The sequence below is a fragment of the Cajanus cajan genome, chromosome 10 (genome assembly GCF_000230855.2).
Source record: "Cajanus cajan strain Asha chromosome 10, NIPB_CcT2T_4, whole genome shotgun sequence".
In the NCBI taxonomy this organism is placed as follows: Eukaryota; Viridiplantae; Streptophyta; class Magnoliopsida; order Fabales; family Fabaceae; genus Cajanus; species Cajanus cajan.
Window position 1 is genome coordinate 18,295,314 of NC_138526.1, and position 70,819 is coordinate 18,366,132.

The 70,819-nt window shown below is 36.9% G+C and overlaps 2 protein-coding genes across 5 annotated transcripts; one reads left to right on the plus strand and one right to left on the minus strand.

Moving 5' to 3' along the window:
• Positions 1–4,507: 4,507 nt before the first annotated feature.
• Positions 4,508–33,620, minus strand: LOC145952263 (uncharacterized). Of its 4 annotated transcripts, none has more exons than XR_014429942.1 (3): positions 32,169–33,617; positions 30,084–30,150; positions 4,508–4,669 (listed from the first exon to the last, which is right to left on the minus strand). XR_014429942.1 is itself a non-coding variant. In XM_083064547.1 (3 exons), exon 3 carries the CDS (start codon positions 29,749–29,751, stop codon positions 28,255–28,257), a length of 1,497 nt encoding a protein of 498 aa, XP_082920673.1. In that variant the 5' UTR covers positions 29,752–29,761; positions 30,084–30,150; positions 32,169–33,620; the 3' UTR covers positions 26,569–28,254. The 4 variants fall into 4 exon arrangements, 1 of the variants encoding a protein (XP_082920673.1); XR_014429943.1 differs by lacking the exon at positions 4,508–4,669 and adding an exon at positions 20,828–21,891 and having other exon boundaries at positions 32,169–33,618; XR_014429941.1 differs by lacking the exon at positions 4,508–4,669 and adding an exon at positions 22,569–24,037 and having other exon boundaries at positions 32,169–33,612.
• Positions 33,621–36,931: 3,311 nt separating this feature from the next.
• Positions 36,932–37,801, plus strand: LOC109817804 (uncharacterized). Its single transcript, XM_083064705.1, has 3 exons — positions 36,932–37,197; positions 37,366–37,540; positions 37,625–37,801. The coding sequence occupies exons 1-3, from the start codon at positions 36,932–36,934 to the stop codon at positions 37,799–37,801; spliced, it is 618 nt and encodes a 205-aa protein (XP_082920831.1).
• The last annotated feature ends 33,018 nt before the right edge of the window (positions 37,802–70,819 follow it).

Genomic DNA, 70,819 nt, shown 5'->3' on the forward strand with positions numbered 1-70,819 from the left:
CATAAAAGAATCGTTCACGTACGCATGGAGAATTCAAAATTTTCAACCCAAACTCATCTCCCGCTTCCTTCTCAAATCGTGGCTCTTCGTTAATCTACATCTTGCTCTTTTCTTCGTTTTCTTCACTTTTCTTCACAGCAAGGTATTCATTTCCTATTTTCGTTTTCTTCACATGACACAATGTTTTCTCACTGAAAAAAATGGATTTTTTCATGTTTAAGGTTGCATTTGTCCTCGTGAGGGTCTTTAAGGTAACTCATCTTCTTCTACTTACTACTTTCTTCGTGCATTCTGAGTTTTCGAAGCTGAGTTTTTGTGCATTCTATTTTTTTCCCAGCAGAACGGGCCGTTCTGGTTGGAGAACGGCCCGTTCTCCCAGCAGAACGGGCCGTTCTCCATGAAGAACGGGACGTTCTCCGTTTAGAACGGGCCGTTCTCCATTCAGAACTGCCCGTTCTGCTTGGAGAACGGGCCGTTCTCCAACCAGAACGGCCCGTTCTGCTTGCAGTCATTTTTCTTTCTTTTTTAAATTTTTTACAACTTTTTACGTCGGACTTTGTAATGTCCGACGTAAATTTACGTCGGTTTTCGCGCCCCCGACGTAAAATTTACGTCTCCCGCTTCTACGTCGCACCGTTTTCCGACGTAAAACCCCCTAAAATGACCGACGTAAAATCTATATTCTGTACCAGTGTACTCTTGGGCCTAAGCTTCTCCAAGTCCAAAAATAACTCTAATAATCACCAAAAATAAGGTCTAGGCCACTTCTCCACTCCTATCATAATTCCCTAGCTATATAATAAAATCCTATAACCTAAGGCACCCCAAAATACAAGGATAAAATAGGAAATACAAGTAAAAATAAATCATATATCTAAGGCACCCCAAAAATACAAGGGTAAAATGAGAAATACAAGTAAAATAAATCATATGTCTAAGATACCTAAAATACAAGGGTAAAATAGGAAATTAAAGATAGGATAAAGTAGGAATAAAAATAAATCCTATACTAACAAGGCTGAGGAGAATGATCAATACTCTATAATCATGAGGAGTATGTCTTTAGGAATGTTAGCTCCCCTATCCTTTTCCACTCTCCTAGTCATGGACCACTCTCCTAGTCATGGACCTAGTGATGGGTTCCACATGTAGCTCCAAGGATGGTCCTCCATCAAGTAATTTGATTATAGCCTAAGTAAGTGTCCATGAAAATCAATAACTTGTAACTCGAAGCTCCATTTATTAAACAATCGATGTTTGGTAAAAGATACACATCATTTCGACAAGCCTTATTTAGATTAGTGAAATTTGTGCACATTAGCCACTTACCATTTCATTTCTTGATCATCACCACATTGGCAAGCCAAGATGGGTATTGTATCTCTCTAATATGTTTTACTACCACTAGCTTCTGCACTTACTCACGAATAATGTCATGCTTCTCTTCTCTAAACTTTCTACATTTCTGCACCACATGTTTTACTTTTGGGTTAACTTGTAACTGATGACAAAGGAAATTGGGATCGATTCTAGGCATATCAAAGGGATGTCGCGCAAATGCTTTGACACTCCTTTTTAACATAACAACAAGATTTGCCTCAACCGTTGGATGAATGGGTGGTACTAATTTACCATTTTCTTGATTCTAAGAGAAATATCTTTCACATCCTCCATTAGCTGAGGCCTCATATCGAGATGATGCTTTCTTGGATCGAGGTCTATGGATTATACCTGAAATGGAGACCTAACTACTTTTAGCATTCGTTTCTTTCTCATGTTGTCCTTGACACATTTCCGAAACACTTTTTCATTGATCCCCACTATACTGACACCCCCATCATCAACGAGTATTTCATCTTTAGGTGAGGTGTGGACACCATTGCTTTTAACCTATTTAAAAAAAGTTGACCAAATAATAGGTTATAAGAATAAGGTAAATTCACCATTAAGTATCTTACCATCATAGATTTTTTCAATCTCTTTACCCCAAAGGTTGTATTTAGCTTGACACAATCCTTTATTTCCACCTCTTCTCTTGTGAAGTCAACAAGTACTCCATCAAAAGGTTGGACACAAGCCATTAGGATTTCCACACCTATAAAAGTTTGCCAAAACAAAACGTCTACAGACCTCCTCTGATCCATTAGTACTTTCTTTACATTTTTGTAAATCATAGTGACATTAATAATGACCATATAGTCTTCGTGGGGAATTACTCCCTTGAAATCCACATATGAAAAGGTGATTGTTTTCATGGGTCCCCTCTCCTACACCATGTATGTTGTAAAAACTAACTTAACATACTCCTAGTAGTTGATGTTGATCCTCCCCTCACAAATCCTCCTAGGATAGTGTTAAAATCTCCTAATATTTGTTGCTCGTGCTCCTTTTCCATTCAACTATAACTCGATCCACTAGTTGAATCTCACTTTTCCTGTGGTCTTTACTTCTTTTTGTTTTGATCCTTTCTTCTCACATATCCATCCTTGACCAACCTTTCCATTTTCTTGATGAGTAAATAGCAATCCTCAGTATCTTGACCATTAATCCTATAAAATTTACACTAACTCTTTCTACTCAGTCTTAAAGATCGATTACTATAGGTAGGGAAATTCAAATGATGAGATACCTTGTCATATTTTAAAATCAGACGTCTGAAGGAATTTAACAGGGTCAGATTCCACATTTCTTCAAATTCGGTTGTATCCTCATATTAAACAGTAGCCTAGTAGTTTCCTTATCTTGGTTGTTTGGCCCTTTCTCTTTTAACCCAATCATTACATGGCTTCAAGTTTTGATTCCCTGCTGTTTGTTGAGAGCTCCCCCTTTCCCTTTTCTCGACTTCTTTCTTTTGAGCATCATTCTCTTCTACCTCAATGTGGTTAGTTTCTTGGGCTCACACCTCTACCATGCTTTCTGTGGCATCTTTGACAAGGGATTGTGAAAATTCTCTTGATCGCAAACCCTCGCTAAATGTCATGATGAACATGACACCGTTAGGCTTGACAACCTTCATTGTCATCTTATTGAAGTTGCCTAAGTACTCCTTTAAAGTTTCCTTGGGTCTCTCTCGAATATAAAAAATTCTGGCCATTGTCGAGAGCTTATCCATATTAGCTATAAATTGAGTAAGAAACAAATGTGATAAACCCTCAAAGCTAGTTAATTACCGACCTATCTATTAAATGGCTAAACCACTTTAAGGCGATTGTTGTAAGAGTTCCCACGAAGAGCTTGAAATAAGTAGCATCAAATCACCCACTGATTAATATATGAGCATGATGGGTCATCATGTATTCATTCAAATCTTAAGATCCATTGAACAATGGGATCCTTGATACCTTCAAATGTGATGGTACTTCTTCATTTTCAATTGCTTCCAAGAATGGTTGAAAGGCCCTCAGAAACTCTACTCCTCTATCCTTACTTCCTCGAAGTAAGGTCGTGACTTGCGCTCGCACACTCCCTTGGATTTCCTTTTCTTTTCTCTTGTACTCCTCATTTTTCCTTTACATTACTTCTTAATCTTTTTGGCAAACTGTTTCTGCCTCTTCTGCTCATTTTTGGGCCTCTTCATTATCCCTTTGAAAGGCCTCCATTGTAGCCCTCATCTCTTGGAGAGTGGGGTTGTTCCCTTTGGCCTTGAGATCCTCCCTCCATAATCTTCCTTCTTCCTATACTCTCCATTGTGCTTCCTTACCATCTTGTTGTAGAACCTCCATGGCTTCCATTATTTCCTACAACATAGGATAGTCGTTTGCAGTCCTTGCATCATTTACTCTATTGGTGGTAGAACCATCAAAACCATTAATGTTGGACCCAACAAGCTTAATCCTTAGTAGCCTTGTCATTGTGAACCATCACTCAACTCTGTCAACCAAGGTGTGGCCAAGGATACAACTTTACCTATGCCCACGGTGGACGCAAAATATTCTGGTAAAGGGAATGTCACCAAAGAATTCTCAGAGAGAGAAACACCAAGGAACCTAGCAATTATCTTAGCCTAAAACATTCAAGTGAGTGTAGCCTAATCTTAAACCTAAGAATGTCTTCCTATATAAGGATGGCAAATAAACTCGTACCCGTGAGTAATACTCGAACCCGTCCCGACTTTGACGGGAGATACTTGATTTGACAGGATACGGGTATGGGTACAGGTAAAACCGGATATATTAAATTTGGTACGGGTACAGGTACGGGTATGAATATATACTTACCGTCCCCGTACCCGTCCCCATCCCCGAACCTGATTTAATACCCGTCCCCGGTTTAATTATTTTAAAAAAATTTAACATTTCAAAATTAATGTTGTTAAGGCTGGCTTATGAGTTATGACTACGAGTGCCCATATACATTTGGGAGTTAGGGTTAAACTTTAAAGTTGAGAGTGAATCAGAAATCCCGCAGTCGCACCGCAATCGCACCACTCCAGCCTCCAAGGGACCGCACCAGCTAGTCGCACCGTTACGCATGTTGCTTTCTCCCTCTGAGCAGCTCCCTCACCATGGCTGGTACGTCTCTCTCTCTCAATCTCTCTAGGGTCTCCATTTTGGAAGATTCATCTTCCTTCGCGGTCGGTCGAATGGGTTTCACTTTGGCTATGTAAGAGGGAAGAGCTTGAAACACCCATTCGGGATAAAAGACTCAGTATCATTTAGAGCATCCATCCCTAAACACTTAACAGAGTCAGAATCAAATACTCAGTATCATTTGCTTTATATATATATATAAATTGTTGGGTGTTATAAGCTGTAAAGAAAAATATTGATGTTATTGATATTCATCTGTTTTACTTTATTGTTCCAAATAATCAATCTGCGACAATATTCCCATACATAAATATGAAACTCGAGGTTTGTGTATAGACATGGTAGTGTATGTGTAATTCCAATGAGGCTTTTTTATTTTATTTTTTATATAGAAAATGATTATGGTAATACACCGTTGAAATATAACTAATAGATCTTGAATTTAAAATTCTAGAAAATCTAAACTATGTTATACCTTATCTTTTTAAACATGTTGATGGCATAAAAAAATTATCTTCAGGTTAATGTGAAATTATGCGAGCTTGATATTCACGATTTAAACTTTGCTGCAAATTGTCAACTACCTTGGCCACATGATGGCAAGTTGTTTCCACATTCTGAATAAACCTTCAAGGTGGCAGAGAATGAAGGTTATGCATGAATGAGCTATTAGATGATGTATGATCATTATTCCTTAGTGCATACTTTAACATCCCGAATCTTCTACATAGTTAATTATTATTATTTTATATTTATGGAGCTTATTTCATTAAGGGGATTTTATATAACATTTTAGAGATTTTTAAAAATTTAAATATTTATAAAAAATTAATTTTTATATGAAATTTTATTTTATTTTATTTTTTAGGCCCAAAATGGGTCGTTCCAAAAAGCAGAACGGGCCGTTCCCATAAGCAGAATGGGCGTTCCAAAAAGTGGAACGGGCCGTTCCAGGCAAATAAAATGGCCTAAAATCCAAGTTAGAAATGGGTCGTTCCGGTCAATGTGTGTTAAAATGAACCCCAGAACGGGTCGTTCTGACTTTGAGAATGGACCATTCTGATTTTGAAAATGGGCCGTTTTGAATTTGAGAACGGGCTGTTCTAGTTGTAAATTTTGCATATGACGGGATGGGTCCAGAATGGACCGTTCTAGTTTGAGAACGGGTTGTTCCGGCCACCCCTGAATGCCTATAAATAGCAGGGAGGGGCTGTGAAAAATTATAACTGACTAAGGTGAAAACTTAGAGAGAGAAAGATAAAGAGAGAGAAAGAGAAAGAGAAAGAAAAAGAGAAAGAAAGAGAGAGAGAAAGAAAAAGAAAGAAAGAGGGAATCCAGAGAAGGAGGTTAGCAAGGTTCTGCTCCATTTTCAACTATTGCTTATCGAGGTAAGGGGAAGAGTGAGAAACCTCGCTCGGGGGTGTGAGAATAATTGTTGGGTAGTCGGATTGGCCCCCAATCCCTTGCCTGATGTATGTTTCTAGGAACATGAATGTGTTCTGTTTTACTTTTTGATTACTCTGTTGTGTTCCTTGTTGGAGATGATGAATGAATATGTGGTTATTTTGAATTTTAATATGAACTAAAATGCTCTGTGGATTCCTGTACGAACCCTATGAGGAATAATTATGACATGCCTATGTAAAATTTGAACAAATGACATGAGACATAAGAATGGACTATTAAGATAAGCTATGATTATGAGAATATGAAAAATGATGACATGAGGTAATAAATGAAATTCTGTAATAAGTCAAATGTTGAGTCAATAAAATAAAGAATGTATGACATGCATCATATACATATATAACTCCAGGTGTGTCGCTTATGCCGCATACCAGTGATGTACTGAGATATTTTAGGTGTACCTTAGGGTCACCAGTGATGTAACAAGCTAATAAGGTGTACCTTAGGGTCACCAGTGATGTAACAAACTATCAAGGTGTACCTTAGGATCACCAGTGATATAACAAGCTAACAAGGTGTGCCTTAGGGTCACCAGTGATGTAACAAGCTAACAAGGTATGCCTGAGGGTCACCAATGATGTATTCATGAATGAAAGTGCCTAGGTATGTTGCTGTGCAGCATTGTCGCAACCCGAAAATTTCCGATCTTGCGGCTAATGGTTTAGACATCCTTTTAAAAGTCTCATCAATTAAGGAATGCCCGGACACCAGACTTATCCTTAATTAATGGTTTTGAAAATAGGTTCATGGAGTCGCCACCAATATTTTACTCAAAACATTGGAAAAAGAAAAGGTTTTTAAAAGTCCAATAATGGCCTTGATAACCAGAATTAGGTTCGGGGATCGGTTACGTGTAGGGAAGGTATTAAGCACCCCTACAACGCCCTTAATCGGTACCCTATGACGAAGTTAACATTATAAATAATAATAATATAAATATTAAATCCCCTTTTATTGATGACTATTTACATGCTTGAAATTTAAATTAAACAATTGACTCTAAAATATCTACATGATTATTTTTATTATAACAATGTAAAATAAAAGAAGAGAAAGATAAAACAAGAGATTGATGAGTAATACCTCGTAACAAGCTTTATTGGATCTTCAACTATGGAGGTTTTAGGTGCTTTGTGGCAACCTTTCACACTACAATAAGCCTCACAAAACTCAAGAAGTACAATAGGAGAGAGAGAAAAAAGGGAGAAATTTCGAGCTCTATGGAGCTTTGGACGAAATTTTTGGAGGTCCTCAGAAATGTGGCCGAGATTCCTATTTATAGGCTTCAGACAGGGTCCAGAACGGCTCGTTCTGGATCTGGCCGTTATGTGTTAATTTAGTGTATTGGAACGGGCCGTTTTGAAATCGAAACGGCCCGTTCCGGAGGCGCGTTTAACACATAAAGGTCATTCTGGAACGGCTCGTTTCAAATGAAAAATTCAAGCCTTTTTTTGTTATTTGGAACGGCCCATTCCAATCTGGGAATGGCCCGTTCCAAACGTGTGTTTTAGCCTTCTTTAAAGAGCCTGGAACGGCCCGTTCCAAATTTGGAACGGCCGTTCCGATTTTGGAACGGCCCGTTCCAGTTTTGGAACAGCCCGTTCCAGGCTACTAAAACTAGCTTTTTTTGGGCTTTTAGCCTCCTGATGTCATGTCTTGATATTTCCATGATTGGGAGCTCCTTTCCTTGATAATAGATGTCCATTTCTTTGTTTGTATGCCCCCCGGATGAAATTGGGTGTCTACAGCTGCCCCTCTTTACTTGTCCTTTGGAATAGCTGTGTGTTGCTTTTCCAAAGGCAAGTAAAGACGTAGACATTTCGTCCGGGTCTTCTCTTTGTCTCTTTGTGTGATGCTTCTACGTTGCTTCCCTTGGATAGGTGTATTTGCTCGTATCGTCGCCCTTCAGAGCAGTTGAGTGTTGGTTGCATACTCTATTGGGTAACAAGGCTAACGAACTGTACACCTGATCTTCAGTCTTCGAGTAGATGCTCCATTGTTCTTCTTGTGATGGTGTGTCCCTTTATTTGTAGCTTGTTTAAGAGGGAGTATTTTCATAGCCTCTCCAGACCCTAGTATTTTCATAGCCTCTTCAGGCCGTAGTATTTTCGTAGCCTCTGCAGGCCGTAGTATTTTCGTAGCCTCTGCAGGCCGTAGTATTTTCGTAGCCTCTACAAGCCGTAGTATTTTTATAGCCTCTTCAGGACGTAGTATTTTCGTAGCCTCTTCAGGCCGTAGTATTTTCGAAGCCCCTTCAGGCCGTAGTATTTTTCGAAGCCTCTTCAAGCCGTAGTATTTTCGAAGCCTCTTCAGGCCGTAGTATTTTCGAAGCCTCTTCAGGCCGTAGTATTTTCAAAGCCTCTCCAGGCCGTAGTATTTTCATAGCCTCTCCAGGCCGCAGTATTTTCATAGCCTCTCCAGGCCGTAGTATTTTCATAGCCTCTCCAGGCCGTCTGCTGGTGTTGATAATGTGGTTTCCCCTTGACGAGGATTGTTGATAAGTGGTGCCCTTGTGTTGGTGGGCAAAGGAGTAGATGGTTGACAGAGATTCTAGTGTTGCCCCTGCCATGTGAGTATTGTGATGCCTCTCCAGGCGCCTTCTTGTAATAGGTTTTTTTTTCTAAATTTTGTTTTCTTAGCTTCGGCTTTTTCAAATTTGAAGCTTGCCTTTTTCTACTATTTTTATAAATGCTTCGGCTTTTTCATCATGTATGAAGCTTGCGTTTTTCTGTTTTATCTTTTGTTATCATCATTGGTGGAGGGATCCCATCCCATGATGATGTTATTTGCTTAATATTTATTGACAAGTATTATTTTGGAAGCCACTCCTGGCTTTGGTAAGGAGACCATTCCTAGTCTTGGCATTCTCTTGAATCATCCTTCTTTCAATTGAGGAGTAGGGCGTGATAGCCTCTTCATGCTTGTGGACTTGATTATTCTTCCTCGTCCGGTTCTATCCCGTCTTTCTGTTGACATGTGTTTTGTTTCTTGGTGGCTATATGAAACCACTTGTATGGAATGCCCTTGTTGGGGCTATGCTTTTTGACATGACCTTGGCTTTAAGGCATTGTCTAGTTGTTGATCTTTTTTACGAGTGCTTCGGCCTCTTGATTCCTCCGACAAGGGATGGATAACACACACAAAGAATGCAAGAATGCAAAAGAAAATGCGAAGCAGGAATGGATTGGAGATTTTTTTTTTTATAAAACTTATACCCTTTTGTGCACGCTTGTGCCATATGCATGTTATGTAATGATGCTTCTATGCTAATGCTCAAAATGCAAATTTATTTTTACTTTCAAGAAATTAATCTATGCGCATTGATCTATGACATGGATTGTTATCCTTTAGCCTTGTCGAATTCAGTGTTGCTTCTTTAACCTAAGGTTTGTGTAGTTCAGCCCTCTCGCTTGTACCGAATATGATATGTTAGCCCTTAGATTAGGTGTACCTAGACTCTGTTCTAGGACACCTCCATCTTTTCCTTGTGAGTGTTCACTGTGCATACTCCGTGTATCTCTCAAATTTATCTTAATGCCATATAGGTCAAGAGGAAAGAAAGGAAGAGGATATATATATATTTTTTGTAAAAGTTTTGGTAGAAAGGATTTTTTTCAAAAATGGTTTATAGAAGAATGGCTGGTCAAGGTAGGCTAGTGGTTTAGGGTGATGCACAAGTACATTCAAAGTGAGGAAATCATTTTCCGCGTTAGCTTATTATTTCCTTTAGAGTTAAGCCATGACTTGGGATTTCATATTGATTAAATGATCTTCTCGAGCCGCCTTTCAGTTTTCAGCTCTGGATGCTGCTTTGTCCTGACTTTTGCCTAGGTTACTTGAGATGTGTTCCCTAGCGGACATCTTCTTTTGATCCTTACTTTTGCCTAGGCTACCCTTGTTAATTGTGGGTTGCCTAGCAGATCTTGCCCTAACTTTTGCGCAGCCCCCTTAGTGGGTTTCCTGCCGGGCCGTTGTCTTTGCAGCATTTGTGATCATCTTTCATTACTCCATTAGAGGGGGATGCCCCTTGCACTGATTTCATTTGGGCTTTTATCCACAAGTCATGCCAAGTTTGATTGATCTTTATATTTTTTTTGTATAAAGCCATTGTTTCTAATGACGTCCTTATTTCAAATGTACTTGTTCATTTAGGGTTTGTTGACGAGGCTTAGAGTAGAGAAAAGGGAGAAGAGAAATGAAGTAGAAAAGTGTATGGCATTAAAATAGAATTGTCAATTTACACGTGCCCATTTAATGTAGCTTGAGGGCCCGGGCATGCCCCAAGTTCGTGATTCGTACACAAAGAAAAAGAAGAAGGTTGCCCCTTAGAGAGGCTTAGGTCATCTAACTGTAGAGCTAGTCCTCCACTTGCTTGGATGTGGCGCTTCAGAAGATTTCGTGTAGAGGGAGGGCCTTTGGCTTCTTCTTGTAGACCCCTAAAATTGTCCGGGACGGAAATAAGACTCGAAGACTCTCAAAGATCAAAGGAAAGTCAGCCAGAAGGACTCCCAGAAGACCATAGGATGACTATCTGTAGGTTTAGAGGTCTTAGAGTAGCAAAAAATAAGAAAGTGGGAGGTTTAGAGCTCAATACGGCCTCCTTGGAGTTCAGTACGGCCGTACTGCACATTTTGTACTACAATACGGCCCGTACTGAACCAATACGGCCCGTACTGAACCAATACGGCCTGTACTGCAACCAATACGGCCCGTATTGCATTCAGTACGGCCGTATTGCATGTTTTGCACTACAATACGGGCCGTATTGAATCAATACGGCCGCATTGAAGTGTCGGCAAGTGTCGGCGCCTCAATACGGCCGTACTGAATTCAATACGGGCCGTACTGAAGTGCAAAATTGCAATACGGACCGTATTGAACCCAGGGGCCGTACTGAACCCCATTCCTATATATAGGAGGCCATTTGGACGTCCTACCACACTTCTACACACGGTTTTGACTCCCTCCTTGAGTATTCTGGGGTTTTTGAGCAGTGTTCTGCCCTAGAAATCTCTCTGGGAGTCGATCCGACGAAGTTCTGGAATTCCGAGCACTTAGCTTGGAGATTCGAACCTAGTCGAAGGGAAATCCTCCGGATTTCCATAGTCAAAATTTTATAGGAGAGAGCGAGCAGGCTTGTAGAGCGAGGGAACGCCAAAAAGCTTCCCAGTTTTACTTGAATATAAAAGCACGCTTCAAAGGTTTCTTCTTAAGTCCTTCCTTTTATTGCTTTCTGTGTGTATATTTAACTGTCATCATGTAGATAGTTAAGTTATAATTGTTTAGAATAAATAGGGGTAATTTAGTAATTTCGCACTATTATTTTTTAGAAATAATCTGTCATAGGGAACCCGAAAGGGGCGCTGTGGGGTGCTAACACCTTCCCCACGCGTAACCGACTCCCTTACCCGACTCTGGTTGTCATGGCCGAAGTCGATTTTTGAATCGATTGCCTTAAACTTCTTTTTCTAATGTTTTGAGTAAAACATTGGTGGCGACTCCATGAACCCTTCTTTTTTATGAAAACCGCTAATCCATGGAGGGTCCCGCTTGGGAAAAACATGGATTGGTGAGCCTTTTAATAAAATTGCTCGTTTGACAAGGTCTCAGTTCGAGAATAAGTCATTCTAGCAATCCATATTTTTAAACAAATAAAAGAGTCCAACCATCCCTCGCGAATGCCGAAAGCCCGTTCCGGGCCGGTGGCGACAGATGGCGACTCCACTGGGGAAGCCTCGAGAGTCAGTCCCATTTAGTGACAGATTAATTGTAACAAATAATAGTTAAAATTACTTCATTACCCCTCGCTTGTATTATAATATGTTTTATTATATGGCTTTAAATAACTGTTGTATGTTTAACTTTCCGCAATTGTTTGAAATAAAAATTGCACACAAACCTTTGCACACAACAGTTCCCTCTATACCCGGGGGCATGAGTGATTAACCATAGGGAGTGGATGTTAGTACGGCCGGTTGTCGAATGGGTCTATAGGTGCCCGCAGACCGTTGTCGGAAAACATCACTCAAGGTGATAACCATGAACTTGAGTCCGACGGTGCGTTGGAACTTTCCATCGACCTACGACGAGAGGAATTGGGTCCCTATAATGGGGGCACCTTGGGGGCCTTGGACTGGTGAGAACAGTTAGAACCTACCTTGAATATGCACTTTTCTGCAGGATACCCCTACCTCGTGATTCGCTCGTGACTGTTCGTGGATGAGTGAATTGTTTGTGCATTGTTTATGTGACATTGTTTGAGCATACATTGCATTTCTTTAAACATACAACATTCCTTTTTTAAAAAAAAAATAAAAAATAAATAGGAATAAGAATCTTCCTTTGCATGGTGTTAACATCTACCTTCATCACATTCATATAGGTAGTTTCCCTTTTCACCCAAAAATACAAAAAAGATACAAAATAACCAAAGAAAAAAAAAAAAAGGGGTTATTTATCCAAACCAAGCAATATCATGCATCATCTTAGGAACATCCTAAAAACATGATAATGCTTAGTTGAATAAACACTATGCATGCATATTCATCGTCATCATCTCATATCATGCATATAGATCATGGAGAGATCTAGGAGTCATTCATACATCTCTCCTAGTATTCCATTAATAAATATTAATAAAAGAAAGAAATAATCGATGCGTATGTTCAAGATGGATCGCACGCCATTCGTTATCAAGTGTAAGCCAACAACCGCGCCAAGCGAACACACGTCAACTCCGTTGTTGGTAATCAAGACGAACAAAGGGGAAGGTCCAACACCGTTAAGGATCATCGCTCTAAGGCCTTTTCCCTACGAATCGAATAAGGCTGTGCCATGGATATATGACATCCATTCTTCTGCCGACAGCGATATCTCTAACATCGCTGGACTTGGGGGCATGACTAGGAGTGGCAGGATCTACACTCCCGAAGATCTTCATGCTAAAACCCCCAAGAATAAAGAAAAAGAAGAAAAGAAAACCGAGGAAAAAGAATCCGAGGAGGAGACAGACGAGCTGTTAAAGTTTATCCGACAGAGCGAGTACTCCATCGTGGATCAACTTCATAGGACGCCAGCAAAGATTACGCTGTTGTCGTTGATCCTAAGCTCCGAACCGCATCGGCAAGCTCTGTTGAAAGTCTTGAACGAGGCATATGTGTCGCACACTATCTCCCAAGACAAGTTTGAGGGGATTGTTAGTCACATCACGGCTAATGATCACCTCACTTTCACCGATGAAGAGATCCCCGCTGAGGGACCGAACCACAACAAGCCCTTGCACATCTCTGTAAAGTGCAAGGAGTATCACATCGCTAAAGTCTTGGTAGATAATGGATCTTCCTTGAACGTGATGCCTAAAAGAACTCTCGATCAAGTGGCAATCAAGGGAGTCCAAATGCGCCCGAGCAACATGATCGTTCGAGCCTTCGACGGTTCTAAAAGAGAAGTGGTGGGAGAAGTCAATCTTCCAATCCAAATTGGACCCACCATCTTCAACGTCGAATTCCAAGTGATGGATATTACTCCTGCATACAGCTGTCTCCTTGGCCGACCTTGGATTCATGATGCAAAAGCTGTACCCTCTACGCTCCACCAGAAAGTCAAGTTCATAGTGGATGACAAACTGGTGACTGTACAAGCTGAAGATGACATACTCATCAGTAAGCCATCCAACATACCTTATGTGGATGCAGCAGAGGAAGCTTTAGAAACCGCCTTCCAAGCATTGGAAATTGCCAATGTTGAAACGTTTCCCCGAGAAATAAAGAAGGTAGCCCATATGCTCACAAAGAACGGATACTTGCCAGGACAAGGATTGGGCAAGTACTCCCAAGGAATCCCGGAGCTACCTATTATCAAGGACAATCCGGGGAAACAAGGGTTAGGATACAACCCTGTTAAAGATCAAAGAACGAAGAGGAATCAAGATCCTTCTCGACGTTCTTTAAGCCAGATCTTTAGGAAGGCCGGTTCACAAGCATCAAGGCCGGTCGTCGTCATCAAGTGCTCTTCTCCTTCCGATAGGGATGTATAGACCTGATGACTATTAGAGGTTACTCCTCGGGGACAGCCCGACCCCCGAACCTCAATAGGGCACATGTTTCCTCTATGATTATAATAAAATCATTCTTCATCATTTCTTATTGCTTCTTTTCTTGCTTACAATAAATTTCTAGACCACATTGTTTTAACCCTGTTTGAATAAACATGAATGAGGTTAAAATCATCTTAATGATAATAAACCCACATCATTTTTATGTGGAGGTGTGTGTGACAACTTGGAGCACCTTTTCTTGGCCTCAATAAGTGCCATCATGGATAACGAAATCCTAAAGATAATAAGCTCGGCAGAAAACCCAAAAAGGGGACTGCGCAAAAATAAGAGCAAAAGACCCGCTAGGAATCCCACGAAAGGGTGACCTAGGCAAAAGTTAGGGTTACAAAAATAAACAAAAACAAAGGTCCGCTAAAACGCCACAAAAGGGTGTTTTAGGCAAAAATAAGGACAATCAAAAAACAAAAGAAATCCATGATGGTACCATGAACCGAATTCAAAAAGAAAGGTTCAAGGGAAGCTATCTAAGTTGTCAAAGCACAATCATTAATAACAAAGATGTGCTTAACCTCATAAGTGTTTAATCGAACAAACCTAAACACTTAAGCCTACCATTGGCCAAGCCATTCTTACAAAATCCATTTTTCAAAAAATAAAATAATCCCCTCTAAAACACAAACTTTTGAAAAAATATGCCCTTTCCTTCTTTTCTCTCTTGTCCCAACGATTTTTGAATGATCTAGTGGAAACATGGAGATATAGTGGTCAATAGGAGGGTTGACACATCTTCTAAAGAAAGGGAAGGATCATTTGGTTGATGACACCAAAATCAAATACGCATCATTCCTCGGTAACAGAAACCGGAAGAGCACAGCTCGTCTGGAGGAATGGCAAAATCCAAAAACGCATCGGTTAATTCTTTTGAAAAAGAATCAAATAGAATTAGGTGCATCATACTGCATACATGCATACAGATGATAGGTGTACTGGAAGATCACTTATTCTCTGTTTATTGAAAAAAACAAAAAAATATAAAAAATATAAATTTCAGAAAAAACAATGCGCCCGTACCATGTTCAGTACACCCGTACTAAAATTGGGGTTATGAACAAATTTTCAATTCAATACGGGCATACTGAAATGGATACGGCCGTATTGGCCATAAAGAAATTTTCAAAGACCTCGTCATGAGGCAACCGCATAAAATACAAAAAATAGAAAAAATTGCTTGTGTATGACAGCGGCAAACAAAATGCAAAGATTCAGAAAATCAACAGCGTCATACAGAATAATTGAGCCTGGAGAGGCTCGCCGAAATAATACTCTCTCAAAATAATTGAGCCTGGAGAGGCTTGCCGAAAGAATACTCTCAGAATAATTGAGCCTGGAGAGGCTTGTCAAAATAATACTCCCTCAAAATAATTGAGCCTGGAGAGGCTCGCCGAAATAATACTCTCTCATAATAACTGAGACATTTCTGTACAGAAAAAGCCGAAAAACAACAGAAAAGGCAAAAATACAGAAAAAACCAAAAAATGACAAAAAAGGCAAAAATACAGAAAAAGCCAAAAAATGACAAAAAAGGCAAAAATACAGAAAAAGCCAAAAACGACAAAAAGGCAAAAGATTTAGAAAAATCAATCGCCTCGTACAGAATAATTGAGCCTGGAGAGGCTCGCCGAAATAATACTCTCTCAGAATAATTGAGCCTGGAGAGGCTCGCCGAAATAATACTCTCTCAGAATAACTAAAGCCTGGAGAGGCTTGCAGAAATAATACTCCCCCAACTGTACAGAGTAAATGAGCCTGGAGAGGCTCGCAGAAATAATACTCCCCAGAAAAACCTCAACTCATGCTCTTGGATCCAAAATCCCCAGCGAGAGCTATCAAAGCAAGATCGACTAAATTCCCAATGGAAGTACGATCTCCCAAGCAGAATATCCAAGTCAAAGGACTTAAACTTCCTCAGTGAAGATAGCTCTCCAACTCAAGTGTTGAGTGAGGCTAAGCCTGCAGAGGCTTCCTAAATAATACTCTGGGATACATAAGATCCCTCATTCCCAAATCGCCTACTCAGAGGCATCCCTGCAAAAAAAAAAAAAAAAAAAAAAAAAAAAAAAAAAAAAAATCATCAATAACCATTCCCCAAGCGGAATTTGGCACTCAGCCGAACACTGAACTCTAAATCCCCAGTCGCCTACTCAAGAGGCACCCCTTCAAAAAGAGAAAAAAATCAAAAAGATCAATAACCATTCCCCAAGCGGAATGCGGCATCCAGCCAAGCACTGAACATCGAGTTTATCTGCCTAACAGAAGAGGCCAGTCAAGAAACCAATGACAAAATCCCCTAGCGGATAACAGCCTACACAGAGGCAACAAAATCCAAAAATTAAAAAAGAGTCACCCGAATAAGGATAAACCGGGATACTCCACCAACGTCAAAGGACGTCAGCCAAACATAAGGCATCGCTCAAACTCAGAGAGAAAGAGCATCTGTGTCTATACCCCAAGGAGTCAGAAATTCCCCATGGGTACCAACTAAGCAAAGCAAGTTGGGGCACAAGAACCTATGAATGACTGCACATCCCCTAGACGGATCCCTGCGTTATCCAGCCCTCAGTGGCACAAAAAATCAAAAACAAATCGTCGAAGCAGCATCGTGGACTGTGGAGACAAAACCATCACAGATCCCTGGAGAGGGTAAAACTCGCATTGCCGAAGTGATCAGAAGACACGGACGCAAACCCTGGAGAGGGCAAACTCAAGTACCGAAGTGTTCAGAAAACATGGAGGTATGCAACTTCCGGCTCGGGCGTCGAGTGAAGTTGTATCTGGAGAGACCGTACTCGCAGCTTCCGGCTAGGGCGTCTAGTGAAGCTAACCCTGGAGAGGGCAAACTCAAGTACCGAAGTGTTCAGAAAACATGGAGGTATGCAACTTCCGGCTCGGGCGTCGAGTGAAGTTGTATCTGGAGAGACCGTACTCGCAGCTTCCGGCTAGGGCGTCTAGTGAAGCTAACCCTGGAGAGGGCAAACTCAAGTACCGAAGTGTTCAGAAAACATGGAGGTATGCAACTTCCGGCTCGGGCGTCGAGTGAAGTTGTATCTGGAGAGACCGTACTCGCAGCTTCCGGCTAGGGCGTCTAGTGAAGCTAACCCTGGAGAGGGCAAACTCAAGTACCGAAGTGTTCAGAAAACATGGAGGTATGCAACTTCCGGCTCGGGCGTCGAGTGAAGTTGTATCTGGAGAGACCGTACTCGCAGCTTCCGGCTAGGGCGTCTAGTGAAGCTAGGTCTGGAGAGACAATACTCAAGGTCTGGAGAGACGGTACTCAACCATCAGCGTCATCAGAGGTGCGTTGGTGTCCAACTTCCGGCTCGGGCGGCGAGTGAGGTTGGGCCTGGAGAGGCAATACTTAATCATCAGTGTGATGTTAACACATTGGTGTCTAGCTTCCGGCTCGGGCGTCGAGTGAGGCTAGGTCTGGAGAGACGGTACTCAATCACCAGCGTCGCCAGAGGCACGTCAGTGTTCAACTTCCGGCTCGGGCGTCGAGTGAAGTTGACCCTGGAGAGGGTAAACTCAGCTACCGAGGATGTCAGAAGCGCCGAGGTATGCACTCACCTGGAGAGGCTACTCAACAATTTTCCACCGGAAGACATTACAAGTCAGAAGGTTGGCACATCACCCGGACAATTGGGTCAACTCCTTTACTTGTCAGCCGGTATACCAGAAGGCCGTCCGACTAAGTAAAGGGGGGGCAGCTGTAGACCCCTAAAATTGTCCGGGACGGAAATAAGACTCGAAGACTCTCAAAGATCAAAGGAAAGTCAGCCAGAAGGACTCCCAGAAGACCATAGGATGACTATCTGTAGGTTTAGAGGTCTTAGAGTAGCAAAAAATAAGAAAGTGGGAGGTTTAGAGCTCAATACGGCCTCCTTGGAGTTCAGTACGGCCGTACTGCACATTTTGTACTACAATACGGCCCGTACTGAACCAATACGGCCCGTACTGAACCAATACGGCCTGTACTGCAACCAATACGGCCCGTATTGCATTCAGTACGGCCGTATTGCATGTTTTGCACTACAATACGGGCCGTATTGAATCAATACGGCCGCATTGAAGTGTCGGCAAGTGTCGGCGCCTCAATACGGCCGTACTGAATTCAATACGGGCCGTACTGAAGTGCAAAATTGCAATACGGACCGTATTGAACCCAGGGGCCGTACTGAACCCCATTCCTATATATAGGAGGCCATTTGGACGTCCTACCACACTTCTACACACGGTTTTGACTCCCTCCTTGAGTATTCTGGGGTTTTTGAGCAGTGTTCTGCCCTAGAAATCTCTCTGGGAGTCGATCCGACGAAGTTCTGGAATTCCGAGCACTTAGCTTGGAGATTCGAACCTAGTCGAAGGGAAATCCTCCGGATTTCCATAGTCAAAATTTTATAGGAGAGAGCGAGCAGGCTTGTAGAGCGAGGGAACGCCAAAAAGCTTCCCAGTTTTACTTGAATATAAAAGCACGCTTCAAAGGTTTCTTCTTAAGTCCTTCCTTTTATTGCTTTCTGTGTGTATATTTAACTGTCATCATGTAGATAGTTAAGTTATAATTGTTTAGAATAAATAGGGGTAATTTAGTAATTTCGCACTATTATTTTTTAGAAATAATCTGTCATAGGGAACCCGAAAGGGGCGCTGTGGGGTGCTAACACCTTCCCCACGCGTAACCGACTCCCTTACCCGACTCTGGTTGTCATGGCCGAAGTCGATTTTTGAATCGATTGCCTTAAACTTCTTTTTCTAATGTTTTGAGTAAAACATTGGTGGCGACTCCATGAACCCTTCTTTTTTATGAAAACCGCTAATCCATGGAGGGTCCCGCTTGGGAAAAACATGGATTGGTGAGCCTTTTAATAAAATTGCTCGTTTGACAAGGTCTCAGTTCGAGAATAAGTCATTCTAGCAATCCATATTTTTAAACAAATAAAAGAGTCCAACCATCCCTCGCGAATGCCGAAAGCCCGTTCCGGGCCGGTGGCGACACTTCTCTCATGAAGGTTTTCTCAACCCGTATCTTTCCTGAGATGTAGGAATGGGGAGAAGCGATGATAGAGCTTTCTATGAAATCTGAAGAGGAACATTCAACTTGTCTCTCGATTTTCAGCTCGAACAGACATTTTTTTTTTGCCTAGAACGCCCTTTGCGGGTTTTCATTCTAGCAGCTTCTTGACAAGCAATGCTTCTCTCTTGTTGAAATCACCTTTTGAGAAAGATCTAATCGTTTTGCCTTAGTGTTTGAGAGATTCGTCATCCTTAGGTTCTCTTTATTAGCTTGCAACTCGTTAAGAGTGTGGATCCATCCATTCCCTTTGGATTTCACGGTTGCGCGACATGACTTTATCCTCTTAGGGTAAGAGTTGGCGTCTTAATGATTGTGGAGTTCCTTACCCTCAACTCTTTATGCATGGCTTGTTTCCATTACTTCCGATTAACGCACATAGGTTAATTTCCCTTTTTATTCTTATTTATTCTTTTACAAGGAGGGATATGTTCTAAATGAATGTAATGCAGAATGTAGAGAAAGTTGAGAATAATAAATATCAGTCTCATTGATTTGTTTATTTGTGAATGCTCAAATAGATTTCAACAGTATTAAGTGAGAATCTATATTAGATTCTAAGAAGACTTACTTCAACAAACATACCGAAGCAAGGGCCCAACCATAGTATATTTTTAAAAAAAATTGATTTGGGCTTTTTCTTTATAACGCAGATACTGTCGTATATTAGAGCATTCACTTTTCTTTTCTTAACTTTCTACACATACGGTAACCTAATCCTCCTTAGCTAATAAAATAAAATGAATGAAATTAATGAGCTAATCTAGAATGCATGTCATTTTTTTTGCCTAATCTTTATCATGTTTCTATTATCTAAAGGGGAATGATGCATGGTAAAGACGAGATTTCTTTTATTAATTTTTTTTTTACAAAAAGGAAACTACCTATATGATGTTAATGGAATGCTGACCTAAGAATGTACAAAGGGGTATAAAATTTTATTATTATTATTTTTATTATTATTATCTTTATTGTTTGCTTATTATAAAATTCCAATCCACCTTATTAGAATAAAATAATACAAACAAATGCACACACATATGCTCAATCCACGTACACCCACAAACAATCATGATCAAATCCTTGGTCTGTGGTCCCTGTCAAGAAAAGTGCGTTGTATGAGACGGTTCTAATCTCACTGGTGTTTAAGGCTCCCAAGGTGCCCCCATTATAGAGACCCAGTATCTCTGTCGCCGTCACTGGCAAACTCTAAGGTCTGTCGCAGTATTTCGGGCTAGAGTAACCGGTTATCACCTTGAGTGTGATTTCCGACAAGGCTCGCAGGCTCTAAGGCCAAACTTGGGCCGGTCGTACGTCAACCACTCCCTATGTTTAATACCCTCATGCCCCCGGGTGTAGGGGGAACTATTGTGTGCAAAGGTTTGTGTACAATTTTATTTCAAACAAGTGCGCAATTTAAATAAGCAAACAAACAGATATTAAAGCCAAACAAATAAAACAAATAAAATAAAGGGGAAAAATATTTAAATTATTATTTTTATTTTATTAACTTCGTCAATTAAATGGGCCTGACCCTCTTTAAACGTCCCCAGTGGAGTCGCCATCTGTCGCAACCCAAAAATTTCCGATCTTACGACTAATGGTTTAGACATCCTTTTAAAAGTCTCATCAATTAAGGAATGCCCGGACACCAGACTAATCCTTAATTAATGGTTTTGAAAATAGGTTCATGGAGTCGCCACCAATATTTTACTCAAAACATTGGAAAAAGAAAAGGTTTTTAAAAGTCAAATAATGGCCTTGATAACCAGAATTGGGTTCGGGGGTCGGTTACGTGTAGGGAAGGTATTAAGCACCCCTACAACGCCCTTAATCGGTACCCTATGACGAAGTTAACATTATAAATAATAATAATATAAATATTAAATCCCCTTTTATTGATGACTATTTACATGCTTGAAATTTAAATTAAACAATTGACTCTAAAATATCTACATGATTATTTTTATTATAACAATGTAAAATAAAAGAAGAGAAAGATAAAACAAGAGATTGATGAGTAATACCTCGTAACAAGCTTTATTGGATCTTCAACTATGGAGGTTTTAGGTGCTTTGTGGCAACCTTTCACACTACAATAAGCCTCACAAAACTCAAGAAGTACAATAGGAGAGAGAGAGAAAAAAAGGAGAAATTTCGAGCTCTATGGAGCTTTGGACGAAATTTTTGGAGGTCCTCAGAAATGTGGCCGAGATTCCTATTTATAGGCTTCAGACAGGGTCCAGAACGGCCCGTTCCGAAATCGGAACGGCCTGTTCTAGATCTGGCCGTTATGTGTTAATTTAGTGTATTGGAACGGGCCGTTCTGAAATCGGAACGGCCCGTTCCGGAGGCGCGTTTAACACATAAAGGTCATTCTGGAACGGCCCGTTTCAAATGAAAAATTCAAGCCTTTTTTTGTTATTTGGAATGGCCCGTTCCAATCTGGGAATGGCCCGTTCCAAACGTGTGTTTTAGCCTTCTTTAAAGAGCCTGGAACGGCCCGTTCCAGTTTAGGGATTTAGGCACTTTTTGTAAATTGGAACGGCCCGTTCCAGTTTTGGAACAGCCCGTTCCGGGCTACTAAAACTAGCTTTTTTTGGGCTTTTAGCCTCCTGATGTCATGTCTTGATATTTCGATGATTGGGAGCTCCTTTCCTTGATAATAGATGTCCATTTCTTCGTTTGTATGCCCCCCGGACGAAATTGGGTGTCTACAAGCATACCAGTGATAAGAAATGTAAACTTCGGTATGGCGCCACATGCATGCATTTATGAGTCGAGTCCATGGAATTATTGCATGATAATTGAATGTATATGTATTCTAATATATTTATAACTTGAGAGTTATGATTAGTTATGTGTAATTTGTGTGGTATTTGTTATGACTGTGTGTGTGTTGCCTAACATTTATTTCTACATCTGAATTAGAGTGAAATATTTCTCACTCTCTTGTTGCTCTTGTATATGTTTAAATTATGTTGCAGGTGATCATCATCATGAGGATGTTGTTGATGAGGCTTAAGGCTTCACTTGGGCATGCTTTGATAGGATGTGACATCGGGGCATAGCTAGCTTAGTTTAAGATGTTATTATTTTAATAACTTTAGTTTCTTTTCTTTTGTAATTTCTAGCGAAGGGATAACGTAGATAAAGTTTATAATCCAAGGAAAGTGTATGTTAAGAATTGTAATTTTGAACGTTCTTGATGAAAGGCCAATGTGTGTATCTTTGTTATATTTTTATTACATGATTTGGAAGTTATAAATTAATTCCTAACTAGGAGGCACTGCCACCTTTGCTGGAATTAATCTATATTTTCCTTTATACGATTTCTTGAGTTTTGATACTTATATGTTGACTTTTTATGATTTATGAGTTACGAATGTGAATCTTCTACCTTATGATATTTAAGACAATTATTTTATCCATGAAAGATGTTGTCAACTATGAAAGATTTTATTTACTGAAAAAGAAAAAGAAAAAAAAATTATTGTTTACATTTATTGTGTATTAATGTTGGGGTAGAGGGTGTCATATTCAGTGGTATCAGAGCAGGTCGATCCAATCGGCCGTGAGTTATGAGTTTACTATGCTTGTTTGATAGATGAATGATGGACTGAATTGATTGTGGAACTTATTAGTATGCTAATGTGATGATTCATTATGTCTATTAATTGTACTATTTTCTTAGATTGTGATGGAGCTAAGTTGAAGAAGATTGGTGAACTTCAACTTCTCCATGCTTGGACCGAATGTTCTTGAGGTTATCCTTTGGAAGAAGCTTGAAATCTCCATGAAGAAACCTTCAATGGAGGAGAAGCCTTGGAAGGAAGTTCGGTTACTCCTAGCTTGTTGTAGAAGCTTGAGGAACCAAAGCAAAGTTTGAAGAAACTTTGGTGAGAAACCTTGAGAGAGAATTCTCTTCGGTTTTGGTAAGGGACTCTTGAGAGAGAAATCAGAATTTTATTTCTCATATGTTCAAAAGTGAGTACAAGAGTAGGAAAATCAAATATATAGGGGAAGGTAGCTTGTAGGAGAAGTTATCCCTAACCATGGTTCACTAGGAACCATGGTAGGGTAAGCTTTAACTCCCACGGTTTAGGTAGCTTGTAGGAGAAGCCAACCTTGACCATGGTTCACTTAAGAACCATGGTAAGGTTGTCTTAACCTCCCTAGGTTTAGAAGCTTGTAAGGCAAGCTTCAAAACCTAGAGGTGCTAGTTCAAAAATTCGGCCAAGGAGGAGAACGAGAGCTAGGCGGCCTTTGGGTCATTTTGCTCCTTGATTTAATTTGAAAAATTTTGATTTGGTTTAGTTAGGTTCATCATATGATGATGAGACCTAGCTAAATCAAATCTATGAAAAATTAGGAGCAAAATAAGTCCAATATGTAAAATTTTGCCTAGGCCCAACTCAGGCCCAATTTCTAAACACACACCCTAGCTTTGCTAATTGTCACCCCTTTTTCCCTACTAAAAAAATACAAAATGAATGTATCAACTAGGGAGGTTAAATGGAGCTAAACTCTCCAAGTAGCCTACCTTAAAAACAATATACAAACACTAGGAAAAAGCAAGTAAAGTGCCTCACAAATACAAAGGCAAAATAACCTATACAAGAGACTATTTGAAGCTATACAATATATACAAGTAGAACTAGGCTTCTCTTCATGATAGAGCATTCCAAATGAAGACTACCTTGGGCTTGGCAAGTCCACTAGTCTTTACAAGGTCTAACTCTTCCTGTATTCTTCTAGCCATAGCTCTGGTAACTGGGCCCTTGGCCCATGGTTTATCATCCCCTCCTTCTTGAGAAGGATTTGTCCTCAAATCTGTAGGCTCATCTTCCTCATGATAACCTACAAAGGGAATAAGATCACTTACATTAAAAGTGTTACTCACTCCATAATCACTGGGAAGATCTAACCTGTAAGCATTATCATTAATTCTTTGGAGGACTTGGAAGGGACCATCTCCTCTTGGATTGAGTTTAGACTTCCTTTGAGAAGGAAACCTTTCCTTTCTCAAGTGAAGCCAAACCCAATCCCCTTCCTCAAAAATGAGGGCTTTCTTTCCCTTGCTTCTATCTAAAGCAGTTCTCTCATTTTGTTGTTGTATTTGAGTTTTAACCTTCTCATGCAATTTCTTAACAAATTTAGCCCTAGATACCCCTTCTTTGTGAAAATAATGAGAAGAATCTGGTAAGGGTATTAGGTCTAAAGGAGTAAGAGGGTTAAAACCATATACAACCTCAAAAGGTGAGATTTTGGTAGTCTTATGGACTACCCTGTTATAAGCAAATTCAATGTGGGGCAAGTACTCATCCCAAGACTTATGATTACCCTTAAGGACTGCCCTTAACATTGTAGATAGGGATCTATTAACTACTTCTGTTTTCCCATCAGTTTGTGGGTGACAAGTAGTAGAGAAAAGCAATTTAGTTCCTAGCCTACTCCAAAGAGTTTTCCAGAAATGGCTAAGGAACTTAGTATCCCTATCTGAAACAATAGTTTTGGGTAGACCATGAAGTCTAACCACTTCCTTAAAGAAGAGTCTTGCTATGTTGCTTGCATCATCTATTTTGTGGCAAGGTATAAAGTGGGCCATTTTACTAAATCTGTCTACTACCACAAAAATAGAATCCATGCCTCTCTGGGTCTTGGGCAAGCCCAAAATAAAATCCATACTGATATCAACCCATGGAGAGTTAGCAACAGGCAAGGGTGTATAGATGCCATGAGGCATTACTTTAGACTTTGCTTGTAAACAAGCTATACATCTAGAGCAAAACCTCTCAACATCTCTTCTCATATGGGGCCAAAAGAATTTTTCTTTTAGAAAACTTAGAGTCTTTTCAACTCCAAAGTGCCCCATGAGACCACCCTCATGACTTTCTTGAACAAGGAGTTTTCTTATAGATCCTTGGGGTATACAAATTCTTCCCTCTTTATACAAGTACCCCTCAGAAATATAGAAACCTCCTTGAGGTTTTGCTAAGCATTGGGTATAATTTTCTTTGAATTCGACATCATTAGTATACAATTCCTTAATGTGATTAAATCCCAAGATTTGAGATCCAAGGGAGACTAACAAAGTGTGTCTCCTAGAAAGGGCATCAGCCACAACATTATTTTTCCCTTTCTTGTATTTAATCACATATGGAAATTGTTCTAAGAACTCTACCCACTTAGCATGCCTTTTGTTTAGCTTGCCTTGGCCCCTCAAATATTTAAGTGACTCATGGTCACTATGAATGACAAATTCTTTGGGAATAAGGTAATGTTCCCAAGTTTGAAGGGCCCTAACCAAAGCATAGAGCTCTTTGTCATAGGTAGGGTAGTTAAGAGAGGCACCCTTGAGTTTTTCACTGAAATATGCAATAGGGTGCCCACCCTGTAACAAAACCGCCCCTATACCAACTCCAGAGGCATCACATTCTAACTCAAAAGTTTTTGAAAAATCTGGTAGAGCTAGAAGTGGTGCATGGGTAAGCTTATGCTTCAAGGTTATGAAGGCATTTTCTTGTTTCTCTCCCCATATAAATTCCACATTCTTCTTGACTAGATCATTTAATGGGGAGGCTAGTGTGGAGAAATTAGGAACAAACCTCCTATAGAAGCTTGCCAAACCATGGAAGCTCCTAATATCCCTAACACTTTTAGGAGTGGGCCATTCTTGGATGGCCTTGATTTTCTCGGGGTCCACATGAACCCCTTTTTTACTAATTATAAAACCTAGGAAAACAAAACTATCTACACAAAAAGTACATTTTTCTAAATTTCCAAAAAGTTGATTTTTCCTAAGAATATCAAAAACTTGCCTTAAGTGTCTTATGTGATCACTTAGGCTCCTACTATATATGAGGATGTCATCAAAATAAACTACAACAAATCTACCTATACAATCCCTAAGGACATGATTCATGAGACGCATGAATGTACTAGGAGCATTGGTGAGCCCAAAGGGCATCACTAACCACTCATATAATCCAAACTTGGTCTTGAAAGCGGTTTTCCATTCATCTCCTTCTTTGATTCTAATTTGATTGTATCCACTTTTAAGATCAACTTTAGAAAATATGATGGCTCCATGAAGCTCATCTAACATGTCATCAAGCCTAGGGATGGGATGTCTATATTTCACAGTGATGTTGTTGATGGCTCTACTATCACAACACATTCTCCACTTGCCATCTTTCTTTGGAACCAACAACACTGGAACAGCACAAGGACTTAAGCTCTTTCGAACCCAGCCCTTCTCCAACAAATCTTGGACCTGAGACTCTATTTCTTTAGTTTCTTGGGGGTTGGTCCTATAGGCAGGCCTATTAGGTAGGCTAGCCCCAGGTACCAAATCAATTTGATGTTCTATTCCTCTAGAAGGAGGAAGGCCCATTGGACCCTCGGGAGGAAATAGATCTTCAAATTCTTTTAAAAGTGTTTTTACCCCCTTAGGTAAAGTCTCATATCCACTAGATGTGGCAGTGCAAGAAAGAGTTCCTTTACAGAGAAGGATATAAGAGGGTTGTTGAATCAAGAGGTTTTTTTTTTGAAAAAATTATTTTCTTGAGCAACAACCTCTAGGGAGGGAACTCCTTTTTCCCTAGATTCCTCTCTATCCTTATATTTCACAGACTTTTTTTTTTTCACTCTTTTCTTCTTTTTTTTTAAACCTTTTCTCACTATCTCTTTTTAGTTTCATTTGTGCTTGATCCTCAGCCACCTATTGAGGAGAAAGAGGATGAAACACAAATTTTCTTTCCTTATGAGTAAAGGTAATCTCGTTAGAAAGGCCATTGTGCATGGTTTTCTTATCAAATTGCCATGGCCTTCCTAATAAGATATGACAAGCTTCCATTGGTATTACATCACATAGCACCTCATCTTCATAATTACCAATAGAAAGTTTGACCTTTACTTTTTGGTCAACTGCCAAGTCACCATCCTCATTAATCCAATGAAGTTGATAAGGTTTAGGATGGAGACTAGTAGTTAAGCCCAATTTCTCAACCAGCCTAGTGCTACAACAATTGCACCATGAGCCACTATCAACAATGAGAGAACATGCACTATTTGAAACTTTGCATCTAGTATGAAATATGTTCTCTCTTTGTGATAGAGTATCACTAGGTTGGTTGTTGAGGAGTCTCCTAATCATTAAGAGCTCCCCTTCATAAGGAAAAGTAGACTCTACACCTTTCTCTTGATCACTTGCTTCTTCCTCACTATTACTAGAGGAAGTAGTAGCCTCATCTTGGCTACTATAAATGTCATGCCCCCTCATGATCATGACCTTCTTTGTGGGGCATTGGGAGGCAATGTGGCCTCTCCCTAAACATTTAAAGCACTTAATATCACTAGTCCTAGAACTAGTGTGTGTAGTGTCCTTTCCCTTTCCCTTATCTTTTTCTGTGGCTAGATTTTTGGAGGGTTCAAAAGTTTTCTTCTTTTCAAAAGTTTTTCCCTCCTTCTTGGAATCTTTCTTTAGAAATGAAGAGTTGGAGCTATTTTTGTAAGATTTCCTCATTCTTTGTTGTTCTACCCTTACACAAAGTTGGACCAAGTCATTTAGGTCCCTGTAGGGTAGTAGCTCCACTTGGTCTCTTATTTATAAATTAAGACCACTCAAAAATCTAGCTACAGTAGTAGCTTCCTCTTCCCTAATACAAGCCCTCATCATTAATAGCTCCATTTGTTGCCTGTACTGTTCTATAGACATGTCTCTTTGTTGGAGCCTTTGGATCTTATTCATAAGCTCCCTCCCATAGTAGGTGGGAATGTGCCTCCTCCTCCACTACAACATTTGTTATCTATGGCAACAATAAAAAATCGTTGTTGAAAGTCAAAAAAACCGTTCCTAAAAGTTTAGGGAACGGTTTGGCAACGGTTTTTCAAGCGTGGATTTATCAACCGTTGCCTATTTCAATATGCAACGGTTTTTTGGCCTGTGCCCACGATGTCAAAAAAACCGTTACCTAAACTTCCAAGAACGGTTTTCATGATCATCATTGGCAACGGTTTTTTTTTTATTTAAGGCAACACTATTAATTTTTAAAGAACGGTTTTATAAATGTAGTCTATTTTTTTATTTCTAATATCTCCTCCCCTTTTAACAAACTTGGTGCAGATCTATGTTCTTGTTTTCCATTAAAAGAACTCTTATTAGCCCTCCAAACATGACCCACAGGCAGAAAGACACGATGATCCATATAACACATCTTTCGACTATGCTTCAAATAGATTAAAGAAGTGTTATAATTGCAACATGCACATGCCAACTTTCCTTTTGTGCTCCATCCAGACAACATAGCGTACCCAGGGTAATCACTAATTGTCCATAAAAGAGCTGCATGCATTTGAAATGTTTGATTCCGTGAGGCATCATATGTCTCTACTCCTGATTCCCATAACTCCTTCAACTCCTTAATCAACGGTTGAAGATACACATCGATATTATTTCCTGGAGACTGTGGTCCGGGAATCAGTAAAGACAAAATCATATACTCAGATTTCATACACATCCATGGTGGAAAATTGTATACCACCATCATCACAGGCCATGTACTATGCGATAAGCTCATAGTCCTAAATGGATTAAATCCATCACTAGCCAAGCCAAGTCTTACATTACGAGTCTCAGAAGAAAACTCAGGATGAAGCTTATCAAAGTCATTCCACACGTGGCCATCAGCAGGATGTCTGAGCTTCCCATCCTTCGAGCGCTCTTCTTCATGCCACCTCATTGAGTTGGCTGTCTTTGAACACATAAACAACCTTTGAAGCCTCGGAATCAATGGAAAGTGTCTCAAAATTTTTGCTGGAACTTTGTGCTCATTTTTTCGTTGCTCAAGCTTACTGTCAACTTGGGGGAAGTCTTTCCATCGTGAAGCTTCACAAAATCTACAAGAATTTTCATTCTCATAGTCTCCCCAATATAGCATGCAATCATTTCGACATGCATGAATCTTTTTATAATCAAGGCCAAGGTCTCTAATCATGGACTTTGCTTTATTAAAAGATTCAGGAATATTTAGATCAGGAATAGCTTCTTTGAGTAACTCCAAGAGAGCGGTGAATGATGCATTGCTCCACCCATGTAGACATTTCAACAAGTACATTCGAATTATGAAAGATAACGTAGAGAAATTTTTACATCCTGGGTAAAGTTCTTGTTTTGCCTCATCAATCAAATTGTAGAATTTCCTAGCATCTTTATTAAGACCTTTGTTAACTCCCTCTACTTCTACCACATTTCTAAAAGTGTCATACAATAAGCAATCAATGTCATCACGTGAGTCCTCTTCATCTTCTATGTCTTTGTCAATTTCCATTGGCCTTGATATTCGTTGGCCATGGTGTACCCAAACATTGTAGCCTTCCACAAATCCGATAGCTATTAAATGATTATAAACCACATTTCTTTTTTCCCAACAACAATTTCCACACTTGGCACAGGGGCATAGAATCTCTTCTCCTTGAGGTCTTCCTTTACTATAGGCAAAGTCTAAGAATGACTCAACACCATTGATATAGTCTCTACTAAACCTTGGTAGTTTTGTCCACTTTTTATCCATCACTTTTAATCTAATCCAAATGATAAGTTCACATATTATAATAATTATAATGACATAAAATAATGTTATGCTACTTAAGTAATTTTCTTTAAGTAATTTAATTAATATTATGCTACTGAAAGATTTAGAAAAAGGCTATATTAATTTTAAAATTAAATTCAAAATAAAAAACAAATTTCAAAGGAATAACATAAACATCACAATCAAGCCTAAAAATAATGTTTTAAAATGCATTTTATATTCCATGGTAAAAAAAATACAACAAAATACTTTATAAAATTTAGCCAAATCAAATATATTAATTCTAAAATAATTAAATAACTTAAACTTACCGGGATGAGTAAGACAAAGAACTAGACCTAATGAACAATTGTTATGTTTTAATTTCCTCCGCAACACCTGTGACAAATAACAAAGCTTTTTTATTCACATATTAAATAAATATTATTCCTTTTAATTGATATGAATAAAAAGGTTTTTAATTTTCTTTTATTTCTTATTGATATGGAAGTAAGTATCATCCTAAGAGAGAAAACACTAATACTTTACCATTGTTCCAATAACAGAATTTGCTTTCTTATTTTCCTATTCACTTTTAAGGTAATAATAAGGATAAAAGGATTTAAATTCTATTTAAGTCTAATGTTTTATTATTTATATTTAAATTCAAAGGAAGTATATAAATGAAAAATGTGAAATATGGCAACAAAACACAACCTCAAACAAGAAAGCACCAACTCAGGGTGGTTAGCAAGAAAGTTTGATCCATCTATAAAGTAAAACCACAAATTATAAACTCATCAAGTTTATTTTTGTTCATCATCCAAAAAGTTTCATACTAATAAAGATTTTATGTTTATTTATAAACTCATTCATTTACTTATTCTAACGGTGTATTACTCTGTTTGTATCACAATAATCATCATAGTTGATCCTGAATGACAAGTATGCAGGTTGCACCTTAGTTGATACTAAGTGACAAGTATGTAGGCTACACCTTCCATTCAATCATTCTTAGAAGACATGGTTTTACTGTAACAACTTACAGTCAGTCATTTAATCTCTGTCCTCTTAGCATAAAGGAAGAACAACATGGAATCAGTAGAGTACATGTTGACTTCTTTGTATAAATTAAAATGATAAATACATAAAAGCAATTTTTGGTAATTAGCATGTAAAATATTTCAATTTCACAGCATATTCCTGAGAAATCTCTAATGCAGTATGCCACCGGTACTTATATTTTTGGAGAATAAGTTGAGAACAACTCTGTAAAGAAACCATCTTATGTGATTATCAATGTGGGGAGGTAAAGACAGTGGGTAAGGGTAATTCATTTTTGTATAGTTGTGGTACAAGACAAAAGGTTGTTCCATGTTTTTGTGAGTAACAAAAATCAATAATTATTTTGTTACGCACGCCATCCTTATTTTTGTGTTGTTTCAATATTTTTAAGATAATTATATAAAAATCAATAAGATTATCGTGATTAGATTTACACTATCAGTATATTATCATGAAATCCCTTTTTGAAATCAAATATAAAACAATCATGTTTGTGCTATTCTATCCTTCATGTTTTAGTAAAAATAACGCACTCTTAAAATGACCAACTCTAAGTCTCCAATAGCCTATTTATGTTCTAATCATGCAAGCTGTATTACAAATGTATATTTAATAAAATGAAAAAGAAATATATTATTTACAAAAGAAAAGTAGCAAGAGTATTGCTAAAAGAGAGATAAAATCATTTGAATTTCACTCTTTTTTTTTACAACCAAAAGTGTTTTTTATAAACAAAATGAATTTTATTAATCAAATAAAAAAAGCTTACCTTAGCATGAGACATGGCTAAAATCAGCATAAAAGGCTCTAATACACAAATTCACAGGCAGCTAGTTAAAATCCCCCAAAACTGATGATGATATAAAAAAGCCTTACACAATCTAAACAAATTCAAATCATAGCAAATGAAAGTTAGTCCATCCTCGGGACAAGAGAAGCAGGTGCCTGAATTACGTAACTGTAGGCGTAGAGAAGCTGTAAAAATATTATAATCATAAAAAGTAATCCACGGAATGGGGCATTCTAGAAATTTAAATTTTTGTCAAGGGTTTGAAGTCAGTTCTTCCCCCTATTACTAAAGTTTACTCACTCATTATTCAATATGAAAAACACTAAAGTATCTGGTGTCAGTCCTTCACTCTCCCGATTTATTCCCGGACAACCTTTGATGTTAAGAACGTAAATAGGCAACAATCTGGTGACACTGCTGGAAACGAAAATGCCAAAAACGAAAATGCCAAAAATGAAAATGCCAAAAACGAAAATGCCATTGATAGGTGGTTGGATACCTGAGATAAAAATAACATAAAGAGAAACATATAAAAGGAACAGAGTAGAGAAAGATATCATACCTGAGGGCTGAGGCGCCTAGTAATAGCAACCGTAGAACAACTAGCTAAACTTGATGAGAACGATGAAGAGAGGAACGCACAGAGATGAGAAAGATGAATAGCCAGCTAAACGTAATGGGCAAATTTTAGGGATTCTGTTTTTTGATTTTAGGAAATGAGAAGTCTTTTGTTTCCTGCAAATTAATATTTTCAGAATTAAAGATAGGGAGAAGTTTCATTTTTTTAATTAATATTTCCTGCGAATATGAAAGGGTGGGTATAATCTTTAAGCAACGTTTATAAGTGTTGCCTATTAACTTTAAAGAAATAAACTTTCTATTTTAATAATAAACATGGTTAATAATATATTTTGGGAACATTTTTTATTGCGTTGCATGATATAAAATAAGCAATAATTTATAAATTGTTGCCTAATATCAATTTTAAGAACGGTTTTTAAACTGCTGGGTAGAGAAGTGACCATGATTAGAAATTTGTTGCTTGTCTCATATTTCAAGAACAGTTTTGTTAATATTGAAAAAAGAATAGTGCACGCTTTGATCAAGTGTTGTCTATATGTACTTTTAGGAACGGTTTTATGATTGTTGTCAAACAAAGTGCCAACAGTTTACAAAATTGTTGCCTATTCCATATTTCGAGAACATTTTTTTAGGCGTTGCCTAAAAATTCGTTGCCTAATATAAAAAATGTTGTAGTGCTCGTTGCACTTTTAAGATCATTCCAATATTGAATTGGAGGATCATTGTGGAGGCGTCTCTCTCTCTCTAGGGCTGTCCACCAATACATGGCATGCCCTTGGAAGCTAAGGGCAGCCAAAGGTACTTTCCTCTCTTCACTTACCCTATGGTAAGCAAAGAGTTGCTCAACCTTCATTTCCCAATCTAAATAAGACTCCACATCATCTTTGCCAAAGAATTGTGGGAGGTCAACTTTGACTTCCCTTGGCTTAGTAGTTCTCCTAGGAGTATGTTGGTAGTGATCCCCTTGATTCATGCTTTCATTAGGGGATGTGTATTGGGAATGTGAGCTCCTACTCTTTTTCCTATGTTTCTTCATATCTTCTTTTAATTTTTCTTCTTCTTGCCTTAAAATTCTCAATTCTTCCTCTAAATAAGCAAGTTGTCCTTCTCTTTCAATTCTTTCCTTCTCTCTTTGAATGGACTCTTGCTTCTTCCATAGTTTAAGTGATTTGAGCTCTTTAGTGATGTAAGAAAGACTTTTTGGAGAGCCATCACTTTCACTATTGGAGGAATTTTGAGACATTTTAATTCAAGAGATTTTTCACACAAAAATAGTTTTTATGAAAATAAAGTTTTTGAAGTGCTTTAGACTTGGCACTTGGAGGTCTAAGAGTACAAATTGAACTTTGGAGGGAGGTGAGCTACTAAAGAGCCACTTAATAACCAAGCCTCTTCAAGTAAAAATCTCTAAACCCCCTTGTACTTTTGTCTTGCACAAAACAATTTTCACAAAGAACTTTTCTTAAAGGAAAAATAACAAGCAAGTGCCTATGTGTACAATTTATAAGATGCTTGAAAACATAAAGAGCATGAAAACATAAATTGCTTGAAAACTTAAATGACTTAAAACATAAATTGCTTAAAACATAAATGACTTGAAAACATAAACTAGGCGTTGAAAGCAATTAAACCTAAGTGAGAGCTTGAAAGGCACCAAAGACCTTCAAGGACCACTCTCACAAGTACTACACGGAAATTACTATGAAAATTCTTAAGGAGAGATGGAGATACACCAAAGGCACTCCAAGACACTCCTTAATAAAGGCCTTGTACAAAAATTTGAGAAAACAAAAATTACAAGAAAATTGAAATTCAAATTTTCTTCAAATGAAATGTAAATTCACACTCCAAATGAAATGTAAATTTACTCTCAAATGAATTTAGTGGCTGCACTTAAATTCAAAGAAAACAAATTAGCCACTAACTTAGAACAAGTTTAGAGACGGATTTTTGTAAGGAAAAACTAGTTTTAGTAACCAAAATTTCCGTCACTAAATTTAGTTCTAAATTTTCACAAAAATTTTCACAATTAGTTTCACTCCTTCTTGCTCCAATTCAGCCACCAACTGCAGCCTCACAAGGTGTTTCACTCCTCTTAGAAGCAACCTTGATATTAGTCACTTTTAGGTGTTTCCAAGAGCCTAGCCACCAAGAGAGAACAAACTCCCTAAGCAACCACCAAAGCCTTCAAGTGGATGTCCTTTGCCTTGGCCTCCTACACCTTTTAAGAAGCACTCAACCACCTTCAAGACTGAATATTAGTGCTAAAAACTGAAAAAGAACAATTTAGGAAAGCTACACCAATTGGTAGAAGAGAAATGATACAAGACTAGAAAGAGTTCCACAAAATTGACAAGCAAAAATTAAAGCAAGTTTAGAAAGCTAGCACACAAAGATTATCCTAGGAAAGGCACTAGAATGGATTACCAAATCAAAAGCTAAGATTAGAAAACAAAATAAGACTCAATAATGTGGCTGGTCACAAAGATTTACATGCAAAAACAACACCAAAACCGAGAGCTATACATCACAAATTTTCACTCCTTTTGGCTTTTTCTTTTGCTATTTTCTTTCTTTTTCTTTTGCAAAATATTTTTCACTTAATTTTCTTTTTATGTTCAGGAGTTTTCAATGCCTTTTAAACACTTATAAGTCTCGGATTTAATGTAGAAAAACTGCAGCAAAATTTCTACACAAAACAAAGGTGTTCACATGCATGTTTCTTTTCTAGTGCTTCACAATTTTGTAGTATTTTAGGTCAAATGTTTAAGCACTTTTTCCTTTGTTTTTCTCATGCATTTAAGACACTCACACCTCTGTTTTGGTTCTGTTTTAAGGCTAAAATAATTGCACAAAGTTTCAGCCACAACACAAGACTCAAGGAAAACCTAATAGGAAAGTGTTTAACAATTTAATTTGACAAAACTTTTAATATGACATAATAGAAACCTAACTCTAGGAAATTTGCTAGAACTAATAGCAAATTAAGAACTCAAACATGTAAAGCAAAAGCACATATAGGAAGGTTCGGATTTAATAAGAAAATACACAAAAATTTCGGACTCAAAAACCAAAACAAAAATTAGGTTAAAACAAGCTAGTCTAGGATTCAATGACATTCAAAAGACTACACATGACTCTAGACAAAACATATGATTCAAAAACAAAAACATACACTAAGTATTGTCAATGTCCAATCACAGACTCATGCTTATAGGAATAGAGAGACTCAAGCAAAAATAAAAGCACAAGCACATGAACCTAAAGCACAAACCGAATTGATTCAAGGAATTAGGAACAAGCAAAAATCATGAATCAATTACTTCACATGTGACATAAGGATCCATCAAAAATTTTAGAAAACATAGATCCACACAGCAAACTCAATTTCAAGACAAAATAAGGAAGGAACAACACGGATTCAATGAAGAAAAAATTAGAACAAAACCTCAAGAGCACTAGGCTCTAGATACCAAAAATGATGGAGCTAAGTTGAAGAAGATTGGTGAACTTCAACTTCTCCATGCTTGGACCGAATGTTCTTGAGGTTATCCTTTGGAAGAAGCTTGAAATCTCCATGAAGAAACCTTCAATGGAAGAGAAGCCTTGGAAGGAAGTTCGGTTACTCCTAGCTTGTTGTAGAAGCTTGAGGAACCAATGCAAAGTTTGAAGAAACTTTGGTGAGAAACCTTGAGAGAGAATTCTCTTCGGTTTTGGTAAGGGAATCTTGAGAGAGAAATCAGAATTTTATTTCTCATATGTTCAAAAGTGAGTACAAGAGTAGGAAAATCAAATATATAGGGGAAGGTAGCTTGTAGGAGAAGCTATCCCTAACCATGGTTCACTAGGAACCATGGTAGGGTAAGCTTTAACTCCCACGGTTTAGGTAGCTTGTAGAAGAAGCCAACCTTGACCATGGTTCACTTAAGAACCATGGTAAGGTTTTCTTAACCTCCCTAGGTTTAGAAGTTTGCAAGGAAAGCTTCAAAACCTAGAGGTGCTAGTTCAAAAATTCGGCCAAGGAGGAGAAGAAGAGCTAGGCGGCCTTTGGGTCATTTTTCTCCTTGATTTAATTTGAAAAATCTTGATTTGGTTTAGTTAGGTTCATCATATGATGATGAGACCTAGCTAAATCAAATCTATGAAAAATTAGGAGCAAAATGAGTCCAATTTGTAAAATTTTGCCTAGGCCCAACTCAGGCCCAATTTCTAAACACACACCCTAGCTTTGCTAATTGTCACCCCTTTTTCCCTACTAAAAAAATACAAAATGAATGTATCAACTAGGGAGGTTAAATGGAGCTAAACTCTCCAAGTAGCCTACCTTAAAAACAATATACAAACACTAGGAAAAAGCAAGTAAAGTGCCTCACAAATACAAAGGCAAAATAACCTATACAAGAGACTATTTGAAGCTATACAATATATACAAGTAGAACTAGGCTTCTCTTCATGATAGAGCATTCCAAATGAAGACTACCTTGGGCTTGGCAAGTCCACTAGTCTTTACAAGGTCTAACTCTTCCTGTATTCTTCTAGCCATAGCTCTGGTAACTGGGCCCTTGGCCCATGGTCTATCAGATTGTGGCTGGTAGAAATGATCGTGTGATTGCTGATGCTCTTCAAGCATTAGCACAAGCTATGAATAATAATAATAGGGATGGAGTCGCTCCTAACTGGTTGGAGAAATTTCAGCGAAGTCACCCACCTACCTTTAAAGGAGGATATGACCCAGATGCTGCTATGAATTGGCTAATGGAGATCGAGAAGATCTTCAATGTCATGGAATGTCCCCTCGCTCAAAAGGTGAAGTTGGCCACCTTTATGTTGACTGCTAATGCCCAGTTTTTGTGGGAAGGAGCACTTCGAAGGATGATTGATGGAGGGGTGCATTTGACTTGGGACAACTTCAAGAGAGTCTTTCTTGAGAAGTATTTCCCAGATGATGTGAGGAGTTGGAAAGAAATGGAATTCCTTGAGCTGAATCAAGGAAACGACACAGTGGCAGAGTATGCTGCCAAATTTGATGCTTTAGTTCGTTATTGTACACACTACCGTGGTGAGGGTGGTGAAAGAGCTAAATGCATAAAATTTGTAAATAGTCTGTGTTCAGAGGTGAAGATTGCAATTAACTATCAGGAGATATATCACTTTCCAACTCTGGTCAATAAGTGCAGCATTTATGATGGTGACAACTGTGCTCGTGCTGCTTTCTATAAAGGAGTTAGAGGTCCTATCTGTGCTGTGAGCTCTAGTACTTCAGGTAGGAGTAAGCCTTACTCCGCTCCTGCTAGATTTCAAGGGAGTAAAGCTGCTGCTAATGGAAGCAAGTCATTTACTAGAGGATCCACTGTTAGTGCTACTAAAAGTGTTGGAGGGTCTGTGTCCACTCCTTCAGGAAGATGCGGGAAGTGTGGACGTGTTGGTCATAATCAGTCTGAGTGTCGTGACAAGGAGATTACCTGCTTCAACTACAATGGTAAAGGTCACATCAGCACTCAATGTCCTGAACCACCAAGAACACGTGTTATTGGATCGGGTTCGCAAATTGAGCATCCAAAGACTATAGGGAGAGTATTTGCTCTTAGTGGTGCTGAAGCTGCTCGGTCATAAAATTTGATCCAATACTTGTTTCATAGCTGAGACTCCTTTTGTAGTACTATTTGATTCTGGTGCAACTCATTCCTTTATTCTTGTCTCTTGTGTCCAAAAATTGAATTTGCCTGTGTGTTTGTTAGATTTTAATTTAGTTGTTGAAACCCCTACTAATGGTCCTGTGACTACATCCCTAGTGTGTTTGAAATGTCCTTTGACTTTCGATAAGCAGTTTCTAGTTAACTTAATTTGTTTGCCTCTTAGTCAATTAGATATAATTCTTGGTATGGATCGGTTATCTTCCCACCATGTCCTTTTAAACTGCTTTGATAAATCTATTTCCTTTGGTGAATGTAAGAGTACGAAATTTCTTAGTGCTGCCGTCATTAAAACTTGTTTAAAAGAAAATGAAAGAGTGTACATGATCTTAGTTTCCTTAAAACTTGAGAGACTAATAGTAAGCTAGATGAGATTCCCTTAGTGAGAGAATTCCTAGAAGTATTTCCTAAGGATGTGTCTAGTTTACCACCTGAGAGAGAGATTGAGTTTAGCATAGACTTAGTGCCAGGTACTTCACCTATATCTATAACACCCTATAGGATGTCCCCTAAAGTGTTAGTTGAGCTTAAGAAACAAATAGAGGAACTGCAAGGGAAACAATTCATTAGGCCTAGTGTCTCGCCTTGGGGAGCGCCTGTTTTATTGGTTAAGAAGAAAGATAGGAGCATGAGGTTGTGCGTAGACTATAGGCAACTGAATAAAGTGACCATTAAGAATAAGTATCCCTTGCCTAGGATAGATGACCTTATGGATCAACTAGTTGGGGCTTGTGTGTTCAGTAAGATAGATTTAAGATCAGGATACCATCATATTAGAGTGAGAGTTGAGGATGTTCCTAAGACTGCCTTGAGGACCCGCTATGGGCACTATGAGTATTTAGTTATGCCTTTTGATGTAACTAATGCACCTGGTGTTTTTATGGACTACATGAATAGGATCTTTCACCCTGACCTGGATAGATTTGTAGTGGTCTTCGTAGATGATATCCTAGTGTATTCCAAGACTAGGGAGGAACATGGAGAAGCAGTTGTATGCTAAATTTTCAAAATGTGAATTTTGGTTGGATAGTGTGAACTTTCTAGGACATGTGATATCCAAGGGTGGGATAGTTGTAGATCCTGCTAAGGTAGAAACTGTGTTAGAGTGGAGTACACCTAAATCAGTATTTGAGATTAGGAGTTTCTTAAGACTAGCCGGTTATTACAGAAGGTTCATAGAGAATTTCTCTAGGCTAGCTCTTCCTTTGACTAAGCTGACGAAGAAGGATCAACCTTTTGTGTGGGATTCTAGGTGTGAGGAAAGTTTTCAAGAACTTAAGAGAAGATTAACTAGTGCCCCTATGTTAGTGTTATCTGACCCTAGTAAGGCTTTTGAGGTATTTTGTGATGCTTCTAAATTGGGTTTAGGAGGAGTGCTTATGCAGGAGGGAAAGGTAGTAGCCTATGCTTCTAGACAACTTTTAAAATTCATGAGCAAAACTATCCTACCTATGACCTTGAGTTAGCTACAATAGTATTTGTACTTAAGTTGTGGAGACATTACTTGTTTGGGTCTAGATTTGAGATTTTTAGTGACCATAAAAGCCTTAAGTACTTGTTTTACCAAAAGGAATTGAATATGAGGCAGAGGAGATAGTTAGAGTTCCTTAAGGATTATGACTTTCAATTGAATTATCACCCCGGCAAGGCTATTGTTGTAGCTGACGCTTTGAGTAGAAAATCTTTGAGAGTGTCTTCTTTGACGATTAGGGAATTGCATATGATTGAGGAGTTTAGGGATATGAGTTTAGGATGTACGTTGACCTCTAAGAGTATTAAGTTAGGAGCTTTGAGAGTGACTAATAGCTTGATAGATGAGATTAGAGCAGGTCAAAAGATAGATCCTTTCTTATTGAGTCAAGTAGAGAAGTTGAATCAAGGTGTGGAGAGTGAGTTTAGATTTGGAGTGGATGGAGTGTTGAGATTTAAGGATAGGTTGTGCATTCCTAGTGTGTTAGAGCTTAAGAGAGCAATCCTAGAAGAAGGTCATAGGAGTAGCCTTAGTATCCATCTAGGAGCCACTAAGATGTACCAAGACCTTAAAAAGATGTTTTGGTGGCCTAAGATGAAGAGGGAAGTGGAGGAATTTGTGTATGCCTGCTTAGTATGTCAGAAAGCTAAGGTAGAACACAAAAAAAAAAACCTTCAGGTCTGATGCAACCTTTATATGTGCCTGTGTGGAAATGGGATAACATCTCTATGGATTTTGTAGTGGGGTTACCTAAGACTGTGAAGAACTTGGATGATATATGGGTCATTGTGGATAGATTAACTAAGTCTGCTCATTTTATTTCCATTAATATTAGGTACCCTTTGGAGAGGTTTGTGACACCCTCTACCCCAACATATATATATAATAATAAAAAGAAATATCTTATTGGATAAAAAAATATTTAAAAATGAAACGACAATTCCAATAATCATGTGAGTAGAGAATTCACATTCATGTCCTTAATCCAAATAGCAAATAAAATTACAAAGAATAAAAATTGATTTTTCCAAAATATATACTTTAATAAATCATAAACAATGTCATATTCTAATTCTATCTATGTCCCAATGTCACATGTCCTACCAGAACAAAATCCCACATAGAAGCCTAAGCTCCATCGTCCACATCCTCAGCCTCATGCTGCTAATGGTCTCCTGTATATCAAACAAGAGAAACAACACAAAAGAAGGGAATGAGAAACATCTCACTCTGGCTCACGGTGTAGGAACGCATACCGGATAGCCAAACACAAACAATACAGTTACCTCATAGATCAATCAACAACAATAGCTTATCCAATCATCCAAGTCATACAAATAGTAATTTATCATCATTTAATAATAAGAATGCACATGCATGGACACGGACTTCACATTATCATGCATGTGGCGCCAGTAAAACATCACTTGGCATATTGACGCTAGCAATACACGAAGAGTAGTCTAGGAGTACATGACGGGTCACACCCTCTGCGCACTCTCACTAGAAGGATATACTACCAGAGTCTCGTCAGGATAGCTAAGCCGCACAAGATACATCCCATGCACACAATGGGCGAGACTGGGACTTCCAAACCGAGCTATCCCCAAGGACTAATCCCCAAAGCTTTTACACTAGGGGGCCTTCTCTGGCAGTGTATTCCATATCGTACCCTTAAAGCACTTATACAAATGATACATGTCAATCAAGACTCTATGCATTCTTATATCACATTATCATTTCACATGGTCATTTCACATCATCACATTTCGTCATCACATTTCATCATCATATTTCATTATCACATTTCATATCTCATGTCTCAATCACATTTCACATTATCTCATCATATTCACAAAGCCTCCACAGAGCACTTTAATTTATATCAAAACTCGTTTATTTATAAAATTAAATACATATTTTTAATTCTCATCAAACAAGCAATATAACAAAACAATCAGAAATCAAAACAAAAAATATTCATATTTTACCTGTTTCTCATAGGGTTTCCTGCAGGAACCCATAGAGCACTCTAAATCATATCAAAACATATTTATTCTCAAAATTAATCACATACCTACACATTACATTCAACAAGGAATACAATAGAGCAATCAGATAGCAAAATAGAAAACATTCATATTTTGTCTGTTTCTCATAGGGTTTCCCATAGGTACCCATAGAGATCTCAAATCATACAATTAATTGCATATAAGAAAAATAATAGGCAAAACAGATACAATTGGGAGAAACCCCTCATACATTAGCATACAAAAAATACAGCAAACACAGGATTGGGAGTCAATCCCACTACCCAGCATACAATCTCACACCCAGAGCGAGGTTTCTCACTTCCCCTCTTACCTCGATAAACAGGGGTTGAAACTGAAGCAGAATCTCCTCCTCCGGGTTCCCCTTGGTCTCCAGAAAGTGTAGAAGAAAAAGGGTCAAAAATGAAAAATGCATTTTTCTGGAGTGCCGGAACGCATTTATAGGCATCAGGATTTGGCCAGAACGGCCCGTTCCGAATCCGGAACGGCCCGTTCTGGGCACATAAAACATGTAGAAAAGCCTCTCCCAGAACGGCCCGTTCTGAGTTATTACTTTAGTCTTTAAAATCACATCCGGAACGGCCCGTTCCCAAAGTGGAACGGCCCGTTCCGAGGCTATGAAAATCCAGAATTATTAATTAATTAATAAATAAATAACATATATATATATATATATATCAAATTAAAATAAAATAAAATATCAATACAATTTAAAACATGATTTTCTTCAAATAATAATTATAACAAAATATCATAATTAATTATAAAAATAATTTTCATAAATGATCATTATTAAAAAACTTTAAAAATTCAATCAAACCCATTTAATTAATCAAAATAATTATAAGGAAATAATCTTCATAAATACAAAAATAAATAATAATTATTCGTAGTATTAGTAGAAAAATTCGGGGTGTTACAAGGTTAACCAAGTTGTACATCAGTGAGATCGTGAGGTTGCATGGAGTTCCTACTAGGATAGTGTCTGATAGAGATCCTAGGTTCACTTCTAGATTTTGGGAGAGTTTGCATAAGGCTTTAGGCACTAAGCTTAGATTAAGTTCAGCCTACCATCCCCAAACAGATGGCCAAACTGAGAGAACCATACAGCCTTTGGAAGACTTGTTGAGGGCTTGCATCTTAGAACATGGGGGTAGTTGGAATAGTTTCCTACCTTTGATAGAGTTTACCTACAATAATAGCTATCATTCTAGTATTGGGATGGCACCCTATGAGGCTTTGTGTGGTAGGAGATGTAGAACACCTTTATGTTGGGTAGAGCCTGGAGAGAATGCCATGTTAGGACCTGAGATAGTTCAACAAACTACTGAACAGGTTAAGATGATCCAAGAGAGAATGAGAGCAACCCAAAGTAGGCAAAAGAGTTATAATGACAAGAGGAGAAAAGACCTTGAGTTTAAAGAAGGTGATCATGTATTCCTCAAAGTCACTCCTTGGACAGGAGTAGGCAGAGCACTAAAATCCCATAAGCTTACTCCACGTTTCATCGGTCCTTATCAAGTTCTTAAAAGGATTGATGAAATGACCTATCAAATTGCCTTGCCTCCATCTCTTTCAAATCTCCATAGTGTCTTCCATGTTTCCCAACTCAGCAAGTATGTCCATGATCCCTCCCATATGATTGAGTTTGAAAACATTCAATTGAAAGATAATCTCACCTATGAAACGGTTCCTTTGAGGATTGGTGACATGAGAGTGAAACAAATGAGAGGAAAGGAAATCTCTTTGGTTAAGGTCGTTTGGGCAGGAAATATTCAAGAAAGTGCTACATGGGAATTAGAAAGCAAGATGCAAGAAGCTTATCTATTTCTGTTTGCAGGTAAATTTCGGGGACAAAATTTCTAAAAGGAGGGGAGAATTGTAACATCCCGAGTCTTCTACATAGTTAATTATTATTATATTATATTTATGGAGCTTATTTCATTAAGGAAATTTTAAAGAATATTTTAGAGATTTTTAAAAATTTAAATATTTATAAAAAATTAATTTTATATGAAATTTTATTTTATTTTATTTTATTTTATTTTATTTTATTTTTTAGGCCCAGAACGGGCCGTTCCAAAAAGCAAAACGGGTCGTTCCCATAAGTAGAACGGGCGTTCCAAAAAGTGGAATGGGTTGTTCCAGACAAATAAAATGGCCTAAAATCCAAGTTAGAAACGGGTCGTTCCAATTATGGTCAATGTGTGTTAAAATGAACCCCAAAACGGGCCGTTCTAACTTTGAGAACGGGCTGTTCTGATTTTGAAAACGGGCCATTCTGAATTTGAGAACGGGCGGTTCCAGTTGTAAATTTTGCATATAACGGGATGGGTCTAGAATGGGCCGTTCTGGTTTGAGAACGGGCCGTTCCGGCCACCCTGAATGCCTATAAATAGGAGGGAGGGGCTGTGAAAAATTATAACTAACTAAGGTGAAAACTTAGAGAGAGAAAGAGAAAGAGAGAGAAAAAGAAAGAGAAAGAGAAAGAGAAAGACTGAGAGAGAAAGAAAAGGAAAGAAAGAGGGAATCTAGAGAAGGAGGTTAGCAAGGTTCTGCTCTAGTTTCAGCTCCTGCTTATCAAGGTAAGGGGGGAGTGAGAAACCTCGCTCGGGGGTGTGGGAATAATTGTTGGGTAGTCGGGTTGGCCCCAATCCCTTGCCTGATGTATGTTTCTAGGAACATGAATGTGTTCTGTTTTACTTTCTGATTACTCTGTTGTGTTCCTTGTTGGAGATGATGAATGAATATGTGGTTATTTTGAGTTTTAATATGAACTAAAATGCTTTATGGATTCCTGTACGAACCCTATGAGGAATAATTATGACATTATTATGTAAAATATGAACAAATGACATGAGACATAAGAATGGACTATTGAGATAAGCTATGATTATGAGAATATGAAAAATGATGACATGAGGTATTAAATGAAATTCTGTAGTAAGTTGAATGTTGAGTCAATAAAATAATGAATGTATGACATGCATCATATGCATATATAACTCCAGGTGTGTTGCTTATGTCGCATACCAGTGATGTACTAAGATATTTTAGGTGTACCTTAGGGTCACCAGTGATGTAACAAGCTAACAAGGTGTACCTTAGGGTCACTAGTGATGTAACAAGCTAACAAGGTGTACCTTAGGGTCACCAATGATGTAACAAGCTAACAAGTTGTGCCTTAGGGTCACTAGTGATGTAACAAGCTAACAAGGTATGCCTGAGGGTCACCAGTGATGTATTCATGAATGAAAGTGCCCAGGTATGTTGCTGTGTAGCATACCAGTGATAAGAAATGTAAACTTTCGTATGGCGCCACATGCATGCATTTATGAGTCGAGTCTATGGCATTATTGCATGATAATTGAATGTATATGTATTCTAATATATTTATAACTTGAGAGTTATGATTAGTTATGTGTAATTTGTATGGTATTTGTTATGTCTGTGTGTGTGTTGCCTAACATTTATTTCTACATATGAATTCGAGTGAAATGTTTCTCACTCCCTTGTTGCTCTTGTATATGTTTAAATTATGTTGCAGGTGATCATCATCATGAGGATGTTGTTGATGAGGCTTAAGGCTTCAGTTGGGCATGCTCTGATAGGATGTGACATCGGGGCATAACTAGCTTAGTTTAAGATGTTATTGTTTTAATAACTTTAGTTTCTTTTCTTTTGTAATTTCTAGTGAAGGGATAACATAGATAAAGTTTATAATCCAAGGAAAGTGTATGTTAAGAATTGTAATTTTGAACGTTCTTGATGAAAGGCCAAAGTGTGTATCTTTGTAATATTTTTATTACATGATTTAAAAGTTATAAATTAATTCCTAACTAGGAGGCACTGCCACCTTTGCTGGAATTAATCTATATTTTCCTTTATATGATTTCTTTTGTTTTGATACTTACATGTTGACTTTTTATGATTTATGAGTTACGAATGTGAATCTTCTACCTTATGATATTTGAGACAATTGTTTTATCCATGAAAGATGTTGCCAACTATGAAAGATTTTATTTACTCAAAAAGAAAAAGAAAAAAAATTTATTGTTTGCATTTATTGTGTATTAATGTTGGGGTAGAGGGTGTCACACATACTCTGAAATTATTTATGCAGGTGGACAAGCTTCAAAGGGAACTAGAGACACAAAACAAGGAGAAAGTGAACTGGGAAACTCGAGTACTTTAGTCAGAGAAAAATATTCACGACTGGAACTCAAAATTAGAAGATGTGAGTTTATGTTTGGCTACATTTTTTCTCTCTTTCAAATCTACATTAATTACCTCTCAAGTTTGTTGTCTTCGAAACTAGTTCTTATTCATTATTTACTGTTGATTTTTGTATAATTGTTCTTGTTAAAGCCATGTATCTTAATTTACTCATTTGAAAAACATTAATGATACATGTTCTATTATATATATACACCTTGAGTATTTGATTCTTGTTTGGTACTTCAATTTGATTAATACTTGGTTTACATGATGATATGATGGAAACTAGCAACCCAATTATTAAGTAGATGTTTCTTTCTAGGTAGAAAAATGAGATAAGGACAATATGTTGTTAAATTGATCATGAAATATTCCTTTTCGTATTTTATGTTTGTTTATGGTATTTTAACCATTTTTTGTGTGAACTTGCAAGCTTGTAGAGAAAATGAACAATGAAGATCAACCTTCACAAGAACCAACCCCACAATCTTCACAACAACCAATTCCATGTCAAGGTTCTACTGGTATTGGTCAAGGATTGATGAATGAACTACTACAAGCACCTTCAGAAGCATCTGATCAAGTAAAGTCAACAACACAAATAGAGAATAGGAGGCTAAAAAGTGTTGTGTGGCAATATTTTGAAAAGATTAGAATTGATGGAAAAGATAATGCTAAATGTAACTATTGCAACAAATTGCTTGGAGGAGAAGTGAGGAATGGAATAAAGCACTTGCACCACCATTTAGATATATGTCTTTTAAAGAAGGTTTCTACAAGTGGGAACGGGGGACAAACAATGCTTTTTTCTAAGGTTTTAGGACGTGGGAAAAAGGAATTGGCATGTGGTAGTTATAATGAAGAAAATGCAAGGAGGGATCTTGCATTGATGATTATATTGCACGAATATACACTTTCAATAGTGGACCATATTGGGTTTATACGATTTGTAGCAGCAATTCAACCATTATTTCAACTTCCTTCAAGAAATACAATGAAGAAAGAGATACTTGATATCTATGAAGATGAAAAACAAGTTGTCATGAAACTGATATATACAAATGAAGGAAGAGTGGCAATTACATCAGATATGTGGACTACAAGCAACCAAAAGAAAGGGTATATGGCTATCACAACTCACTATATTAATGGCAATTGGACCTTACAGAGTATCATTTTGAGGTACAAAGTTTCTTTAATTTATAGCTTTTTTCAATAATTGGTTTTGCATTTTTTTTATCTTTTTATATGACAATATGATTAAATATACATGTTCATTTATGTTCCTGCACCTCACACAGCTTGTCACAACCGAGATCGCGACGGGACGATGAAAAATAAATTAAAAAAGAGGGAGTTGCCACCAATGTTAGTTTTTACGGAAAAACATTGGAAAAACCATAAATTAGAAAATAGTCTACGAAAACTAGATTTTTGAGTTCGGGAGTCGATTACGTGTGAGGAAGGTATTAGCACCTCACAACGTTCGTCCTAAGACGATTACCTTTAATTAATTAAACAAATTAATTATAAAAAGGAAAATAATATATTTTTTTATTTTTTGGCTCGATAAGATTTATTTCTTGCTCCTACGTATCTTCATGTGTAATGAAAAATCAAAGTCACGTAGTTCTTTGTAGAAAATATTTGTGTTGATATTTTTAAATTAAATTTTATTTTTGTTAAATATAGAATTCTTGAACTGTCTCAGCTCATTCACCCTAAAATTATAAAATTGACTAAGGTGTACACCAAAGTCAATTCAATAAAATTTTAATTATAATTATTGCTAGAGATGTTATGATCTTAAAAAATTTCTCGGTTGGGCATTTTTGTTTTTGGAGAAAAAATTTAAAGATAAGCTGTCACAACTTGTACTTTAAATTCAAAGGTTAAAAGATGTCACGTCTAATTAACCATTCCTCCAATAAATTTTTTTTAAACCATTCCTCCAATAAAATTTTTGATACAATAATTTCATATATTTATATTAAATATTGTAACTCTATATTTGATATTTAATAACATTTTGAATTTAAAAAAGACTTTAAAATCACAAATAATCTTTTTTAAAATGATAGGTATGACTAATGTAAAAAAATAATAATAATAAAAAGAAGTGAGTTCGATATACTCACCATTCTTCGCTCAAGAAGTGGTAACTTGCTGGTCTCTTCCTCTAGGCTCCCTCTGGTCAAAAGTGGAGATGTGTGTGTGTGGGGGAAGGCCAAGGGCCGCTATTTATAGACTTTCAGGAGTGACCAAAACGGCCCGTTCTGAATCTAGAACGGCCTGTTCTGGGGTTGCAATTTTACTCACAACGGCCATATTTGGAACGGCCTGTTCCAGTTTGGGAACAGCCCGTTCTGGGCTAGAATATGGAGGTATTTTGGTAGTTTGGGAATGGCCCGTTCCGAGCTAGAAATTATAGTTCTTTTTAATATCTTGGGACGGCCCGTTCCGGGCTAGAAAATATAAGCCTTTTTGGAAGGTTGGAACGGCCCGTTCTGGGCTAGAATTTATAGGTCTTTTTGTTAGGTTTGAACAGCCCGTTCCAGTTTAGGAACGGCCCGTTCCAGTTTAGGAACGGCCCGTTCCAGATTAGGAACGGCCCGTTCCAGTTTAGGAATGGCCCGTTCCAGGTTAGAAATTTTAGGTCTTTTTGGAAGGTTGAAACGACCCGTTCCAATTTGGAAACGGCCCGTTCTGGGCTACTAAAATCATATGAAAATTACTAAATTGCCCTCCATAAAAATATAAAAAATGAGGTGTTACATTTGGCTTCCATATTTTGTCTTTTTTATTCTTTCTTGTATATACCTTTTTTGCTATTTTTCAAAAAAACATTGATATTTTCCAGAAGAAATTGGGTTACTACAGTTGTCCCTCTTTACTTAATTTTACTAGATAATATAAACAACTCTTGTTTCCATATTATCGTAGTAAAATATAAGTAAAGAAAACACCAATTTCGTCTAAGACAAAAGTTGCATGTATTCACCACTTAGAGAAAAGATAGTCACGAGATTTTAGCATAAATTGGAGAATATAAGATCTAAAAGCAATAAGAATAGTAGACTCAGGTTCCAAACTGTTGAGAGTTAAGAGCACGGGGGCTTGAAATGTGAAAGTAGTGAACTCGGAGATCCAAAGGTTTAAGAGTTATGAGTGTGAGGACTCAAAATATGAAAATAGTGGACTCCGGGATCCAAAATATCGAGATTTATGAGCGCGGGGACTCAAAATATAAAAATAGTGGACTCGGGGATCCAAAATATTGAGAGTTATGAGCGCAGGAACTCAAAATGTGAAAATAATGGACTTAGGGATCCAGAATATTGAGAGATATGAGCCCAGGGACTCAAAATATGAAAATGGTTGACTCGGTGATCCAAAATATTGAGAGTTATGAGCGCGAGGACTCAAAATATGAAAATAGTGGACTCAGAGATCCAAAATATTGGGAGTTATGAGCGCAAGGACTCAAAATATGAAAATAGTGGACTCAGGGATCCAAAATATTAAGAGTTATGACCGCTGGGACTCAAAATTTGAAAATAATGGACTCAGGGATCCAAAATATTGGGAGTTATGACTGCTGGGACTCAAAATATGAAAATAGTGGACTCAGGGATCCAAGATATTGAGATATATGAGCCCAAGGACTCAAAATATGAAAATGGTGGACTCGGTGATCCAAAATATTGAGAGTTATGAGCGTGGGGACTCAAAATATGAAAATAGTGGACTCAAAGATCCAAAATATTGGGAGTTATGAGCACGGGGACTCAAAATATGAAAATAGTAGACTCAGGGATCCAAAATATTGAGAGTTATGAGCGAGAGGACTCGAAATGTAGAAAAATGGTGGACTCGGTGATCCAAAATATTGAGAGTTATGAGCGCGGGGACTTGAAATGTAGAAAAATAGTGGACTCGGGATCCAAAATATTGAGAATTATGAGCTCGGGGACTCCAAACATTAGCACGAGGGCTAAAAACATTCAAACGAGAGTGAGCGCGAGGGCTCGAAACATTAAGGAACATGATCGCAAGGCTCGAAAAATTGACATGAGTGCGGGGGTTTGAAACACTAAGACATGAGCGCAGGGCTCAAAAGATTAACAGAGTGAGCATAGAGGCTCGAAACATTAAAAGATTGAGTGCGGAGACTCGAAAGATTGATAGAGTGAGCACAAAGGTTCGAAACATTAAAACATGAGCGCGGGGCTTAATCATTAAGATATGAGCGCGGGGGCTTGATCATTAAGATATGAGCGCGGGGGCTTGATCATTAAGACATGAGCACGAGGCTCAAAAGATTAACAAAGTGAGCATAGAGGCTTGAACATTAAAACATGAGCACAGGGCTGGAAACATTAAGAGAGTGAGCACGGGGGCTCGAAACATTAAAAGAGTGAGCACGGGGGCTCGAAACATTAAGAGAGTGAGCACAGGGGCTCGAAACATTAAAATAGTAAGCATAGAGGCTCAACATATAACATGCAATAGGCGTAGAGGCCTAAGATGTAAGAAGAGTGAGCGCAGGGACTCAAGATATAATATGTTTTAGGCGTGGGGGCACGAGTTGTAAGATGGGTGAGCTTGGAGACTCAAGATATAAGATGTAATGGGCGCAGGGACCCAATATGTAAGAAGAATGAGCATTGAGACTCAAGATATAAGATGCAACGGGCGCATGGACCCAATATGTAAAAAGGGTGAGCACGGGGACTCAAGATTGTTGAGATTTCCGTTTAAACACTTTTGTTAATATTTGTAAATTCGTTTAATTCTATTAACGGTCTCAAACACGGCAAGTATACCGGCCGTTCAAGTAGTAAAAATATCGTATCCACAGGGATTAGAAGGTAACATAAGCATTTATTGACTATTCGTGACTAAAGAATGATTCCAATTTGTAGTTTGTCATGTGAATGTGAATTAAAGATCATGACTACTGGAATGAAAATTATAAAAATATTTGGTTGTGAGTGGAAAAGGTTAGAAATGATATTGTGGTATTGTGAGGTTGTGGGGTCAGATTTCACCAAACGTTAACTAATGAATCCTTAATCTCTTGTTAAATTCATTGCTTAGTCAACCCAATAGTTTACTCAAACCTAATCCCTTAGAGCAAGAGCCTAGGTGTGGATATTGAATATCAATCCCTTGAGTATCCAATATCTACACCCGCATTACGGGCTAGGGTTTAAGACTACTAATGGGCCAAGCTCCATTCCTAGATACATTTCCCACTAGGCATTTGTTTTAGAGCTAGTTTCAAAGGTTATTTTCCAATACCCATGGAACCTATATCATGCAAGGAGAATCAATCCAAGGCAAGTATTAAGAATAGAAACAACACAACAATGAATGAACAACATATATATATATATCATTGAAAACGTGAGGATTACACTAGAATTCGTTGGTTACATCTAACCCCACAAAAAATGGGTAGAACCACTCAAAAATGAGGGCAAAACAAAATAGAGATGAAGGGAGAAATGAAGAAACTGAAGGAAAGACCCACACACGAACAGCTCCAAGCTCCGGGAATCCCTTCCACAGCTCCTAAAACTCGTCCAATGTGTGAATGGGGGTTTCTCCCCCGAAAATGGCTTCAAATACGGGCCAGGGAGATCAGATTAGGGTTTCGCGCCCGGCTTGTAAGTCTTCGCACCCGGCGCGTAATCTTTTGAACACTTTCTGCTTCATTGTAAGCCCGGTGCAATTCCATTTTACGCCCGGCGTAATGTCTTCCAGAGAGTTTCAAGCCTCTCTGTCTCGATCACGCCTGGCGCGGGTAGTTTCGCGCCCGGCGCATGTGTAAATTGCAGAATATTGAATGCTCTGCTCTTCTCAAGCCCGGCGCGGTTCATATTGCGCCCGGCGCAGCCACTCTGCTCTGCTTATTAGCTCCTTAGATTTCCAATTCTAAGGTCTTCCATCCTCAATTCACTAGCTCAATACCTGCACAAAAAATGAGGTGAATTAAGGTATTGTTATCTGAATTTGGGTTAGTTATATCTGCACGCAAAATGAACCAAAAAGAGAACAATTATATTGCAATGGTTCAAAGGATGAGTGGAATTTGTTCAATAAGTCTCATCCAAAAAGAGGTAAAATTGAGACTTAACAAAGATATAACATGGAATGGGTATGGAGACCTAAGATGTAAGAAGAGTGAGCGCAGGGACTCAAGATATAAGATGTTTTAGGCGCGGGGGCCCAAATTGTAAGAGAATGAGCGTTGAGACTCAAGATATAAGATGTAATAGGCACAAGGACCCAATATGTAAAAAGGGTGATCACAAAGACTCAAGATATAACATTTAATGAATCTAGAGATTTGAGATGTGGGAAAAGTGAGCGTAGGGACTCAAGATATAAGATGTAGTGGGTGCAGGGATCCAATATGTAAAAAGGGTGCACAAGGACTCAAGACATAACATGCAATGGGTCCGGAGGCCTAAGATGTAAGAAGAGTGAGCGCGGGGACTCAAGAGATAAGATGTTTTAGGCACGGGGGCCCAAGTTGTAAAAAAGGGTGAGCACAGGGACTCAAGATATAAGATGTAATGGGTTCGGAGACCTAAGATGTAAGAAGAATGAGTGTTGAGACTCAAGATATAAGATATAATGGGCGCAGGGACCCAATATGTAAAAAGGGTGAGCACAGGGACTCAAGATATAACATGCAATGGATCCAGAGATTTGAGATGTGGGAAAAGTGAGCGCAGGGACTCAAGATTTTAGAAAATAGTGGGCATGGGGAGCTGATATGAAAAATAAGTAAGTACTATAATCTAATATGTGAAATATAGTATTGCAAGTGTGAAGTGTGAAAATGTATGAGAAAGAAGTCTTGAAAGAAACAAGGCTTGTAAACAAATAGACATTAAACTTGAAAAGTGTGGGCAGGAAGCCTTGAAAGGAGATAAAGATGGAGCTCAAAATCTAACAAGCATGGAGCCTAAAAAGTTGTGGTCATAAGGCCTTAAAGAAGAATAAGTATGGACCTCAAAATCGAGTAGCTTAGAGCTTGAAAAAACATCGATAAGGACCCCTAAAACATTAAGCACAAGAGTAAAAAGACGAATGTGAAGATATATACACTCAAAAATGGTGCCTACATGTAGACATTGGGTAAATCTTGCATTTGACACTAAGTATCAAAAAATGTCAGGCAAGTATTGAATTTGAATGCGACTACAAGATAAGAACTGGATGTTTGTTTCTCTTCATGATATAATGGATGTGCAAGTCTTATGAGAATTTGTATTTTTTTTGGAGCAATCATTTTAACAATGATAGATGAGTTCAATTGTTTTGTCTTAAGGCTAAACTTTAAAAAAAAGCAACCAATTTTTGATCTGTATGGACTTTATCGGGTTGTAACACTGGTCGGTGAGATGGATATGAAAGAAAGGATACAAAGGCCCAAATGTGTGTTTGAACTATGATACAAATCATGTGGATGCCAATCAAGTATAGGATTTAAATGAATACAAAGTGAAAATTTTGATGGAAACAATGTTGATGCCAAGTAGATATTAAACTTCAATAAGTGTGTTAAGCAAGTACATTACTTGATTACATGTGCATGGTAGGTATTGAACTTTGGTACAAATGTTGTGGATGTTAAGCATGTATTAAATTTCAATGCATGAGTCAGAGATGGACCAAACTTTTGATGATGCAAATCACAAGTATGCATTGGGCTTCAATGAATGTGTTGAACAAAGTATTAGACATTAATGTGAATAATGTGAGTGTTGGGCAAGTATTGGATTTGAATGGATGTACCAAACTATGATGTAACGAATGTCAAACATGTGCCAAACTCAAATGTAGATGATATAGATGTCAGACAAGTGTGAGACTTTATATGCAAGTGATGAATTTGAATGCACGTATTAGGAAAGTACCAAACTTTGATGCAAATAAAGTGAATGCCAAGTGAGCATTGGACATGAACGAACACTGCACACGTTTTAATACAAATGATGTAATGCTTGATTCGATGTTGGGATGCTTATGAGGTATTATTGACAAGTTTCATTTTGTTTCTTTTTTTTCAAAGAAAACCATAAAATGATTGTTTTCTTTAGAGAAAGAAAATCCATGCAAAGCCCTTTTTGTGCCTCAATTATTCACTTTTTTTATCCTTGTTTAAATTCATGAAATCCTGTTCTTTTTTTCTTTGTCAATCGTTGAAAAATGATCTCACAATTTATCCTTTCAAGCTTATCCCACCTAGAATCAAGTGAGACTCATTTGGCCTAACTCATCAATTAAGTGATTATCACCATCTTGTTATTCCCTTTGAAACATCATTTAACTAACATGCATAACTATGACAAATGATTTTTTTGGGAAGACTATCCTAAATTCAAGAAGGATATTTGAACGTGAATTTGTTTTGATGTAGAGAAAAAAAATAATAATAAAATAAAATAAAAATAAAAAAGCAAACTACCCCAAGATGTGACAAAAATTGAGAACCTGATAGGAACAAAAGATTGAGCGATTGCCCCAGTTTGATGTCAAATTCATGGAGTGAAAAGTGGAAGAATTTAGACTAACTTGGACCTTGAACAAGTGAGGCAAATGATTTACATCACCTTAGACTCGAGTGGATAGAATCAAACAGTGACACATATGAGAAGGATAACCCGTATTTTGAATGGTGGGATATGGATGATACATGCATTGACTTGATTAAACTTGAGACACATGGATTATATGGTTAGAATGAAAATGTGATGATAGTTGAGAACTTGTCTCGGTATAAAAGGAGTAATTTGAGTTGCCCCAGTTTATGAAGAAATAGGGAACAAAGTTGGATTAGACAATTATTCCAATCAAAGGTTAAGGTGATGAAATGACAATGAGATTTTTTGCCTCAGTGTGAAGTGGTTGTTCCAATTTAGTCTTGAAAGGCAGGGGTAGAGTAGGAGACAATGATGAATGTGATTGTTTTGTTTTCTGACTCAAGGAAATAAGATTGATGTATGAATTGATGGAGGAATAAGACATAAAACAAATGTCTCATTTAATTGGGTAAGGGGAATCAAAGGAAGGCATTACTTGTGATTTGTTCCCAATCTATCCTTTTGAATGATTCTCATAATTATTGAGCATAGTAATCAATGAACATTGATGAATAGAAGATTTTGCACTGGATGTTTGTTTCTCTTCATGATATAATGGATGTGCAAGTCTTATGAGAATTTGTATTTTTTTTGGAGCAATCATTTTAACAATGATAGATGAGTTCAATTGTTTTGTCTTAAGGCTAAACATTAAAAAAAAGCAACCAATTTTTGATCTGTATGGACTTTATCGGGTTGTAACACTGGTCGATGAGATGGATATGAAAGAAAGGATACAAAGGCCCAAATGTGTGTTTGAAGGTTATTTGAAACAAGGATTTTTGCTATAGTGTTGACTTCAATGCTTTATTCGATTTCTTTTCCTTGCCCCTTTTTTTTTCACCCCGACTTTTGCCTAGGTTTTTCTTTTAGAGTTTGCAGCCTACCAGGTTGCTCTAACTTTTGCCTAGGCCGCCTTTTTGAGATTTTCAGCCTATCGAGCTCTTGTTTCTTTTATTTGTTTTCATTTTTCTTTTTAGATCTTAACTTTTGCCTAGGCTGCTCTTTTCGAGTTTTTAGCCTAGCAGGTCGCTCTAAATTTTGCCTAAGCTGCCTTTTCAGGTTTTCACCCTAGCGAGCTTTTTATTTTTGTTATTATTTTGCATAGTATTTCTTGACTGCATCAGAGTTTATTGGGTTTAATAGATCTTCTTGTCCACTTCCCTCTATGATCTTTTTGAGGTGGTAAGATCTTCTTCAATACCAAATCTCTTTCTTGAAACTCTTGTGGGCGGACCTTTTTGGCAAAAGCTCTCTTGATCCTTTTTTGATCTAATTAACCATAACACAAGGCATTCAATCTTTTCTCTTCAATTAGGTTCAACTGATCATAGCGAGCTTGAACCCATTATGCTTCCTCAAGTTTGGTTTCGGCCAATACTCTTAGAGAAGGTATCTCAACCTCAATGGGAATGAATGCTTCCATACCATAAACCAGAGAATACAAAGTTGCCCTAGTAGAGGTGCGAGCGAAAAAAGCATTTCGTGTCAATCCTTATAGGTGACCACCATCTTTTTAATAATCCTTTTAATATTCTTGTTTTCTGCTTCTATTGTCCCATTCATCTTGGGACGACATGGTGAAGAATTATGACGTTGAATCTTGAAATATTCACACAACTCTTAGACAACCCATATCTGCAAATTAAATCTCTTTTAATGAATTTGACCACCACATTCCTTGTCACACTAGCATAAGAAGCTACCTTAACCAATAACATCAAGGATAAAACAATGCCTTTTTGATGCCTTTGGTTCATTTCTCTTCTTTTCCTTTTCCATTGTTTAGATGGTATCATAAACAAGCTGAATTAAATGTGAACATTGTGTTGCCCCTGTTTTGATGGTGAGCCTTGTTTGAGGTAATTGAAGAAAATTTTCACTTTTAGACTCAAATTTGGGTGGCAAGTGATATATATATTTTGGAGATAGAGAAACATGGTCATATATCATTTCAAATCTTGACTGCTTATTTTTTAAAGGTTAATCCTAAGACAAAACTTAATGGACTCCATGTTACTCCTTTTTTTTTATCCTTTCTTTTTTTGTTTGTCCTAACTTTTTCTTAGACCGCCCTTTTGGGTTTCCAGTCTAACGGACTTTACATTTTTTCACTTTTTTTTTTCTGCTCATAAGACTTGTCTCCATTAAATGTGGTAGATGGTTGGACAAATACTCATAAAATGATAAATTTGCCCCGATAAGAAATCTTCAAATTTCTATTGCCAAACTTTCTAATTGAGAATCATCCAACAGATTTGACTTTTTATGAGGACAAACTCTTTATTTTTGGAAGAATAATGAGGAAACTATGAGATGTAATGGGACAAAGACAATTTATGACAATGAAGATAACAACACAACTTGTTATGCAAGTTAATGAAATAAGTACTTCAAAAGGTTAACAATGGTTTTAAAACCATGTCAATTGACAAGTTAATTTGTCAAAGAGCTCATCTTCTTGATTGAGAATTAAATGTAAGTGAGAACAATAATTTCATGTTATTCCCCATTTTTCTTTGTTTCCTGTTTTTTTCTTTTTCTTTTGAGACATTGCATAAATTTGTTGCTTGACATCCTTTTTAAAAGAAAATAATCAAATTAGATAGTTATTTTTTTTGTAAATTACATGAATGAGCAATCAATTAGACCTTCATTTTACTATGAAATGCATGTATAAAAGAAAAATGTTGGAATGAAGAATTTCAAATGAAAAAAAATGTTTTTTTGTTTTTTTTTATATTTTTTTTAGAGAAACAAATGCATTTGATTCGCGATGATAAAGTGAGAATGAATGTAATTATAGAGAATGACAAGAAAAGACGATGGATATGTGTGACACCCTTACTACCCCAACACATATATAATATAATTTAATTAAGAAGAATAAACTTTCAAAGGGTTCGTAAAAGGGTTCACATAAAACTTCAAAACTGTTCTTTCTTCAATATAAGAAAATGACTGAAAAATAAAACTTGAAAGGTAAAATTTAAGAGTTTACAATTTTAAAATCATTTATTACAATACCAAATCCATATAAATATTCTGTCTTAGAAATCCTCTACCCCGATGTCACACTATCAGAGCATTCCCATAATTTAACTGTTGGCATTCTAGATGTCACTCGTAGCCGGATCTTTTTCACCTAAAATATCCATAGTTTATACGGTGAGAAAAGAAAATATCTATATGCAAAGTACATAGAAACACATCACAATATAATCTCATCATAATTCATTATTTAATATATATATATATATATATATTTCAATCATTCATCATCTTCACATCTCAATTCACATTTAACATATCTCATTTCACATACATATCTCAATCCATCATAATCCACACCAATTATACAATTTACAACATCATTTCCATATTCATGTCAATCTTACAATTAACAATATCATTTCCACATCCATAATTCACACCAATCTTACAATTAACACTATGCCAAGACCTCGCCACATCTGACACAAGTGATACAGGTTAATTGCCTCCCACACCAAACCAGGGTCACGCCCTCCCTGTAGCATCACTTACCCAGGGGCCGTGCCATCCCTAGTCATTAAGGAGTACGCTTGTCCCTGAAGCATCACCTACCCAGGGTTCGTATCATCCCTGATCATCCGGGAGTACGCTCGTCCCTGAAACATCAACTACCAGGGTTCGTATCATCCTTGATCCTTTAGTGTGAGGAACCACAATCAAATTACAATCCATACAGTCTCGTGCAATTAACCCTATGCTAGGGCTGCCATAATCGACATAAGTGGTGTGTGTTAACTGTCTTACTCATCCCACACCATGCTAGGGTCACGCCCTCCCTGTAACACCACTTACCCAGGGGTCGTGCCATCCCTAGTCACTGATGTGAGGCACCACAATCACAATCATAATCACATCCATACAACATCTCATCTCATAATTCAAATTCACATCACATACACAATTCCACCTCACATACACAACAGATAAGCCCAACAAAATAAGGGTTTATACACCCCTCAAGTAATTCACATCAAGATCATTCATTCTTATCAATCAATACAATAATAGCATTCATAAATTAATATTATAAATAATGGAATTATCAATTTCATATAACTTTAACATAAACAATAAAAACCCCAATTCTTTCAAAACCTAACTCACAGGCACTTTTCTTACAGTTTCGTTCTCCCTCTCAGATCATCATTCTTACAAATTAAATATATATTCATAATCTTAAATTCATACAGAATCAAATAATGCCAATAATTTTTCAAACAGAAATAATTATAAAATTACTCATAATCCTAAGGGCTCTTCTTCTACCCAATTCCCTCATGTAACTCCACATATAAATAATCCCCTTTTCCCCCGTACCTGGATAAACAGCAGTTGAAACTACAACAGGGATCTCTTGGTCTCCTCCTCTAAGTGCCCCATGGTCTTCAGAGAGAAGAAGAGGGGAAGAAAAAAAAAACATAAGAGAATAGAAAGAGAGAATGAGAGATGTGTGAAAATGAGAAGTAAGGCCTCCTATTTATAGGAATCTGCCTCAGCTAATCCGGAACGGCCCGTTCCAAAAGTGGAACGGCCGTTCTGGACCCTCCAGAACTAAGTAAAAATCTCAATTGGAATGGCCCGTTCCAAAACCCAGCAGAACGGCCCGTTCTACTTTCAGAACGGCCCGTTCTTCAAACCAGAACGGCCCGTTCTCCAACCGGAACGGCCCATTCTCAACTACGTTTTTTAGGCAAATTCTTTATTCCGGAACGGCCCGTTTCACTTTTGAAACGGCCCGTTCCAGGCAACGAATTGAGCCCACGGCCCAGTAAAAATTTGGGTTGTTACAATACTCCCCTCCTTTAAGAAATTTCGTCCACGAAATTTTTGCAATGGTAGACTCCTCGCTTCTTACTTTCTAATTCTTATGCAACCTCACTACCTTATTGATGTACAACTCTATCACTTTCACCAAAGGATATCTAAGGATAAAACAAGTAAATTTGGTGAGCCTATCCACTAAAACACAAATAGAATCGATCTCTTAAGCGTCTCAGACAAACCTACAATTAAAGTCTATCCACTCACCATTACAGTTCCAAAATGGGACATCTAAGTGCTACACAAATTCCTAAAGACTTCTTGCATACTAAACACGAGCATACAATTTCTCTACTCCTCTCTTCACCTTAGGCCACCATGCTTCCGCTGCACCACTTTGATACATCCCCTAAGGTCCCAATACATCTCAGTAGTTCCTAAATGAATGTCCTTCCTCTAAAATCATCTTTCTTAATTGAAGGTTACTAAGCACTCAAATTTGTTCTTGCACCTCGAAACAACATTGATTCTACTCAGAAAAGTTATCTATACTCCTACCAATCTTTTCCACTTGGTTCTCTAAGAAAGGCTCTAACTGCTAGGCTTCTCTAATCTCATTCATTAATTCACTAGTCACTTTCAACATAATCAATTCAATGCTCCTAAGGATAATCTCACACACAAAGCATAAGTCTCTAAATTCTTCAATCAAATCCAACCCTTAAATCGTCATAAATGATATACCAGAGGTCATCATAATCAAGGCATCTGCCACAATATTGGTTTTACTTCTATGATCATCTTTAAAGATTAAGCACCTAAGCATAAGTTCACTAGGTATACATATCAGATCTCTAATTTCACCACTCCATCTACACCCAAGTCAAACTCTTATCCATCACCTTATCCTATAGCGTCATATCTTGTCACCAAAATTATGCCTCTCCAATTTCCTTCAACAATCCATTCATTACTCAAGTTATACTTAGTCTCACACTACTAAGGGTAACCTTATAAGCCAAACTTAAATATCTAATTTGAGCCAAAAGGATTCATCTCTCTAATCATAAGGAAAGATAAATATAAGTTTCCTACACAAAACATCGGTCACCACAATGACTTTACTCAAATAACAACTAAGTTTGAAATATTAGTCCTCCAGAAAGTTAAACTAACTCTTTTGTCTAATAATTAACTCTTTCAGTCAACCAATAATTAAGGCTCTAATTATCAATAAATACCTCAAGCTTAGATTCATATAGGCAGTATCTCTAAATATTACAACTGCTAACTTAAAAAATCATAGGTAAGGTAATTCCTCTAATGAGTTTTCAATTGCCTAGAATCACAAGCTACTACCTTTCCTTCTTGCATCAACACTCCACCCAAACCTATCTTAGAAACATCAACCCATACCACAAAAGGCTTACTAAGATTGGCCAATGCTCACACTAGTGCACTAGTCAATCTTTCCTTAAGAATTTGGAAACTACTCTCACACTTACTATCTCACACAAAAATAACACTCTTCTTACTCAATTTGTTCCAAGGTAGTGCTATCTTAGAAAGTTACTCAATCAATATCCAACAACAATGAGCTAATCCAAGACACTCATAACCTCGCTAATAGACTTAAGTATCTCTCACTTAAGCACAACTTCTATCTTAAATAGATCTACGTTTTACCTCCACAAGAAATTACATGGCTTAGAAAACTCTTCTTATACAACCAAAGTTCATACTTAGATAACTTAGCCTAAAGCTATCTTGGATAAATCCTCACTCTCAATTCCAATTTGATGATAGCACACCTTAAGGTCAACCTTACTGAACACCCGCTAATTGATCCATAAGGTCATCTATCCTCATATCAACATACATGCATATCAAATCATATTAGAATACCTATTTAAACCTTCATATATATCCTTCCCAATCATATATATGAATCTATCACTATTTTACACCATATAACATGTGCATGAACTTAACTTTACCACATAGCATCATACAACCTTTAACAACCTTACAATCCACATGACAACACCTAAGAACATCATAACAAAATCATTTTTATCCTTGCATTGCCTAGTAACTCAAAAACATCATGATAACATATACCTCCCTTCAACAATGACAAAGCAAATGACACATAAAGAGTTATACTCATCAAAATGATCTCAAACCTATTTCAAAAGAAATCTAAGGGAATAAGTTATAACTCTTATGAAGTCATAAGACTAAAAAAATCATCTTCTTAGCTAAAAATTCAAAAACCATAACAAATATATTCAGCGCTTACAACTAGACTTTTGATCACCAAAGCAGTTATAACTGAAGTTCTAGACCTCTGTTTTATCTTTTTCTAGTTCCATTGGAAAGATAATATCCAAAGTCACATTCTTCATGAAGACCATAAAAATCTAATTCTGTCAATACGATACTCATACTGTCACAACAAAACTACAGCGAAAATATCTTCTACACCAAATAGCAATAGTGTATCAATATATCTAATACCAAAAAAATACCTCAACTCTTCCAAACTCACACCTCAATTTCCATTCAAGCCTCTCATTACAATCCTAACCAAAACAACTCACATGCTACCTAAACCATAAATGGTTAACATGCCAGTACTAACACTCAAGGGATTACCGTCATTTCAATCTCTCACCAAGGAGACAACCACCTTAGATTCAACCGCTACAACTATAGATGTCAGGAACTCCACCAATCGCAAACTCTTAGTACACTCGACAAATCAATGTATCACTCATATCTAAGGTTCTAATAGTTCTAGTTGGCTTGCAAAAGGCTCCGTCCACTATTACCGGCACATGTGCTCGCAATATGAGCAATACTATTCAACCACTACTTCTTACATAAGTAAGAAGTATCAAAACCAATGAGTAATCATCAACTAAGCTATATCATGTCTTTCAGTCAAATTCTAAGAAAACAATACATAGGTACGACACTAACAACATAAGAGAACATCATCATCATATCATTATCCTCATCCTAAAGCAAAACATTTAGAGTACACAACAACAACAAACATAATCAATCATTATACTAACATATCAATAAGTTTCACAATTCATTTCATCATTCATCTACCAAACAAACATAGTAGACTCATAACTCACGGTCGATTGGATCGACCTGCTTTGATACCACTAAATGTGACACCCTTACTACCCCAACACATATATAATATAATTTAATTAAAAAGAATAAACTTTCAAAGGGTTCGTAAAAGGGTTCACATAAATCTTCAAAACTGTTTTTTCTTCAATATAAGAAAATGACTGAAAAATAAAACTTGAAAGGTAAAATTTAAGAGCTTACAATTTTAAAATCATTTATTACAATACCAAATCCATATAAATATTATGTCCTAGAAATCCTCTGCCCCGATGTCACACTATCAGAGCATTCCCATAATTTAACTGTTGGCATTCTAGATGCCACTTGTAGCCGGATCTTCTTCACCTAAAATATCCACAGTTTATACGGTGAGAAAAGAAAATATCTATATGCAAAGTACATACAAACACATCACAATATAATCTCATCATAATTCATTATTTAATAATATATATATATATATATATATATATATATATATATATATATATATATATATATATATATATATATATATCAATCATTCATCATCTTCACATCTCAATTCACATTTAACATATCTCATTTCACATACATATCTCAATCCATCATAATCCACACCAATTATACAATTTACAACATCATTTCCATATTCATGTCAATCTTACAATTAACAATATCATTTCCACATCCATAATTCACACTAATCTTACAATTAACACTATGCCAAGACCTCGTCACATCTGACACAAGTGATACAGGTTAATTGCCTCCCACACCAAACCAGGGTCACGCCCTCCCTGTAGCATCACTTACCCAGGGGCCGTGCCATCCCTAGTCATTAAGGAGTACGCTTGTCCCTGAAGCATCACCTACCTAGGGTTCGTATCATCCCTGATCATCCGGGAGTACGCTCGTCCCTGAAACATCAACTATCAGGGTTCGTATCATCCTTGATCCTTTAGTGTGAGGAACCACAATCAAATTACAATCCATACAGTCTCGTGCAATTAACCCTATGCCAAGGCTGCCATAATCGACATAAGTGGTGTGTGTTAACTGTCTTACTCATCCCACACCATGTTAGGGTCACGCCCTCCCTGTAGCACCACTTACCCAGGGGTCGTGCCATCCCTAGTCACTGATGTGAGGCACCACAATCACAATCATAATCACATCCATACAACATCTCATCTCATAATTCAAATTCACATCACGTACACAATTCCACCTCACATACACAACAGATAAGCCCAACAAAATAAGGGTTTACATACCCCTCAAGTAATTCACATCAAGATCATTCATTCTTATCAATCAATACAATAATAACATTCATAAATTAATATTATAAACAATGGAATTATCAATTTCATATAACTTTAACATAAACAATAAAACCCCCAATTCTTTCAAAACCTAACTCACAGGCACTTTTCTTACAGTTTCGTTCTCCCTCTCAGATCATCATTCTTACAAATTAAATATATATTCATAATCCTAAATTCATACAGAATCAAATAATGCCAATAATTTTTCAAACAGAAATAATGATAAAATTACTCATAATCCTAAGGGCTCTTCTTCTACCCAATTCCCTCATGTAACTCCACATATAAATAATCCCCTTTTCCCCCGTACCTGGATAAACAGTAGTTGAAACTACAACAGGGATCTCTTGGTCTCCTCCTCTAAGTGCCCCATGGTCTTCAGAGAGAAGAAGAGGGGAAGAAAAAAGAACAGAAGAGAATAGAAAGAGAGAATGAGAGATGTGAGAAAATGAGAAGTAAGGCCTCCTATTTATAGGAATCTGCCTCAGCTAATTCGGAACGGCCCGTTCCAAAAGTGGAACGGCCGTTTTGGACCCTCCAGAACCAAGCAAAAATCTCAATTGGATTGTCCCGTTCCAAAACCGAAACGGCCCGTTCCAAAACCGGAACGTCCCGTTCCAAAACCCAGCAGAACGGCCGTTCTACTTTCAGAACGGCCCGTTCTCCTAACCAGAACGGCACGTGCTCCAACCAGAACGGCCCGTTCTCCAACCGGAACGGCCCGTTCTCAAATACGTTTTTTAGGCAAATTCTTTATTCCGGAACGGCCCGTTTCACTTTCGAAACGGCCCGTTCCAGGCAACGAATTGGGCCCACGGCCTAGTAAAAATTTGGGCTGTTACAATATGGCTAATGAATATACCTAACATGATTACTTAATCTAAACAATGCTTATGCGTGAATGTCATGAAAAATTATGAAAATATTGAATGTTATGAGATACATTTTAGACTAAATGCTCAAATGGAATAATAATCTTACTTTGAATTATGCAAGAGAGAACTGTATTCATTTTCTTTAAGAAACAAGTGTCAATGATTATGACAATTGAAATCTTTTAAAGTTGTATGAATGATTTCATAGAGTATTATTTTTTATGCAAAGATGTAAAATGCATATCATGAATGAATTATGAAATGTAGATGAATGCATGCATGCATGAATAATTTTTTTGTGATGAATGTTATATTGAAAGAGCGTGAGATATGATAAAAGTTAAAAGATAAATGTATGATGTGTATTATGAAATGGAATAAAATTTTCTTTCTTTCTTTTGTGTCATTCGAACGTACAGATAGAATATTGCTCTTGTGATACTTAATAAGGACATCCTTAAGTTGAAAACTCTATGGACTACTAACATGTGTTCCTCTCAAAAGGGTGGGACTATAGTTTTAAAACAGGCTCCTAGAGCCAATAACCCTTTTTAGGATATTAGTCACAATAATAGGTAAACTATTAGAGGTGATAATACCCTTTAAAGGATCAAACTCTAGGTGAGGCCTTCATAATAACCAAACAAGATGTACATCAAGAAGGTTACCATTACTCAACCTCTTACTATCCTAAGTTGCACTCAAGTCCGGGCATAGGACCCCACTCATAAACGTGTGTGAAATTGTGCAAGTGAAGTGTGTGAAGGGAGCAATCCTACACTATCCAATCTACAAAGCACATCACATATGATATAGAAAATAACATTCTTTTACCCTAAAGTTCAAATTACACAACACATATTTATATAATTCATGCATATAAGACAAACAACAAATAAGGGACATAAATAAAAAATAAAATAACAGTGAGATAAACATTTTTTTTAAAAAAAATTATTAATTAGTTTAACTAATTATTATAGGCTTGACTCTAACAAATATCCCCAGTGGAGTCGCCATCTGTCGCAACCGAGATCGCGACGGGATAGTGAAAAATAAATTAAAAGCGAGTCGCCACCAATGTTATTTTTTACGGAAAAACATTGGAAAAATCATAAATTAGAAAATAGTCTACGAAAACCAGATTTTTGAGTTCGAGAGTCAATTACGTGTGAGGAAGGTATTAGCACCTCACAACGTTCGTCCTAAGACGATTACCTTTAATTAATTAAACAAATTAATTATAATTTATAAATTATTTATCTCACTAAAATGATTAAATATATTTTATTTAACTGATTTAACTAATGCATTAAAAAGTTAAAATTATTATTGTTATATAAAAAGGAAAATAATATATTTTTTATTTTTTGGCTCGATAAGATTTATTTCTTGCTCCTACGTATCTTCATGTGTAATGAAGAATCAGAGTCACGTAGTTCTTTGTAGAAAATATTTGTGTGTTGATATTTTTAAATTAAATTTTATTTTTGTTAAATATAGGATTCTTGAACAGTCTCAGCTCATTCACCCTAAAAATATAAAATTGACTAAGGTGTACACCAAAGTCAATTCAATAATATTTTAATTATAATTATTGCTAGAGATGTTATGATCTTAAAAAATTTCTCGGTTGGGCATTTTTGTTTTTGGAGAAAAAATTTAAAGATAAGTTGTCACAACTTGTACTTTAAATTCAAAGGTTAAAAAGATGTCACATCTAATTAACCATTCCTCCAATAAAAAAATTTTTAAACCATTCCTCCAATAAAATTTTTGATACAATAATTTCAGATATTTATATTAAATATTGTAACTCTATATTTGATATTTAATCACATTTTGAATTTAAATAAGACTTTAAGATCACAAATAATCTTTTTTAAAATGACAGGTATTACTAATGTAAAAATAATAATAATAATAATAAAAAGAAGTGAGTTCGATATACTCACTATTCTTCGCTCAAGAAGTGGTAACTTGTTGGTCTCTTCCTCTGGGCTCCCTTTAGTCAAAAGTGGAGATGTGTGTGGGGGAAGGCCAAGGGCCGCTATTTATAGACTTTCAGGAGTGACCGGAATGACCCGTTCTGAATCCGGAATGGCCTGTTCTAGGGTTGCAATTTTACTCACAATGGCCATATTTGGAACGGCCTGTTCCAGTTTGGGAACGACCCATTCTAGGCTAGAATATAGAGGTATTTTGGTAGTTTGGGAATGGCCCGTTCCGGGCTAGAAATTATAGTTCTTTTTAATATCTTGGAACAGCCCTGTTCCGGGCTAGAAAATATAAGCCTTTTTGGAAGGTTGGAACGGCCCGTTCCAGTTTGGGAACGGCCCGTTCTGGACTAGAATTTATAGGTCTTTTTGTTAGGTTGGAATGGCCTGTTCCAGTTTAGGAACGGCCCGTTCCAGGTTAGAAATTTTAGGTCTTTTTGGAAGGTTGAAACGACCCGTTCCAGTTTGAGAACGGCCCGTTCCAGTTTGAGAACGCCCTGTTCTGGGCTACTAAAATCATATGAAAATTACTAAATTGCTCTCCATAAAAATATAAAAAATGAGGTGTTACATTTGGCTTCCATATTTTGTCTTTTTTATTTTTCTTGTATATACCTTTTTTGCTATTTTTTTAAAAAAAAACATTGATATTTTCTGTACGAAATTGGGTTACTACACAGCTGATAGACTTTGCAATGTATTGATTGATTTTTTGTTAGATTGGAATATTGATACAAAATTATCCACTATTACTTTGGACAATTGTAGCACAAATGATAGCATGGTTGAGAAAATTAAGGATAAGTTGTAGTTAGATAGACATTCATAATGAATCTTTGCTTCATATGCGTTGCTCTGCATATAGGGATGGCAATGGAGCTCCATGGGGGCGGGTAATAGTAAATCTGCCCCCGCCCCGCTAGATGAAAATTGTCCCCATACCCATCCCATATCCGCGCGGGTATCCATTGAGCGGGTATCCATGAATTTCTTGAATACCCACGGATATCCATGGATATTTATAAATTTTTAAAAAATTAAAAAAATTATATTCAAATAATTTTAAGTATATATTTAATGTCATTGAAATATTAAAAATAAAAGTTCAATGTTAATTTTGAACTTGTATTTAACGTTAATTTTGTTGAAATAATAATAAAAATGTAAGATAATCAATGACTTAAAATACATCAATCTCACAAGTAAGTTAAAGTCTCATCACAAAGCTACAATAATTCAATCTCATAATTCTAAACGAAAGTAAACAACTTAAAATACATAAATTTTATTGGTCAAATCAAAGCTAGAAAATTAATCAAATTATATCCAACATAATTCTATAACATGCTTAACACATGTTGGTAACTTCATCAACCTCACTTTTGTAAGAAAATAAGACGAGAGAGTGTAGTTTTATGGTTATGTGGTACAAGAATAATTAGAATATTTAAGAAATATTATTAAACGGGTACCCGCGGGTATGGATATCATCATAACCACCCCAGCCCCATTTATAAACGGGTAAAAAATTATCCGTCCCCATTATCCGTGGGTATCCAATTAGCCTATCCATTTATTATCCGTAGCAAATTTTACCCGCGGGTGCGGGTATTTTTGCCATCCTTATCTGCACATATCCTCAATTTGATTGTGAAAGAAGGGTTGGGAGTTGTAAAAGAAGGCGTGGAAAAAATTCGGGAAAGTGTAGCATATTGGACAACAACACCTAAGAGGGTAGAAAAATTTAAAGAAACAGCTAAACATTTGCGAATTCCTTTCAACAAAAAATTAACTTTAGATTGTCCAACAAGATTGAATTCCACTTTTAAGATGCTTGATATTGCTTTGTGTTATAAGGATGTGTTTTTTCGATTAAAGTAGCGTGAATCTCAATACACTTGTTTGCCAACTGAATCACAATGGGAGTTTGCAAAAGATGTTTGTGGGAGATTGAAAATGTTTAATGATATCACAGAAATATTTTCTGGATCCAAATATCCAACTGCCAACATTTTTCCCCCAAAGATTTGTGAGATCAAACTTGCAATAGATGAATGGGTAAACTCTCCTAATCAAATCATTCACAATATGGCAGAACAAATGTTAAAGAAATTTGAAAGTTATTGGAGTGTCGTTCATGATATCATGAGAGTAGCTTCTAGTTTAGATCCAAGGTACAAAATGGATTTGCTTGAATATTATTTTGATATATTGTATGATATTGATTGTGATTTGGAAATTAGTAGAATTCGTCAATTGTGTTATGATTTGGTTTCTAAATATCAAGTAAAGAAGAATGATGGGTCTTCTTCTGGGTTTTCATCATTTGAGGAGGGAAATGTTGGTGATAATGGCATGAGTGATTTTGTAAAGTTCATGGCAAAAAAGAAAAAAGCTAGAACTTCATCTATGAAAATAGAGTTGGATCATTACTTGGAGGAAGATAATTTACCTATTACATCAGATTTTGATATCTTATCATGGTGGAAAACAAATGGGTTGAAGTATCCAATACTTCAAGCAATTGCAAGGGATGTTTTAGCCATTCCAATCACTACTGTAGCTTCTGAATCTACTTTTAGTGCTGGCGATCAGATATTAAGTCCTAATCGTAGTCGACTTAATCATACTACCGTAAAAGCTTTGATGTGTACTAAAAGTTGGCTATGAAACTCAAACTATCTAGGTAAATTAATAAAAAAAATAAATTAGCATTAATGGTCAATTAGTAATTAAGTATCAATTCTAATTAATATTTGATGTTTGTAGGTGCTAAAGCCACTAAAGAAAAAATTACTTTAATGAGTGAAAGTGAATTTGATGATGAAAGTATATTATATTTTAATATTACAAATTTTCAATTTGATTTATCATATCTAAAGTTTATCTCTTTTGTATGCAGGTGGATTGCATGCAAGTGGAATTACTGAAGATGTGCAAAATTAATAGATGTTGTAATTGAATTTCAATTTCATTAGTCCAATCTAATTTTTCAATTCTAATTTTTAAAATTTTCATTCATAAATCAATTCTAATTTTTTATAAATTGTCTTATGATAGGTGGATTGAAGCATAATGACATTACTCAACATTTTTCACTTGCAAGATAAATTCTATTTTTTATTTGAGAAATTTCAATTTATTTTGTTATTTTAACTCAACATTGTGGTTGTTTATTTGTGACATTACTCAACATTTGTGGTTATTTAATTTGTAAGATTTTAATTATTTGTGGTTATTTTTTATGATGTGAAATATTTGTGGTTATTTAATTATTAAGATGTCTCTTGATTAAAATATGATATAGACAAAGGACCCAATTATCATTGTAAAGATAAGTTAAAAATATATATTGTTTTTGTAAAAAAAATCAATTTTTTCACGGGTACGGGTACAGGTATACCCGATACTTGTCGGGGACGGGAATGGAAACAAAAATTACATACCCGATGAGTACGAGGACAGGGAAGGAGATGGATTTGAGTCGCGGAGACAAGAACGGGTATCATGAAACCCGTACCCGCCCCGCCTCGTTGCCATCCCTATTCCTATATATGTTAAATGCACCTCCCAATCAAAATCCATTATCTTTCACTCCCATATTCATGATTGATTGTAACCTAGTGCTCCCTAATCTTATCTTTTAAATACCATTAATAACCACATTCCACAAATATCCTTTTTTATTCCTAAATTACGTCGCTCTTCCTGTGTAGTAGGACAAGTCTTCGAATGCTAAGATATACTCAAGATGTATGTTTAATTACATAAATAGCAACCTACCAAGATATGCTCAATTATCGGGATGCATAGGGTATGGTTTAGAAGGTTAGTATTAAGGCAGCCTAAAGAGTACAAATCCTAATACATAAAAACTTATTAATTTGCTCTCTACACATACAATTGATATCGTTTAGTCATTATCCTCTTATGATGATAGTTAATTCCTTAACACATTCTTAATTTAGTCCTTATACACATAATATTCTTAAATTGGTCTCTATATAATACATTTGTAATTTAGTTTTTATATAACAACCAAATTATAAATGCAGTGCGCATATATCAACCAAATTTAAAATGCATTACGTATATAAGAACAAAATTAAGATATGTAAGAGAGTTAACTATGACAAAGATTAAATCACTAAAATTTGTACATATATAGGACACATTTTTATTTTTATTTTTTACTTATAGAAACTGAATTGAGAATATCCAATACTTATATAGACTAATTTGTATGTTTCACCTTTAATTTAAATAATAACAAATGAATAAAGTATTATATTTTTCTAAATATCCAAAGTAATCTTAAAAATTATTTAGTATGATTATAGTTTGTCTTTATCATAGAGTTTTAATTATTTAGTAAGATTTTATATTAG

Excerpts from the sequence above, each read along its gene's own strand:
- LOC145952263 (XM_083064547.1), bottom strand. The coding sequence starts at position 29,751 with ATGGATAAAAAGTGGACAAAACTACCAAGGTTTAGTAGAGACTATATC.
- LOC109817804 (XM_083064705.1), top strand. The coding sequence starts at position 36,932 with ATGAATTGGCTAATGGAGATCGAGAAGATCTTCAATGTCATGGAATGT. Across the intron at positions 37,198-37,365 it reads GGAAACGACACAGTGGCAGA|CATTTATGATGGTGACAACT; the intron begins GTATGCTGCCAA and ends CAATAAGTGCAG. Across the intron at positions 37,541-37,624 it reads CATTTACTAGAGGATCCACT|TCTGAGTGTCGTGACAAGGA; the intron begins GTTAGTGCTACT and ends GGTCATAATCAG.